The 72,089-nt window shown below is 34.9% G+C and overlaps 2 protein-coding genes across 3 annotated transcripts in view; both read left to right on the top strand.

The window, feature by feature from the left end:
* Positions 1 to 2,491, top strand: part of LOC143222428 (ras-related protein Rap-1b-like) — a 19,568-nt gene extending 17,077 nt beyond the window's left edge. The window contains exon 3 of the mRNA XM_076448932.1: positions 1,900 to 2,491. Within this exon, the coding sequence (XP_076305047.1) occupies positions 1,900 to 2,264 (365 nt within the window). The 3' untranslated portion in view covers positions 2,265 to 2,491. The remainder of the gene's footprint in view (positions 1 to 1,899) is intronic.
* Positions 2,492 to 13,650: 11,159 nt separating this feature from the next.
* LOC143222427 (arrestin domain-containing protein 4-like) lies at positions 13,651 to 41,118 on the top strand. 2 transcript variants are annotated; one of them, XM_076448930.1, is made up of 6 exons: positions 13,655 to 14,306; positions 22,332 to 22,460; positions 26,408 to 26,625; positions 33,144 to 33,326; positions 35,594 to 35,779; positions 39,289 to 40,914. In XM_076448930.1, exons 1-6 carry the CDS (start codon positions 14,186 to 14,188, stop codon positions 39,463 to 39,465), a joined length of 1,014 nt encoding a protein of 337 aa, XP_076305045.1. In that variant the 5' UTR covers positions 13,655 to 14,185; the 3' UTR covers positions 39,466 to 40,914. The 2 variants fall into 2 exon arrangements, with proteins under 2 accessions (XP_076305046.1, XP_076305045.1); XM_076448931.1 differs by lacking the exon at positions 35,594 to 35,779 and having other exon boundaries at positions 13,651 to 14,306; positions 39,289 to 41,118.
* Positions 41,119 to 72,089: the final 30,971 nt, after the last annotated feature.

Below are 72,089 nucleotides of genomic sequence, written 5' to 3'. Positions count from 1 at the left end.
ACTAAAATAAAGTGTATAACAACGTTTTGACCTTCTTAGGTCATTTTCAGGATAACAAAAAAAGATGACCTAAGAAGGTCGATACGTTGTTCTGTACTTTATTCTAATTAAAGTTTTAATACCCATACCAGAATACAATGGGCTACCTGTACTCTGCCTACAACGGGTATCGAAACGGGTATTTTGTTGCCATGTTATTCACTGTTTCCGTGATTATTCTTAACAGCGTATATGTGATTGAAATGAGCTATAATAGCTTTATATGTATTATCAAAACTTATGAGTTATAAGTTAACATATCTTAATGTGGACGTCATAATTAATTAATTATATAGAGGAAGACCACGTTATAGAAAACGATTTTATATCTTTTCATTGGCTCGTTGACCGGTAAGTCTTTTTTATGGAATAACATGAATAACCATTTCATCCTCCAGCTGCTAAAGTATTCGGGTAAACAGTTTTTGTAAACGCTACTTGCGTCCAGACAGAGATACTTGGATGTTGTTACTTATGGTACATGGACTGTTTTTACCACTGACTCTTGCGTTTACCATGGTTGGGAGACGACTTATTACTGGTCCTTTTCTGGGTGGTTCTAGTACCCCAAGCTGATCCATATTGATTTGTTCTACAACCCCATAAGTTAAATTAACTTTATGATCTAGTAAACCACAAGGGAATGTTACAATCATTATTAATATTTTTTCAATAACCAAGAAGATTCTTCAAGTCTTTTGATAATTCGTTTTATTTGTGGTACACTGGTACACTTGGAATTAGATCTGGCCGATAAAAACATAAAAGAGGTTACTGAGCAACTATATATATATAAACTATATACATTTTGTTATTTCCCTGTTATATTATACTACACGTCTTCTCTTTTTGAACCTTCGGAAGCTAATTTTACTTTTTTTGTTTCGTTTGTGGAAGTCACTTTCGTGACTTTAATATTTAATTACTTATTTACAAGCCTCCCGGTTCATTTTTAAGAAGAAGTTTGAAACACGAAGATATGGATTTGCTGCCTAATTACTTTGGTAAACATAACAAAATTATGTCCTGAAAGAATATTTGAAAATTGCAAAAATTATTGGAATTTATAGGATTTTTTTTTTCAAATTTTATTATTGGTTTTATTTGCCCTAAAAATGGAAAACTTCGAATACAAAAATATGAACATGTGTAGTTTTGGTTCATTTAAAAAATATAGTTTTTTTAATAATACGTTTGAGCGACTGATTTGAATTTATCACAAAGCTACACAATGCGCTTTGTGTGTTTGTGTTTTTCTTATAGCAAAGCCACATCGGTCTATCTGCTGGGCCAACCGAGGGAATCGAAACCCTCGATATGGCCGGTATGGCCAGGTGGTTAAGGCAATGGACTCGTAATCCACAGGTTGTGGGTTCAAATCTCCGTCACACCAAACATGATCTCTCTTTCTGTCGTGGGGGCGTTATAATGTTACGGTCAATCTCACTATTCGTTGGTAAAAAAGTAGCCCAAGAGTTGGCGGTTGGTGATGATGACTAGCTGACTTTTCTCTAGTCTTACTCTGCTAAATTAACACTCAAAAACGTTTTCGTATTATTGACCGCCATTTTGAAGATTGGTTTGGTTTGTTTCGAATTAAGCACAAAGCTACACAATGGGCTATCTGTGCTCTGCCCACCACGGGTATCGAAACCCGGATTTTAGCGTTGTAAGTCTGCAGACATACCGCTGAGCCACTGGAGGGCCGTTTGGAGTGTAAATGTTTGGGTTATTTTGAATGGTGTGTGAAAATGTTTTACCAATGTCTAAGAAATGCGGTTATATATATATATGCGCATTATAATTTACCACTAAGAACAATTAAACATATTTTCTTTGTTTTTATGCTCTCATATGCAGGTCCTGAAGTCCCCGTGATCCTCGTGGGAAACAAGTCTGACTTGACTACTGAGAGAAAGGTACAGAAAGAGAAAGCTCAGCAGACTGCCAAGGACGTGCTGAACAACTGTCGGTATATCGAAACTAGCGCGAAGTACAACTTGAATGTCTCGGACCTGTTTCAAGAGTTATTGCTACAGGCAAAGGCGAAGGAACAGCCTCCCAACCCGAACCCGCCAGACCGGCGATACTCAAGACGTCTAAGTCGACGTCTCAGTTCTCTAGGCTCTTTGCCTGGACTCAGTCTTAGGCGCAGGTCCAGCGCTTCGAGAATTTCTACCAATGGCGAGTCCAAGAGGCAAACGCAAAAATGTGTGTTGTTGTAAAACAAAAAAAAAATACGAGCTGAACACTTAAAAGAAATTAAAATATATCCGCAAATTTGACGAGTGTCGTCTGGTTCAAGCATGAAATACACACGAGGCTATGATTGTAAGTAGGTTAAAGGCTAAATAACGCGTTTCTTAACGTTTAATAGAATCAAACGCGTTTCTTAACGTTCAATAGAATCACATTACTCGACAACGTGAGATAAAGTATCGTGAATACATTTTGTAAGATTACAGTGGTTTTTGAATAAATGGAAATTATATACAGTTCTTCTGTTTTCTAATTAAATGATACGTTTTTTGTTAATGGATTTTCTTAAAATTTCGTATACGCAATGAACCTTTAAGTGTTTAGAAATCGAACAATTTTCTATAACCCCTACAGTAATAAACATCGCTACTGACTGCAGAGACATTCACTTCTGCTCAATATAACTTGTACTGATTTAAGAAACTCCATGAATTATATTAAATTAATCGTCTGATACCAATTAACACGTGAAAGGAATTACTTTAAATACGTTACAAACATTATTATTAAATTTCTATGCACAAAACACACACGCACTTTATAATTGAAACTGACATACAAGATGGGCCATTTAACTGACTTTAAGAGGTTTCAGTTTCCTTTTCTGAGACACGACCAATGTTGCTTAACAGAGTGATGCGATGAGATTTGTCAGTGATGTTAAACAGAAGGCAGCTTAAGCCCAGTTACGTATGTACATTCTGTCCTTTCAGAGACTGGCCGCCTGATTTACATTTTGAGTTAATGGTTGGTTCTAGTCACTTGCTGTTTAAATTTATATTAAAATAATTAGAACAGATTAGCCATATAAAGGTTTTTATAAAGCTTGACAGGGGCTTATTAGTTCTGTTTCAAGTAAAGTAATTCATATATCAACCATATTAAAGCTTTTATTGACGTTGAAAGAGGTTTATTGATTCTGTTTAATTTGTTTGTTTTGAATTTTGCCTAAAGCTACATCAAGGCTATCTACGCTCGCCGTCCCTAATTTAGCGGTGTAAGCCTAGAGGGAAGGCAGCTAGTCATCACCACCCACCGCCAACTCTTGGGCTACTCTTTTACCAACGAATAGTGGGATTGACCGTCACATTATAACGCCCTCACAGCTGAAAGAACGCGCATGTTTGGTGCAACCGGGATTCGAACCCGCGACCCTCAGGTTACGAGTCGAACGCCTTAACCCACCTGGCCATGCCGGGCCTGGTTCTGTTTAAGGCACATTACCTCTAGGTTGAATACGTACTTGTAAGAAAATATATTATCAACGAGAAGAAACATTCATTGAAAAAGCGATAACTGATAATTATGTTCATCACATCGTAATTGATAATTGAAGGTAACTCTTACTATGAAGTGAACTTTATTCACCGTAAACATGAGACATCATTTCCTGAACGGTTAGGTTAGTGACCGAACCTCGACTTCCAAGCGAGTGTACGCTTAGATACGTGCCGTTCTACTCGTGCACGGATCTAAAGTTATAAATGAAAACCTTAATTTTAATACGTATTTTTAAATGAGAGCCTCAAACACATGATGGTTTCAGCATTACTCTTACGATGCTAAATACGTAGTGAAGATTCTTGAAAATGAATGACGACAAAATATATATAGAAAAAATGTCCACGAAACTAGCAATGCCATCTTTGTTGTTGTTAAGCAGGCAGATATAAAAAACCAGTAAAAATGTCCATGAAACTAGGAATGTCTTCTTTGTTGTTGTTAAGCAGGCAGATATAAAAAAACAGTAAAAATGTCCATGAAACTAGCAATGTCTTCTTTGTTGTTGTTAAGCAGGCAGATATAAAAAACAGTAAAAAAAATGTCCATGAAACTAGCAATGTCTTCTTTGTTGTTGTTAAGCAGGCACATATAAAAAAAAACAGAAAAAAATGTCCATGAAACTAGCAATGCCATCTTTGTTGTTGTTAAGCAGGCAGATATAAAACACCAGTAAAAATGTCCATGAAACTAGCAATGTCTTCTTTATTGTTGTTAAGCAGGCACATATAAAAAAACCAGTAAAAATGTCCATGAAACTAGCAATGTCTTCTTTGTTGTTGTTAAGCAGGCACATATAAAAAAAACTAGTAAAAATGTCCATGAAACTAGCAATGCCTTCTTTGTTGTTGTTAAGCAGGCAGATATAAAAAAAAACAGTAAAAAATGTCCATGAAACTAGCAATGTCATCTTTGTTGTTGTTAGGCAGGCACATATAAAAAAACCAGTAAAAATGTCCATGAAACTAGCAATGTCTTCTTTATTGTTGTTAAGCAGGAAGATATAAAAAACCCAGTAAAATAGTCCATGAAACTAGCAATGTCTTCTTTATTGTTGTTAAGCAGGCAGATATAAAAAACCAGGAAAAAATGTCCATGAAACTAGCAATGTCATCTTTGTTGTATTAAGCAGGCACATATAAAAAACCAGTAAAAATGTCCATGAAACTAGTAATGTCTTCTTTGTTGTTGGTAAGCAGGCACATATAAAAAACCAGTACAAAAATGTCCATGAAACTAACAATGTCATCTTTGTTGTTGTAAAGCAGTCAGATATAAAAAATCAGCAAAAATGTCCATATCTTTGTTGTTGTTAAGCAGGCACATAAAAAACCAGTAAAAACGTCCATGACACTAGCGATGTCTTCTTTGTTGTTGTTAAGCAGGCAGATATAAAAACAGTAAAAAATGTCCGTGAAACTAGCAATGTCTTCTTTATTGTTGTTAAGCAGGCAGATATAAAAAACCCAGTAAAAATGTCAATGAAACTAGCAATGTCTTCTTTGTTGTTGTTAAGCAGGCAGATATAAAAACAGTAAAAAAATGTCCATGAAACTAGCAATGTCTTCTTTGTTGTTGTTAGGCAGGCACATATAAAAAAACCAGTCAAAATGTCCGTGAAACTAGCAATGTCTTCTTTATTGTTGTTAAGCAGGCAGATATAAAAACACCAGTAAAAATGTCCATGAAACTAGCAATGTCTTCTTTGTTGTTGTTAAGCAGGTACATATACAAAAACCAGTAAAAATGCCCATGAAACTAGCAATGTCTTCTCTATTGTTGTTAAGCAGGCAGATATAAAAAACAGTAAAAATGTCCATGAAACTAGCAATGCCTTTTTTGTTGTTGTTAAGCAGGCAGATATAAAAAAAACAGTAAAAAAATGTCCATGAAACTAGCAATGTCTTCTTTGTTGTTGGTAAGCAGACACATATAAAAAACCAGTAAAAATGTCCATGAAACTAGTAATGTCTTCTTTGTTGTTGGTAAGCAGGCACATATAAAAAAAAAAATGTCAGTAAAATGTCCATGAAACTAGCAATGTCTTCTTGTTATTGTTAAGCAGGCACATATAAAAAAACCAGTGAAGATGTCCATGAAACTAGCAATGTCTTCTTTGTTATTGTTAAGCAGGCAGATATAAAAAACAGTAAAAAATGTCCATGAAACTAACAATGTCATCTTTGTTGTTGTAAAGCAGTCAGATATAAAAAACAGCAAAAAATGTCCATGAAACTAACAATGTCATCTTGTTTTTGTAAAGCAGGCACATATAAAAAAACAGTAAAAAATGTCCATGAAACTAGCAATGTCTTCTTTGTTGTTGTTAGGCAGGCACATATAAAAAAACCAGTAAAATGTCCGTGAAACTAGCAATGTCTTCTTTATTGTTGTTAAGCAGGCAGATATAAAAACACCAGTAAAAATGTCCATGAAACTAGCAATGTCTTCTTTGTTGTTGTTAAGCAGGTACATATAAAAAAACCCAGTAAGCAGATATAAAAAACAGTAAAATGTCCATGAAACTAGCAATGCCTTTTTTTGTTGTTGTTAAAACCAGTAAAAAATGTCCATGAAACTAGCAATGTCTTCTTTGTTGTTGTTAAGCAGGCACATATAAAAAAACCAGTAAAAATGTCCATGAAACTAGGAATGTCATCTTTGTTGTTGTTAAGCAGGCACATAAAAAAACCAGTAAAAACGTCCATGAAACTAGCAATGTCTTCTTTGTTGTTGTTAAGCAGGCAGATATAAAAAACCAGTAAAATGTCCATGAAACTAGCAATGTCTTCTTTATTGTTGTTAAGCAGGCAGATATAAAAAACAGTAAAAAATGTCCATGAAACTAACAATGTCATCTTTGTTGTTGTAAAGCAGTCAGATATAAAAAACCAGCAAAAATGTCCATGAAACTAACAATGTCATCTTTTTAGTTGTAAAGCAGGCACATATAAAAAAACAGTAAAAAAATGTCCATGAAACTAGCAATGTCATCTTTGTTGTTGTTAAGCAGGCAGATATAAAAAAAACAGTAAAAATGTCCATGAAACTAGCAATGTCATCTTTGTTGTTGTTAGGCAGGCACATATAAAAAAACCAGTAAAAATGTCCATGAAACTAGCAATGTCTTCTTTATTGTTGTTAAGCAGGAAGATATAAAAAACCCAGTAAAATAGTCCATGAAACTAGCAATGTCTTCTTTATTGTTGTTAAGCAGGCAGATATAAAAAACCAGGAAAAAATGTCCATGAAACTAGCAATGTCATCTTTGTTGTATTAAGCAGGCACATATAAAAAACCAGTAAAAATGTCCATGAAACTAGTAATGTCTTCTTTGTTGTTGGTAAGCAGGCACATATAAAAAACCAGTACAAAAATGTCCATGAAACTAACAATGTCATCTTTGTTGTTGTAAAGCAGTCAGATATAAAAAATCAGCAAAAATGTCCATATCTTTGTTGTTGTTAAGCAGGCACATAAAAAACCAGTAAAAACGTCCATGACACTAGCGATGTCTTCTTTGTTGTTGTTAAGCAGGCAGATATAAAAAACAGTAAAAAAATGTCCGTGAAACTAGCAATGTCTTCTTTATTGTTGTTAAGCAGGCAGATATAAAAAACCCAGTAAAAATGTCAATGAAACTAGCAATGTCTTCTTTGTTGTTGTTAAGCAGGCAGATATAAAAACAGTAAAAAAATGTCCATGAAACTAGCAATGTCTTCTTTGTTGTTGTTAGGCAGGCACATATAAAAAAACCAGTAAAAATGTCCGTGAAACTAGCAATGTCTTCTTTATTGTTGTTAAGCAGGCAGATATAAAAACACCAGTAAAAATGTCCATGAAACTAGCAATGTCTTCTTTGTTGTTGTTAAGCAGGTACATATACAAAAACCAGTAAAAATGCCCATGAAACTAGCAATGTCTTCTCTATTGTTGTTAAGCAGGCAGATATAAAAAACAGTAAAAATGTCCATGAAACTAGCAATGCCTTTTTTGTTGTTGTTAAGCAGGCAGATATAAAAAAAACAGTAAAAAAATGTCCATGAAACTAGCAATGTCTTCTTTGTTGTTGGTAAGCAGACACATATAAAAAACCAGTAAAAATGTCCATGAAACTAGTAATGTCTTCTTTGTTGTTGGTAAGCAGGCACATATAAAAAAAACAGTAAAAATGTCCATGAAACTAGCAATGTCTTCCTTGTTATTGTTAAGCAGGCACATATAAAAAACCAGTGAAGATGTCCATGAAACTAGCAATGTCTTCTTTGTTATTGTTAAGCAGGCAGATATAAAAAACAGTAAAAATGAAACTAGCAATGTCTGTCCATGAAACTAACAATGTCATCTTTGTTGTTGTAAAAAACAGCAGTCAGATATAAAAAACCAGCAAAATGTCCATGAAACTAACAATGTCATCTTTTTAGTTGTAAAGCAGGCACATATAAAAAAACACTAAAAAAATGTCCATGAAACTAGCAATGTCATCTTTGTTGTTGTTAAGCAGGCAGATATAAAAAAAACAGTAAAAATGTCCATGAAACTAGCAATGTCATCTTTGTTGTTGTTAGGCAGGCACATATAAAAAAACCAGTAAAAATGTCCATGAAACTAGCAATGTCTTCTTTATTGTTGTTAAGCAGGCAGATATAAAAAACAGTAAAAAATGTCCATGAAACTAACAATGTCATCTTTGTTGTTGTAAAGCAGTCAGATATAAAAAACCAGCAAAAATGTCCATGAAACTAACAATGTCATCTTTTTAGTTGTAAAGCAGGCACATATAAAAAAACAGTAAAAAAATGTCCATGAAACTAGCAATGTCATCTTTGTTGTTGTTAAGCAGGCAGATATAAAAAAAACAAACCAGTAAGAATGATAATCAGCTAATCCTTGTATACGAACCCAACACTATTTGCAAAAGCCCAAGAAAACTGCAACTGGGAATGAACGTGTAAAATTAAAAATATGAACTTACATCAACAAAACAGTTTCCTTTTAATTCTTACGTAAGATATTACTGAACGTTTAGAATAACTTTTTCTAACTTCTCGTCTAACGATTCTTATGAACGATTGTTTATAAAGTTAACAAAAACAGATATATGAACCAGTAATTTCAACAACAACAAAAAAACAATACAGTAAACCTCGCATTTTAATAAACCCGTGATTCTTGATATGTTGTCGTTAGCTTGGTATAATTAAATACTTTTCAAATCATGTACATTCTTAGTTCTGATATATCTATTTTAGTTTCTCTCCCAAAGTTCAGGTAGTTCAGTGCATCTAATCAAGCAAAACTCCTTGATTTGACTCAGAATTCAGCCAGTTCAATGTCTCTCATCAAACAAACTTCTTGATTTGACCCAGAATTCAGCCAGTTCAATGTGTCTCATCAAGCAAACTTCTTGATTTGACCCAGAATTCAGCCAGTTCAATGTGTCTCATCAAGCAAACTCCTTGATTTGACTCAGGATTCAGCCAGTGAAATGTCTCTCATCAAGCAAACTTCTTGATTTGACCCAGAATTCAGCCAGTTCAATGTGTCTCATCAAGCAAACTCCTTGATTTGACGCAGAAATCAGCCAGTCAAATGTAGTTAAGCAAACTCCTTGATTTGATCCACAATTCAGCCAGTCCAATGTACTTGTCCTAACTATCTATTTTGAACCATGATGTTGTATAACTGTATATATTAACATTTCCGTTTTGATCTCATTTTAGGATTAATTTACAATTTTCTTTAATTAGTGTTGGGGGGAAAAAAACTCGTGCTTTCGCTCAAATATTATAAAATGTGAAGGCACTACTGCGTACTTTAAGTAATTAAAATAGAATTTGGTGGCCGTGTCGGACGTCTCAAAGAATGCGAGATTCAATCTATTTCACAGCACGTGATGCTCACGAAACACCTCTAGTGCAAAGGACACTTTAAGTCGGACGTTTTGATCAAAAACGATAAACAGATCAACTTATGTAGTAAGAGACATCAAATGTAGCAACGCTTATAGCACCTAGGTATCAAGAGCAAGCTATAAAACTCAACAGGGTAATGGTAGTGATACACTAAATGCCTATAAACTAATGAAGAAATTCATACACAAAACCATAACATGTTTATTTGTTTGGTATGAATTTCGTGCAAAGCTACTCGAGGGCTATCTGCGCTAGCCGTCCCTAGATTAGCAGTGTAAGACTATAGGGAAGGCAGCTAGTCATTACTACCCACCGCCAAGCTCGGGCTACTCTTTTACCAACGAATAGTGAGATTGACCGTCACATTATAACGCCCCACATCTGAAGGGCGAGCATGTTTAGTGCGACCGCGATTCGAACCCGCAACCCTCGGATTACGAGTCAAACGCCTTAACACACTTGGACATGCCGGGCCCTCCTCAGCACATAAAGACTGCTATCTGAGATGGGGCTCTGAGAGACGACAAATCCTTTCCACAAAAACTTTCCGTTTCCAGTGGACAGAACAATGCACATCTACCTTTCGCATACCCGTATGATGACGTTGTCTCTAAATCTCAATTTCTAATCCATTTTTTTCACTTAGTTTAAGGAAGTTGAAAACGCTTGTCACGTATCCACATCCGTTAATCTTTTAATTGTATTACTATCTACACACGTATCAAATAACAACGTGCGCTATTAACAAGTGATTTAAAGGACCGACATTGTAAGTAGATTGAGTTTAACAGGTTCCGGAAACTTAAATACTGTTTTCTTTTCATATCTGTTGCTGTTTATTCTGTGTTTTTTGTCAAAAGTAAGGACTTAGTTCATCGATTAGAATATCAAAAATAATTATTAAACAACGGAAGGAAAATCAAGAAATATTTACCAGGTTATCATGTCATAGTTACAGAACAACTTGAAAGGTGGCGTCTCTAATTACTTACTACTCATATACTTTTTTATAACACTTTCACCTTCGTCTGGCCAGGTAGTTAAAGCTCTCGATTCGTAATCTGAGGGTTGCGGGTTCGAATCTCCGTCACATCTAAACATGCTCGCCCTTTCAATCGTGGGAGCGTTATAATGTAACAATCAAATCCACTATTCGTTGGTAAAGAGTAGTCCAACAGTTGGCGGTGATGACTAGCTGCCTTCCCTTCAGTCTTACACTGCTAAGTTAGGGACGGCTAGCGCAGATAGCCCTCGTGTAGCTTTGCGCGAAATTCAAAAAACAAACAAACCAACTTCGTCCTTTAATTTTCTCAAGTTTTGTTTGTTTGTAGTAAAGCACAAAGCTACACATATGTTCCGTGTGACATGCCCACCACGAGTATCTAAACCCAGATTTTAGCGTTATAAGTCGCAGACATGCCGCTGAACCACCTGGGGACATCTAAAAGAGATATCGGGAGCTCGTTACGTTTTGTTTCTCGACTCGTGATGCATTTGTAGAGAGTATATTTTGATAAAACCATTTACAACCAGACCCTAAGGAGAATGCCTTATTATCTGTTTTCCAAAAACGTTTCCTTCTTAGCCTGCCATCCAGTAAATGAGGAATAAAAACTATGTAAACAGTTGTTAGAAATATCACACAATTATGAGTATTAAAACACCTTTCAATACAAAAAAAACAAAGTTACTTGTGTTCTTCATAACGATTTGTTTTCTAATTTCGCACAAAGCTACTCGAGGGCTATCTGCGCCAGCCATCCCTAATTTAGCAATGTAAGACTAGAGGGAAGGAAGCTAGTCATCACCATCCAGAGCCAACTCTTGGGCTACTCTTTTACCAACAAATAGTGGGATTGATTGTAACATCATAACGCACCCACGGCTGAAAGGGCGAGCATGTTTGGAGCGACGGGGATGCGAACCCGCGACCCTGAAATTATAATGAACTGTAGAAAGGAAAATCATTGTTAGTTTTGTTCTATTCTTGTTGTTGTTTTTTTTACTTACGGTGTAAACTAAAGTGATTTTATTCCATTGATCTTAAACTTCGGATTCCATTTTCCAACACTTCGGTGATGCCAAACTTTTGTCAAAACGTCGCCAGTTTTGAGATCTTATTATAAACAAACTGTCAAAATCTGGCATATTGTTTATTTAATTATGAGCCTGGTATGGTTACGTGGTTAGGGGCACTTGTCTCGCAATCTGAGGGTCGCTGGTTCGAGTCCCCGTTACACCAAACATTCTCGCCTTTTCAGCCGTGAGGGCGTTATAATGTGACGATTAATCTCATTGTTTGTTGGTAAAAGAGTAGCTCAAGAGTTGGCGGTGAGTGGTGGTGATGACTAGCTGCTATCCCTCTAATCTTGCACTGCTCAGTTACGGACGGCTAGCGCAGATAGCTCTCGTTTAGTTTTGCGCGAAATTCACAGCAAACGATGCGTACATTTTTTATAATCTTAGACTTCAGACACAATTCAGTTGGATATGAGTGAATTTTTTTTGGGGGTGTTCTTTGTACTCTTTTTTTTTGGGGGGGGTGTTCTTTGTGTTGAGAAATGAAGTTAATCTCGGTAAAGTTTGGGCTTTTTAAGGAAGTTATGGGGTCAAAAGCGAATTAACTCCAAAAATGTTTATTTTGGGTTCCTGATTGGTCAGCAATAAAGATAGAAAGTGGTACAATTATAAATTTTATGTGGCCAATATTAATGACGCACAAACATTAAATTTGCTGTTTTGAGTCTTTTAAGATGGTCAGAGCTCACAAAAATAGTATAATTTTTTTTGGGGGTTAGTCAATTACTCGGTCATATTTTGACCAGTTTACAATATATTTTGTAAAAGGATACTTTTATACAGGTTTCATACATTAAAAAACAAAAATGGTGGCCATGTCAGTTTTCAGGGATGAAGGAGTGTTTGGATACAACAAGAAAAACCCCATCAGTGATGAAGGAGTGTCTAGATACGACAAGAAAAGCCCCATCAGCGATGAAGGAGTGTCTAGATACAACAAGAAAAGCCCCATCAGTGATGAAGGAGTGTCTGGATACGACAAGAAAAGCCCCATCAGTGATGAAGGAGTGTCTAGATACGACAAGAAAAGCCCCATCAGTGATGAAGGTGTGTCTAGATACGACAAGAAAAGCCCCATCAGTGATGAAGGAGTGTCAAGATACGACAAGAAAAGCCCCATCAGTGATGAAGGAGTGTATAGATACGACAAGAAAAGCCCCATCAGTGATGAAGGAGTGTTTAGATACGACAAGAAAAGCCTCATCAGTGATGAAGGAGTGTCTAGATACGACAAGAAAAGCCCCATCAGTGATGAAAGAGTGTCTAGATACGACAAGAAAAGCCCCATCAGTGATGAAGGAGTGTCTGGATACGACAAGAAAAGCCACATCAGTGATGAAGGAGTGTCTAGATACGACAAGAAAAGCCCCATCAGTGATGAAGGAGTGTCTAGATACGACAAGAAAAGCCCCATTGTAAGAGGTTTTTGCTAATACATGCAATAATAAAAGGTGGGAAGTCAATAGGTTAAAGAAACTATAATTTTAAGGATTTGGGTCAATTACTTTGTCTTGTTTCATGAAATCATTGTGTAATTTTCGGCTTTTGCTTAATTTGCCAACAAGGACCGCACGGATTGGGGTTTTCGTGAATTATTCAAGTGGATGTCAACTTACGTGGGGTTTGGTAGAAAGAATACCCTTTGGCAAGTCCCAAGCAGTTTTGTTTTTAATTTCCTGGTGACAAAATTGGCCATTTTGTGACTGCGTGGTTGAAACATGTTCTATTCGCCTCCTGCTGGCTCTTTTTTTCAATTTTAATAAATATTATTTTTCCATGTTAATTAATTTTCAACACTTATTTCATAAGTGATACTAAAATAATTGAAATGAAGAAAATATGTAAAACACAATTCTTTGTATAAAATTCAGTTAGGTACCTTGGATAAAAAGAAATTGAAAACATCTCGGCTTAAAAAGCGAGCTAGTGTCGAAAAAATTCAACGCCAGAAACAACTCAAGGAAAACCGGTTTTATGTTGGTTGGTACTTTGCCGCTTGGAAACGGGGGTTGAACAAGTTTTCCCTTTCATGTCGAACCTGTTCACCTCGCTATTTCAAGCCTACCAATAGTCCCATTTAAGGAAGAAGCATTCTCGCTCTGATCTTGATGTCTTCGCTAGCTGGAACCGGTACGTGAGGGCGTAGGCTCATAGTTTACATTTACCTGCTGAAGAAAGGTATTCTTTGACCATCATCTGAATGGCAGGTCCACGTGGTTTCTCTGCCAGCTGTTCCACAAAACATTCACGTTTTGGACAGAAGAGCCAGAAATTACGGCGGGACCTGAACGCTGGTTCTATAAGCCGCAATTTTACTAGCACTTGTAAAGCTTCGCAGTACAAAGAATAATACAAGGGTTAGCTCTGGCGAGTGGAAGTTTTGCAGCTCAGTAAGTTACGTGTTAAGCTCACCGTTGCTTTGTCGGGTATTTACTTACAAGGTGTGTTAGCAGAGCGAGTTAGAAAATATTTTCTCAACTACCACACCAGTACATTCAAGTTCTAAGTAGGAGATAAATTCACAACAAAAAGTGTTGGAAGATCGTTACGTAAACTTTGCAAAAAATTTACGAAACTAAACTGGTTTATTTGCGAATAACAATACTCAAAGAATGACCAGAAAACTTAAGAGATTTCTCATTCTTCTGGATAATGACAGTTTATTGTATCTTCCTGGTTCATTTCTTTCTGGCAGAGTGCTGTTGGAGTTAGAAGAGGACACCCCTGTGTTAGGTAAGAATGTTCAGTGTTTTACCTCTATAATAATACTACCAACACATTCATTTCGGGGCCCGGTTTGGCCAGCTGGTTCAGGCACTTGACTCGTAATCCGAGGGTAGCGGGTTCGAATTCCCGTCGCACCAAACATGCTCATCTTTTTCAGCCGTGGGGGCATTATAATGTTACGGTCAATCCCACTATTCGTTGGTAAAAGAGTAACCTAAGGGTTGGCGGTGGATGGTGATGACTAGCTGCCTTCTCTCTAGTCCTACACTGCTAAATTAAGGACGGCTAACGCAGATAGCCCTCGTGTAACTTTGCGTGAAATTCAAAAACAAACTAACCTAACTTATCAGCATCTTTCTTGGCGTCACTGAGCCACAACTTAATGAATTTCTATCTCTATATTACTACTTCATTTCTCCGTTCTTCCAAGTGGTCACCCACTGGGTGGTGAAATACAGTTATGATACTCCGAATATTACTTTACTGGTAGTAATACCACACAAATCAAACAAAAACGTATGGACTTTTTCTTCGCTATTCTTACGGTTATATTTATCACCTACTGTAACTTGGTCACTGAGAAGCAGATGTTCATTTAAGTAACTTCCATACTCGGTTCTGGTCATGATTCATATTGAAGAGGTCATATTGTGGCTTGAGAAGTCTTTACTGTTTGTGTTTGTAATTGTTTTGGTCATTACAACATCCAGAAAAGCGATATAATTCGTTTGTGGGATTCTTCTCTCCACACATGTTGGTGTGAATATATTGGTATGGTTAGTGTGAATATATTGGTATTGTTAGTGTGAATGGTTAGTGTGAATATATTGGTATGGTTAGTGTGAATATATTGGTATTGTTAATGTGAATGGTTAGTGTGAATATATTGGTATTGTTAGTGTGAACATATTGGTATTGTTAGTGTGAATATATTGGTATTGTTAGTGGGAATATATTGGTATTGTTAGTGTGAATATATTGGTATTGTTAGTGTGAATGGTTAGTGTGAATATATTGGTATTGTTATTGTGAATATATTGGTATTGTTAGTGTGAATGGTTAGTGTGAATATATTGGTATTGTTAGTGGGAATATATTGGTATTGTTAGTGGGAATATATTGTTATTGTTATTGGGAATATATTGGTATTGTTAGTGGGAATATATTGGTATTGTTAGTGGGAATATATTGTTATTGTTATTGGGAATATATTGGTATTGTTAATGGGAATATATTGGTATTGTTAGTGGGAATATATTGGTATGGTTAGTGTGAATATATTGGTACTGTTATTGGGAATATATTGGTATTGTTAGTGGGAATATATTGTTATTGTTAGTGGGAATATATTGGTATTGTTAGTGTGAATATATTGGTATTGTCAGTGTGAATACATTGGTATTGTTAGTGTGAACATATTGGTATTGTTAGTGTGAATATATTGGTATGGTTAGTGTGAATGGTTAGTGTGGATACATTGGTATTGTTAGTGTGAATATATTGGTATGGTTAGTGGGAATATATTGGTATGGTTAGTGTGAATATATTGGTATTGTTAGTGTGAATATATTGGTATGGTTAATGTGAATATATTGGTATTGTTATTGTGAATATATTGGTATGGTCAGTGTGAATATATTGGTATTGTTAGTGTGAACACATTGGTATTGTTAGTGTGAATGGTTAGTGTGGATACATTGGTATTGTTAGTGTGAATATATTGGTATGGTTAGTGTGAATATATTGGTATTGTTAGTGTGAATATATTGGTATTGTTAGTGTAAATATATTGGTATCTATGGGAGATCTTGTGTCCATCACTTTATTTATTTTTGTTATCTGTTGTCTTATTTTTTAGTTTTAGTTTCTTACACAAACTTTAATGCTTCTGCTACAACGTTTAATTAGATTGTAAAAATTATGACGTCAACATATGTGTGTCACTTTCAGTTAATTTACTACAACAGCTTTATATATATATGTATTGAAGAGAATATAGATCATCTTTGTGATAAGCTATGGCTGATTTCAAAACCTTCCATTTGTGAAGTCTCAGTTGACAGTATGTGGTTGACAACATTGACAAAGATCATCAGATGAGAATAGTTGTAAATTCCGATATGCCAATATGTCAATATACATTCAATTTAAACACGTTCAAAACAAACAGTCCAATAAGGCAGTGTTGTGTTGTCTACATATACTGTCAGACATTGTATGTGGATCACTTTCTTTGCCTACCTCTCACGTTGGTAAGTAAATTATCTCTCGTCTCTAGATTTTATTCGAGTCTTTTTGTTATCAACTTACCATTAACTTTGTCCACACATTTAATATTGTCGTTAGTCCATATCATATCACTGTGCGATTATATTTGAAGGATTTGCGCGACTCTGCCACAGAGTAGTCTTTAAGATCCTTCTCTATATTACTCTCCATTACTGATTCATTGTTTTTTAGATTTATTTTCATTTCCTTTTTGTGTAGAGATTTTTGATTTTGGAGTATTTCACACCATCTTTATCTGGTGTAGGTTTATCTATAGTCAAAGAATTCTTTCCAATGCATCCAGTGTCACTGGCATTGCTGACAATGGGTCAGCTTCCTGTTAAATGGTAACCATTTTCTTGTAGCTGACTCGTATATGTCTGAAAGAAGGCGCTGCTGTTACATTTTTCTTCATCAGTTCTAACTTTTCATAATTAGGTTCTCTGATCTGTTATAATCCTACTATTTGATATATTATTCATATTTTTAGTAGCTTGTAAAATTGATTTGGCCGAATCACGATATTGGCAAAAATTGTCCCATATTACTTGCCTTCCACTCTTAGCATTTTATAGAATTCTAAAGTAGTTTTATTAAGTCTTGATTTTTCCTTTATTACACGAATTAGCCTCAATATATGTTTCATTTTGTTAGGCTTACCTTACTTCTGTTGTCTTCCATTTCCGTTTACTTTGACTCCACTTCATCTACTTTTCTTACGACTGTCCATTACTTATTCTTATTCTTATTTTCTTACAATACTTCTCGATCCTGTTCTGTAATGAAGGGCTGTTGAGAGTGGGTTTTTCAAACGATTCTTTGTGGTCTCTTCATATCAGAGCCAAAAGCTTCCATTTCAACTGCTAAAAGGCACCAGTTGTAACAAGGGTTAGGTCAATGGTTAAATCAGTTTTTCTCCCTCTCTGCTATTCTTATGAAGTATCGTTATGGCCTAGAATACACTTAATGTTTTGTAATACATTTCCTAATAATCTTAATTTCACATTTCGGTCTGTACCAATTAAACAGGGCTCTGATACTCACGAAAGGATTCAGTAACCTAATTAATTATAGTGCCACCTGAGATATATGTGTTGAAGAGGATTTGTTATTTGGGTGAGTTTTAAGAAACTAACAAACAACAAACGATGTAGTTTTACACGTTCATAGTTTGGCGACTTTTGCATCTATATTTGTTGTACTTCGTTATTACACTTTCATAGTTTGGTTCTGTTAACAGCTACTACAGTAAAAGCTTACTACCCTGAGGCTGCTAGGGTTGGAACAAGCGGCACCCTCTCGTTGGGGTCAATACCCTTACCATTGTTGCAACGCTAGACATTAGTTGGGAGTTATAACTGAACTTGCATGCACCTGCTGCCCCTCTCTGCCCTCACGGCTGTTAATTTTTGATTCATTGTTTTCAGGTTTAACTGTCTGTTTGTAAAATAGTTTTAACTCCTATCTTACTCGAACAAGGGGCAAGTTAATCTCATCACGTTAGGGATAAAAAGAAAATCTTAAATAATTTAAAATTGTGCCTAAATGATGACACCCTTGTTTTAAGAAGTTATTTATGTGACTAGGACACTTTAAATTATTAAATTCACTCTAATTTGCTTTTATTAATCATTTAGTTTTGTTATTTGTTATTTTGAATTTCGCGCAAAGCTACTCGAGGGCTATCTGCGCTAGCCGTCTCTAATTGTAAGACTGGAGGGAAGGCAGTTAGTCATCACCACCCACCGTCAACTCTTGGGCGACTCTTTTACCAACGAATAGTGGGATTGACCGTCACATTATAACGCCCCCACGGCTGAAAAGGCGAGCATGTTTGGTGCGACGGGGATTCGAACCCGCGACCCTCGGATTACGATCGAACGCTTTAACCCACCTGGTCATGCCGGGCCCTTTAGTTTTGTACCCACAGTAGGTAAAACTGAGCAAAGCTTTTAATATAGGAAATACAAACGTAAGGATTTTAGTAATGCCAAGCGCTGCTAGATAATACAATAATAGGGTAAAAACATAGCCTAACTTAATCTGTAATTGAACAAATTGATTAAAAACTTTAATATAATTAACTATAAGTTATATTTTTTAGAGGGGATACTTAAATAGACATTTATATCTTAGTAAACTAGCCTAATACTGTTCTTATCTTACTAAACTAGCCTAATACTGTTCTTATCTTACTATAATGAACGTAGCGAGGATGCCAGTATCTATGTGTCTAACGACTATTCCTGCGCCATCTATTGAACAGCCTCACAAACAAAAATACATAAAATATTTAGCCATGAAGATTCACACACTTGAAAAGATAACAGGGGTGTATGTACAACAACAGTTTCTTCATCACAGAACACAACTTTAAATAAAAGTACTGTACTCACAACAACAGCGCGACTAGAATTGTTCGTGAGGATTTAATTATACCTTTAGTGATGTAATTTTTAACGTATTACTGAGAAACTGGAGTTCTTGAAAAATATTTTTTTCCATAAACGGTACCACTTTTAAACTTTAATATTTGGATTGTGTTCTTTAGTCGTACAGAACTCATTGCATTAAAATGATTCAATAAGTTGTGTACGACTACAGAACACAATCCAAATATTTTTGTCGTGTGGTGTTTCTTCTCTGGCCTGGCATGGCCAAGCGCGTAAGGCGTGCGACTCGTAATGCGAGGGTCGCGGGTTCGCGCCCGCGTCGCGCTAAACATGCTCGCCCTCCTAGTCGTGGGGGCGTATAATGTGACGGTCAATCCCACTATTCGTTGGTAAAGAGTAGCCCAAGAGTTGGCGGTGGGTGGTGATGACTTGTTAGTTTGTTACGCAGTAAGTACAAATTTAACACGTACTTTGTTATGCAGTAAGTACAAATTTAACACGTACTTTGTTATGCAGTAAGTACAAATTTAACACATACTTTGAGGGCTTGGTGAGTGACACAGAACATACAAGAAGTTTTAAAGAGATGAATTTGTTTATTTCCTGAATTTCGTACAAAGCTACTCGAGGGCTATCTGTGCTAGCCGTCCCTAATTTAGTAGTGTAAGACTAGAGGGAAGGCAACTAGTCATTACCACCCACCGCCAACTCTTGGGCTACTCTTTTACCAACGAATAGTGGGATTGACCGTAACATTATAACGTTCCCACGTCTGAAAGGGTGAGCATGTTTTGTGTGACGGGAATTCGAATCCACGACTCTCGGATTAGGAGTCAAGTGCCTTAACCACCTGGATATGCCGGGCGTTTTTATTATGAAACACAAATATATATACAATGGATTGACCATTTGTGCTGTGTCTATCGCGAGTGTAGAAGCTTTGTCCTCGAAATATTAATAAACTTTGTACCGCTAATATAAATATCCTTACAAAATAATTACTTCATATTTGTCGTTATTTAAATGTATTGTCTTGGTCATAGTTATTTGGAAGACTACTGACGATACGGAACCAAATGTTAAGAAACAACGATCGAACGTTCAGTTGACGTTCATTATTTGTTCTGTTAGACGCATATCGACATTCGACATAAACAGCCTTACAATTGAATAAAACTTGAAGTTTCCATTGAAATATAGTTATTCTGTAAACTTTAAACAATAGTGTTAGCTCATGCATTGTGTGAACGATTGTTTACACGATTGTTCATTAAACGAGATAATACACATACAAGGGAAAACCAATAACACACAATGAATTGACACATAGAACAAACTAATTACGAAAACATTACAGGAGAAACGTAATTTAATGTGAAACATAAACCACCTCCTAACTGAACGGCTAATAATAAGAAATACATTATCAGATATATTCTATAACAACCTGTTGGACAACATGAAGCACAGGAATTTCTGATGTGTTACGAATAGACGGGCCCGGCATGACCAAGTTGTCAAGGCACTCGAATCGTAATATAAGGGTCGAGGGCTCGAATCCCCGTCACACTAAACATACTCACCCTCTCAGCCGTGGGGTCGTTATAATGTGAGGGTCAATCCCACTATTCGTTGGTAAAAGAGTAGCCCAAGAGTTGGCGGTGGGCGATGGTGACTAGCTACCTTCCCTTAGGTTTTACGCTGCTAAATTAGAGATGGCTAGCGCAGATAGCCCTCGTGTAGCTTTGCGCGAAATTCAAACACAAACGAACGAAAATAGTACTGAAAATAAAATAAATACAGAACACGTCCACAAATTATGCTTATGTTGTACAAGGCTCAGTTACTTGGTGTTTGAACTTTGACAAACCCTTGAGTAAAAAAAAAGTTTTCTTGAGTTTTACTTACGTCGTGTGTAAGTGTAAACGTGACGCAACATCTTAAAAATTACAGTCCAGTTTATTAAAAGTAAAAAAAATGGCTGTAAAATAAAACATGGCTACTTGTGTCGACTCACCGAAGTGTGATTCCATATCATCTAAGACACCGTTAGAAAAATATTAGTATTATTTGTTTTACAATGGTAAGTTTCACTGTTTTAGTGAAACAAAAAAAAACAACGGTTCCCGGATGTAGAGCACTAAAGCCTGTTTTCATGACGTGGATTTGTTATTACAAAACGCACACAAATAATAAACACGTCTTATCTGTTTATTGTGTTATAGATTAAATGTTGCTAGTAGCTAAACGAGAACATATACGCAAAAACGGCTCGTTTGGGTTAAGAAAATATTTTACATAGAAAAGCGAACAACGTTTCGACCTTCTTCGGGAACAAATAGAAATATATTTAGGAAAACTGTTGCTTGGAGATTTCATTGCGAGTAATATATATAAATATATATTTCATTCTCTGGAACTAGGTCATACGCAACTTAATGTCAAAACAATTCTTTTAGATTTTGTGGGCTTTTGAATTATTGAAGCTTCGAATATTAGGATTACAATACGAAACTGTGCAAGCCGAAGGTTTACACTTATGAATAAACCAAATACTTTAAACGCATTTATTTAACACTTTACCCCCTCGCTGGTACAACGGTAAGTCTACGGATTTACAACGCTAAACTCCAGCGTTCGATTCCCCTCGGTGGACTTTGCTGATCGCCCGATGTGGATTTGCTACAAGAAACACACACATTTAACTCCTAAAAATCAAATCACGCATTGAAATCCGCAAAGCTGGAAGATGTCACTTCGTCTGTGTAACAAATATTTACGTACCATTCGTGAAGGCCCGGCACAGCCAGGTGGGTTAGGGCGTTCGACTCATAATCAGAGGGTCACGGGTTCGAATCCCCATCGCACCAAACATGATCGCCCTTTCAGCCGTGGGGGTGTTATAATGTGACGGTCAATCCCATTATTCGTTAGTAAAATAGCAGCCCAAGAGTTGGCGGTGGGTGGTGAAGACTAGCTGCCTTCCCTCTAGTCTTACACTGCTAAAGTAGGAACGGCTAGCGCAGATAGCCATCGAGTAGCTTTGTGCAAAACTCAAAAACAAACAAACAAACAAAACAACCCTGTTTCTATTTTTCTCATGACCTAAGTTTATGAGAAATGTAAATATTCTAAAACAGTATACTATAAAAGATAAAGTAGTTTTTTGTACTCCTGTTTGGTTCAATTTACAAAATAATTACAATTTAATTAATTAATTTTTATATTAATATTATTTCATTAAAACTAGAAACCTTATTTATTTAAATTCTTATAGATCATGACGTTCTTACTTGAATTTTTTATAGTAAAATATATGGATTTCTTAATACAATATTTTTAAATAATCTATGTATATTTATATCTTTAGGGTTGTTCTTTTACATTGCTGGTGAAGGTGTAATAAGATTTGCTGATAGAGGACAAGGTAAAATCAGTGACAAAGAAAATTATATCGACTTCAGTATGAGATTATTAGGGGATGGACCTTCAGGACCTGGTAAGTTGAAAACCACTGACTTTACTTACGTCATATTCCTCGGTGGACTCAACAGACAGTCCGATGTGGCTTTGCTATAAGAAAACACGTGCGTCATATTACTTGAAGCACGTTGTACCATAACAACAGTTTTTATATTGTAGCCTAATAATCCAATATAATTATAATTATGCAGCAAATTAAATCGATTTTGATTTAAAATAAGCTGAAGATATTGATTAACCGAACTACTGTATATCGCATATTAAGGGGCTATTCTTTCATTATCTATCTGATAATTCTTTGGTGATTTAGAGGAAATTCTCTGGGGCTTATAGCGCTTGAATACTGAGCTCGATACTCTGAGAATTGACCGAACGGATAACCCATTGTGTAGCTTTGTGCAAAGATAAAAACAAAGTGAATCAAACAGAAATATAAATGTAATAGACGCTCCTTTAAAACAAAAGGAAACCTTCACTCAGCTACTTCGTTGTTTGCTGTCGTAATTTTTTTTAAAGTACGTCAGGCATACGTTTTGTTTACCTATGTGTAGCAGTCCTAAATTTGGGACTCGTTTGTTAGAAGGCTCAGCACACTGAATCACAGGTGCAATGACTTTCACAAAAGACCCAAAACTCTAAACCTTTTGATTAGTTGACTATTCGTTTTTCAATTGTTCGAAATCGCTCGAGTTTTAGTTGTTTTTTCTAATTCATTCATTGTATCTGTATTTTCTTACAGCAAAGCCTCATCGGGCTATCTGCTGAGTCCATCCAGGGGAAAGAACCCATGATTTTAGCTTTATAAATCGTAGAGTTACCGCTGTATTAGCAATGGACTAATTATTTGCACCTGATAGACTAGATGGAAGGCAACCAACAGTCTCAGCTCCGGATATATTCTCATCTGACCGAATTTTGAGACTTTAGTGTCACTCTTAAATCATAAAACACGACCTCAAAAGTGCGGTAGTGCGTTTTTGCATCAACGGTTGACGAACCACGAACCTCGGGATTCATAGACATACACTAGCTACTAGGTTACTCCCGATCCCATGGGGAATGAAACTGTTGTTTCGGCCGTGCTGGTTGATCCAATTGGACTAACTCCATGCATTTCCATTCAAAGTTAAAAATGAAACTGTCTTACAGAGATTCGTTTTGATATGATATTCATGAAAAAAAAAATATTAGTTGTTTGATCGAATGTTACAACGTAACTGCCAACTTACTTTGTAAGCATCTATTTAAGACAGATGCTTTGTGCAAGGGAACACCGTATTTCATACCTGTTTAGGAAGGACAAGCTCAATTGTATCCATAGCAACACACGCGCAGATATGTATTATATTAAAGCACGTAAAGCGTTCTTTCTAAAATCGATTTCGACTTATATCCTATCTGGAATGGTTTGTTTTTAATTGTACTGCCAGACATCGCTTGTCAGACAGTGAGAGGTATCGACCAGTTTATGTGAGTATTACAGGATGATTTGGAAAGGAAGGCAAATTAGAATGTGATATGTCTAACTTTCGAGGATGATATAGCAAAATTAAACTATCATAATATTTATTATTTACCTGTATAACATGAGATGTATGAATGAATTAGGTACATAAAAAAGTATTGTAGTTAATGTACGATATCAGTAACGTATGATAAACAAGGTCGAAAATATAAATTCAGTAAAAGAAAAGCGCCCTCTAGTTTTTGTTTAGTTACTCAAATAAGGTGTTTTTTTAATTATCGAAATAAGGTTTAAGACACAATACCCAGGAATTTACTAATAAGTTTCTTCTAAGCTGTGTCTTCAAAACCTTTTAAATTGTATTCTACGCATTTACTAACACACAAAATAGAACTTCTTTGATGGGGTTAAATAAGCGACACAAATAAATAATACCAGGTAAACAAACAAACTGAGTGCGAGAGTACGTTTTTCATGCATGTAGTTAATACAAAAATTTACTGAGTAATGGAATGATAATAATGAAACTTAACATTTGAAAATAATTGTTTGTTTGTTTTTGAATTTCGCGCAAAGCTACACGAGGGCTATCTGCGCTAGCTGTCCCTAATTTAGCAGTGTAAGGCTAGAGGGAAGGCAGCTAGTCGTCACCATCCACTGCCAACTCTTGGGTTACTCTTTTACCAACGAACAGTGGGATTGACCGGTACATTATAACGCCCCCATGGCTTAAAGAGCGAACATTTTTGGGGCGGGGATTCGAACCCGCGACCTTTAGATTGTGAGTCGAACGCCCTAACACACCTGGCCACGCCGGGTCCATCACTTGTCTGGATTCACTTTAGTGATATCTGACACGAAAGATACAAAACAATTGACAAAGTTATGTGAGAAGCGTTTGTTTATTTGTAGCTACGCACAAAGTTACATAATGGGCTATATGTGCTCTGCCTATCACGGGTATCGAAACACGGTTTCTCGCGTTGTAAGACCATAAGCATACCGCTGTGTCCCTTGAAATGACATGAATGTGTTATATATTATTTTTTTTAATTAGTCCTACGAATGATACATCAGACCTCAATGTTATGAGTTTGTCGTCTCTGTTGTTTTCTTTTAAAGCAAACCAAAGTTCAGCTGTTTGTTGAGTCCACCTCAGGAAATAGAACCCCGGATTTTATCGTTGTAAGTCCAATAGTTTACTGCTGTCTCACCGAGAAACTCCGAGAAGTACGTAACGTTACTTAGCTAGTCATGAAAACCATTGTAAAGCTTCGTCCATTAACGGTTATCTATCAAGATCAACTTTTTAAGTTGATTGGTTTGGTGTTTTGAATTTTCGCGCCAAGCTACACGCGGGATATCTGCGCTAGCCGTTCTTCATTTAGCAGTGAAAGACAAGAGGGAAGGGTACTATTCATCACCACCCACCGTCAACTCTTGGACTACTCTTTTACCAACGAATAGTGGGATTGACCGTAACTATATAACGTCTCCATGGCTGAAAGTGTGAGCATGTTTGGTGTGACGGGGATTCAAACCCGCAACTCTCAGATTACGAGTGATATGCTCTAACTACTTGGCCATGCCGGGCCTTTTTACGTGGATAAACTTAACTGTCTGACTGTTGGAAGTTCCTATCTGGTGGGGGAATCGTTCACCTATTTGTTAAGGTCGAACATTTAGTATATCGCCCCCCCCCCCCGCCAGTGGCTCAGCGGTATGTCTGCGGACTTACAAGGCGAAAAACCGGGTTTCGATACCCGTGGTGGGTAGAGCACAGAGAGCTTTTTGTGTAGCTTTTTGTGTAATTTAAAACAACAATTTAGTGTATCTGAACGTGAGACTAAATTTTGCGTCGTATTAGAATAAATAATTTCGCTATGTAGTTTGGATTCGTGGGTGTTTCGTAAGAGTAACATTGAAGTCCTTGTATTCAGCTTGGCATGAGGTGGCAGTGGGTGGTTTTAAATAGCTGCTCTCTCTCCAGCCTATTACTTTAAAATTAGCGACAACTCAGATAGACCTCTAGTAGCTTTGCGCGTAATCCAATAAACAAACAAATTAATGTCAAATTGAGGACGACTAGCGCAGATAGACCTTTAGTAGCTCTGCAGGATATCTAACAAACAAACAAATTAATGCCAAATTAAGGACGACTAGCACAGATAGACTACTAGTAGCTTTGCAGGATATCTAACAAACAAACAAATTAATGTCAAATTAAGGACGACTAGCGCAGATAAACCTTTAGTAGCTTTGCAGGATATTTAACAAACAAACAAATTAATGACAAATTAAGGACGACTAGCGCAGATAAACTTTTAGTAGCTCTGTAGGATATCTAACAAACAAACAAATTAATGACAAATTAAGGACGACTAGCGCAGATAGATTACTAGTAGGTTTACACGAAATCTAACAAACAAATAAACAAATTAATGTATTTGTTAATAAAATATTTAGTACATATATTTATATATTGCATGTTTTTGCAGGGGCCAGAATTGTAGTGTTGTCTCCAGGTGTACATTCTTTTCCATTTAAGTTAGGCCTACCTCTCGGACTTCCGTCTACATTTCTTGGGAAACACGGGTGGGTTCAGTATTTCTGCAAAGCTTCCTTGAAAGAGCCATCTGGTGTTGTGCACAAAAACCAACAAGTATTTATAATCATGAACCCAATAGATTTGAACCTAGAACCTGCGATTCTTATGGTAAGTTGACTGAGTTTGTTTAATATCTATGACAATAAATTTAGAGTAAGAACAGAAACTAAATTACGCCCTTTGTAAAAAAAAACGCCCTCGAAATATGATATAACCAGACACGTTTGTGTTTTTTTTTCCCCATGAAATCATTGTATATTTCACGGAAAATAATGGTTCAGAGGTTTCCTGTTGTCTTTGATAACGGAATACAGTTTATTTTTCAACATACCCAGGTGAACAATTGGAGCTAGTCTACAGTTACAGAAACAGGGTACGAACCACGAATCCTCGGGATGCTGACCAGTGGGCCACATATTTTTATACTTTTTCACACTCACGCGAAAAGCCTACTCCCTCGTTGCACATAGGCACGCCCGCGGACTTATAACGTTAGAAACAGAGTCTCGATACCCCTGGTGGGCACAGTACAGATAGCCCGTTGTGTGACTCTGTGCTTGACTACAGCCAATCAACCAACATATGTAATAATAAAAAAATAGCTAAGGAAGACTATAACAGTTAGAAGTAACAACCAGGTTTCCTCTGTTTATGATAACATAATCGTATTTACTATTATTGGTTAAATATACCATAACAATTAACACAATTAACAGGGAACAAATGTTTCAGGTTCAACCAACTTTTACCAGTCCAACAAGTTCCATGACAAGTAATACTATCCAAAATCGTTTAAATATGTCTAGGTGTGAAAAATCTTTAGCCAAAGGTAACATACGAATTTCTGTAGATCTTTGGACAGTTAACCTGGGTGAATGATAAATGTTTAGGATGATATAGCGCGAAACTGCACTACTCGAACAGCAATAGAATGTTACTTGCTATTAAATATATTTTATTACCACTTTAATCAATAGTAAACAGAGGGTATCTGAGAAAAACGTTAAGTTTTTCAAATCTTAAAAAAACAACAACAATTTCAGACCTTATATTTTTTATCTGGGCAGCAATGCCCGATAAGAGACAAATAAGGTTTTATATGGTTTGTTTGCTTCTAATTAAACACAAAGCTACGCAATAGGCTGTCTGTGCTCTGCCTACCATATGTATTGGGTGTGTTTGTGTGTGTTTTTTTTATAGCAAAGCCACATCGGGCTATCTGCTCAGCCCACCGAGGGGAATCGAACCCCTGATTTTAGCATTGTAAATCCGGAGACATACCGCTGTACTAGCGGGGGGCGACTATCTGTATTGAAACCCGGTCTCTGGTGTTGAAAGTCCATAAACTTTTGGGGGCGACTTGATATTATAGAAGGATAGAGCAGACGACTATCTATGACGTAAATTCACGTGAATTTTAGTGTGAATAATGGCGACAATCGAGTCGACTCTGGGATAACAAGTTATTCTATTTATGCAGTTTTTATTATTAAAATATAATTCATGAATACGAAATATTAAGAAAATTTAATTAACAACAGGTTATATTTTGAAATTATCATTTTTTTATATTAATGACAAATTGCCCGGCAAGGCCGGGTAGTTAAGGCGCTCGACTCGAAATCCGAGGGTCGCGGGTTCGAATCCCCGTCACAACAAACATGTTCACCCCTTCAGCCCCCGGGGGCGTTATAACGTGATGGTCAATCCCACTATTCGTTGGTAAAATAATAGCCCAAGAGTTGGCGGTGAGTGGTGATGACTAGCTGCCTTCCCTCTAGTTTTACACAACTAAATTAGGGACGACTAGCGCAGATAGCCATCGTGTGGTTTTGCGTAAAATTCAAAACAAACAAACAGACAAATCACTTAACTCTTGTTTTTCTTTAATTACATTACACATTAAAAAAATGAAAAATAGTTAATTACGTTCGCATTGATGAAACGAATTTAACGATTTTGATAAAATTTTGCATCCACGTACAAATTATTTAATTTTTAAAATATTTTAGACATGCAAAACTATTTAAAATTTCATAACTTTTAATTTTTTTGAAACCTATTAGAAAAGTTTGCTGTTATAAACAACAGCTCGCGGCATTATACTTAAAGCCTTTAAGTAAATTGCAAGACATGAAGTTAAGAAGTTAATTTCCCATCACCCTTGACGAAAAACAAGACAATTCGAGGCCGAAAGAGCTATTTTAAGAAGTTTGTTAAATTAAGAATGAAATACTGTAATGACTTCAAGATAAAAACTGAATTAAACAACCTGTGTTGAAGACATAAAACAGGCTCGTTAAGCCTAATTCGCCCGTCCGTAGGATGACGAAAAAACTTAAACATAGAAGTTGTTTATTTCAATTACTTAGGGCATATTAGTTTCACAAAGAAAGCTTTTGTTAAAAGTGGTTTTGAGGAAGATAAAACACACATGAATTTTGTCGAATTAAATTATTCTTAGTTTGGATTATTCTCTCCAACAAGGACGAAACCCCTGACCTGTGCTAATTTACGTATATCAGAACGGCTGGTATGGGTATTAACACTTTTATTGATAAGATGACCTAGGAAGGTCGAAATGTTATTCTCTACTTATCAATAAATACGCTAATTACTGTTTTCTACCTTCACTTCTCATTGTTTGAGTTTTGTGGGGTTAAATTACCGGGCTCGGCATGGCCAAGTGCGATAAGGCGTTCGACTCGTAAGCCGAGAGTCGCGGGTTCGAATCCCGCTCGCACCAAACATGCTCTCCCTTTCAGCTGTGGGGCCTTATAATGTGACGGCCAATCCCACTATTCGTTGGTTAAAGAGTAGCCCAAGAGTTGGCGGTAGTTGGTGATGACTAGCTGCATTCCCTCTAGTCTTACACTGCTAAATTAGGGACGGCTAGCGCAGATAGCCCTCGATTAGCTTTGCACGAAATTCAAAAAAACAAACAAACGCTAAATTACTTTTAATTTAGAATCTTCTATCCAGTTAGGGCTGTGTTGCTAATATCTACTAGTTTCTGTTTTCAACCTCGACTTCTTACTGTATTAATTTTGTAGGGTTAAAGGTAGTTGTTTTGGTTCACTTACAGTTATTGTAACGTTCGAACTGCTTGAAACAATAATTTGTTAAATTTGTCCTTAATAACATGTAAGTAAAATTCAAACTTCATAGCCAGAGTCAAAGACATTAATAGGTCATAGACATTACAAATGCCGTCTATTTCATAATATTTATGGATTCTGTGGAAATCGAAAATTATGTAAGATGTCAAGATTCAATATGTTTTTTAATGTCGTATTTTTATGTTAAAGACAGTTAAGAGACAACAACAACTGGAAGATTAGAATGCTTTGACTTTAAATTGATTTCGTGATTTTTAAATCAGAAAAAGATTAGAAGTGAAAAAATTGCGAGATAAAGCAAAAATTTGATAAAAAAAAAAGCAAATTACTGGTGGTAGTTAAGAGCTTCGTTCTAAAACGTGGCGAATAATTTGAAATTGTATTAAAATAATACGTGTGGAAGACTTAATTTAAAGACGGTTAAAACAAGGAATTGCCAACAACTGTAACATAGCTCTGAAGAAATAAGGTTTTTACGCAGTGTATGACGTTCATTCATTGAACCTTCACTCATTTTTGTGTCTCCTTTACCTCAGACAGGCTACTTGAGCATATTTTTATGCCTATCTTCATCTAGTCTCCTAGTGAACTAAGTTTCCCTTAGGTGCTTCAGAGAGGATCATAATCTTTTTTTTCTAATTACACCTATTCTTTTATCGTAGGTGTTGCCTTTCTACTCTGTTTAACCGCTGAGGTAGAAGCACGCGCTTCCCGCCAATTAGATAATACATGTCCTAATTATGTAAGCGAGAGGTAATAGGATTTTTGGTTGTAACGTTTTTTTGTTTTTGTTTTGCTCAGACAGTTCAAGCGTAAGATAGAAAAGACAAATATTGTTTTGAATTAAGCACAAAGCTACACAATGAAATATCTGTGTTCTACCCACCACGGGTATCGAAATTTGGTTTTTAGCTTTGTACGTCGGCAGACATACCGCTGTGCCAAGGGGAGGTCAAATTTCTATCGAGTCAGTTGTATGGAGTTACGACCTGATCTATGGAAGGAATAACTCCAAGATATTGATTAATATCATGACTTGGAAACCACGTAGAATAATATATCATTTTGCCCAAAAATTGCTGTCCTGACCCCAAACTCCAAATCGTGTTTTTTGTTCAAGTGCAGATGCTACACTGAATAAAACTTACCTTCTAGCCCGAAGGAGTCCTGCCATGACCCCGAAATCGAGGTCATTGTTCAAGTTGTTAAGAGTAGCAGCTTTAGGAGTTAAGTTTTTTAATCACTCCGATTATTGTAATGATTTGTGTTTTGAATTCAGTTATCAAATCCCCTCTTGTGCTTCTGTTTTTTAGGACTAACTAATTTTACACGACAAGCTGCAGACGGTGAATGGTTGGTCAAGATGTTAGACTTTCTAAACTTGAGTTCTCACTGTGTTTTATAATCAAGAAACTACTATTTGTGTTATTTCAAACTCACTTGGAAATAGGGACGTATCATCGGTTTATCCCCAAATCTGTGAGAGTGATATTTATAGAGATACCTCTTCTACTAGGGATGCATTTTACCTTCTCCACATCGTAGTCTGTACTCAGTAGAAACTTTGTTTATATGTAAAAGTTTCATGTGCAAAGTTTTTTATTGGTCTAACTGCTTGGAAGGCTCTATTGAAATGTCATTCAAGGAGATGAGATATTTTAACGCTTTTTATGTTTATAAATGTTTATATAGTATTGTTATCTGGTTTAATTCTTTGCTTTAAAAAATAATTCACCACAAATCCTCAAGACCACACACACACTGTAACTATTATGTTATAAGGTTACTCGCCTAGTTTTAAAAACCTGTTGTCAATCCATAAATATTCGCTTGTGTTGGAATTACGGCTGGATTGCTTAAGCGAATAATTTGAAAAAATTAAAGTCCCCTGCCAGGACAGCTGTAAGTCTACGGATTTACAACGCTAAAATAATGGGTTTGATTTCCTTCGGTGGACTCAGCAGATAGCCAGATATGGCTTGCTATAAGAAAACACACACACACATTGAAAAACCTACAATTTAAGATTGCCCATTAGTACATTATACGGATTTACAACGCTAAAATAAAGGGTTAGATTCCCCTCAATAGACTCAGCAGATAGCTCAATGCGGCTTTGCTACAAGAAAACACACAAACAAAAAATTAATTTTGGAAATAACCGACAGAGTAATCGCATGTGGCTCCCTCTGTCAACCAGTCAAGGTATTATCCTTAAGAAAACACAGAAATTGAATAACATTAATCATTTTGACCTACGAAACTTTAAAATAAGTTAAACAAAGAAACACAATGTAACTTTATTTTACTTTCAATTTTGTTTTTTCAATGTTTCTGTAACCTACAGATGGTTAATGTTACATTTTTCTATTTTTTAAAAAGAACAACACGTATTTCTAGGCCTTCAGACATAAAAAAAACACAAAATTGAAACTGAAATTAAACTTCACTAACAGATAGATTGATATTTTAAATTATATATTTATGTATCTCCAAATCATGATAGGTCCCGCAAGACACGCACCTACTAATATAATTTATTCGAGGTCTTGTTGATTTCTTTACTAATAATAACCACAACTATATTTTAAGAAAATATGGCGAAGGAAAAAAAAGTCTCACGTTCAACACGTGAGTGAGACATGTGGCGACATCTGAACAAGGTTCTCACTTTCAACACGTGAGTGAGATATGTGGCGACATCTGGGGACAAGATTCAGGTTTATACAACTTTTGACCTATTCCACAACGTTGATATTAATTGCCTGATACTCTAGAAATACAATGTTATCTACTATAAGCCTACTGGCATATAATTATTATCGAAAGTTATTGTTTGTTATAACCGTTGGATATCAAGACTTTGATTTGAAAATCTGATCAGTCTTCGTTCTAATGAGGAACGAAGACTGATCAGATTTTCAGTTACATAAGCCTAAAGACAACAATCACTAAATGGCAAAGTATAGGTAAATTGCGTTTGAAATGTACTTTGTTTAATACATACAACGTAATTAAATTTTATGTTTCATTAACTGATTCATATAAAAACTGGACTTTGCTGGCATTATTAAAACTTGACTACAAAAGTGGTTGTCACTGCCAGATGTTGACAGTAAAATATTCAGTATGCCAGGTTGTAATGATCAGAACATTTCATATTTTGCTGTTTTACACGTTAGTAGCTACAGAACAGGTCACCGATTAGTAAACTTAAATTCTAAAGAATTATGTTTTTAAACATTGTTAGGTTTCTAAAAACAATGATTATTCATTTGCATCAAGTTAATTAAAAAAACACTGTCTGTTTTTTTTTCCACTGAAGTAGCTATGCCAAAGATTTCTACTAATTTTCATGTCATAAATGTGGTAAACCGTATATAGGGAGGACATTTAAAATACACTTAAACTTCTAATGGTGTTTACTATTTCCCTAACGTACTTTCACTTGTTGGTTCCTTAACAACTTTTTCTAAAAAAATATGCTTTTATATTTATTACCCCTAGAAACCATTTCTCTGCGAGATTGAAGATACAATTGGTGTACCCTGTCTGTCAGCTGGTCCTGTCAGCTGTAGGATTCGACTAGACCGTGGGGGCTACGTACCCGGAGAGTGCATATGTATTTATGCCTCGATAGAAAACAACAGCAAGGTCACGATAAAAAAAACCAGAGCTGTATTAACTGAGGTAATGTTGTGTTTTAACCAGAGCTGTATTAACTGAGGTAATGTTGTGTTTTTGAGCTAAAAAAGAGCTACTTTATTTTTGTTCCAAAACGTTTCCCTTTGTTATATATCTGTAATATGTTTGCTTGTTTCTGAACTTTGTATTTATTGTTTTCAACCTGAATGGTACGTTTATTGATGTCCTTAATTTAAAAGTATCAACTACACCTAGGGAATATGTTACCTACGCAGCCGCAGTAACCACAAAGCGAGATTAGCTATCACGGTTAAAACACTCTCACAGTTGAAAGTTTGGAGTGGTGTGTTCAGCAGAATATTGCGACTCGAACCTTGGACCTTATCATCTGCCACGTAAAGAAAACACACTCATATTTGTTTACTTTTTGTGAAAAATATAAATTTTCTTTGTTTCTACATGTCTTGTTACAAATAGATTTGATTTTTACGTTTTGTGAAGTTTCATGCTAGAGTTATTGCAAAGTAACAAATTTATGTTGCTAGGTTTACTTTGTTGTATTTTATAGCAGAGACGCTTGTTACTGTTTTCTTAAATATATTTGTTTTATATTAAGCCAAGAAATGGTTGTATTTTTTTAAGTTATAGCTTGAGATTCTTTTATCATGTAAATTTAAAAGCTTTTTAAAAAGGTTTGAATTTCGCGCAAAGCTACACGAGAGCTATCTGCGCTAGCCGTCCCTAATTAGCCGGCAGCTAATCATCACCACCCACCTCTAACTCTTGGGCTACTCTTTTACCAACGAATAGTGGGATTGATCGTCACATTATAACGCCCCCATGGCTGAGAGGGCGAGCATGTTTGGTGTGACAGGGATTTGAACCTGCAACCCTCGGATTAAGAGTCGACTGCCTTAACCCCCTGGCCATGCCGGGGTCTTTTAAAAAATGTGTTGAAAATCAAAATCACAATTGGAACATTTAGCTTAAACATTTTTCAAAATCGTACGCTTATCGTTTTTACGATTACGGTGGAAAATATATATTTATATCAGCCAATGAATAATTCTAGTAGTATACATTACAATAATTATAAACAGAAAATCAAATCGGTACTATGTAACAATAAAGAAATCAATACAAATCAAAACATTTACAATGAGTGTGTGTTTGTGTGTTTTCTTATAGCAAAGCCACATCTGGCTATCTGCTGAGCCTAACGAGGGGAATCGAACCCCTGATTTTAGTGTTGTAAATCCGTAGACCTACCTTTGCACTAGCGGGGGGCATTTACAATGAGACTTTTAAAAAATTGTCCAGCACCAGTCTTGTTATTAGGTCATAATGGGAAAATGCCTTTTGGTCATAGCTCCCAAAAAGCAGTGGGGATATTTTATCTATTAGATATAATCCAAACATAGACATGGAACTAGTGATCGACCATGTAAAATCAATTAGGGGTTAGGGGTCGAGAGCTTAAATCAACAATGTCTAAACTCCTGCTGCCTTTCACTGTATACAGCCAGTTGTGAGTGGGAAAACAGTTATGACCAAAGCCTTATAGTAGAAATAAATCACCTTGTATTTCAAGAGTTTTAAAACCATTTTCAACAAGTATTACGTGTTACACAGGATGGTTTGGTTCTAAATACGTCTAAATGCTAGGGTGATTTCGTAATTGGACATAATTTTATGTATCTAAGGATTATGGTTAACTGGACAACTGGCTGGAGATAGTAGGAGTTGAGACATTGTGGTTGAAGCACTCAACACCTAAAACCTAATTAATCCTCACTGACTACTACTCGTTCGACATCTACGTTTGGATCGTGTCTCATAGATGGAATATTCTTAACTATTTCTGGAACTATGATCGCACGAATATTCTATTATGACGTAATGACGAGGACCAGTAAATGGACAGATTTTTGTTGTTGGTTTTGAAATATCATTGCAAAAGTTTTAGTTTTGATTTATATATATATATATATGTCTTTTATGCTTTTATGTCCTTTTTTTTTTTATAGATAAGTATATTGCTTTCGAGCGCACTCTACGCCTAATTTGTGAAGTGTGTGTATATATAAATATATATAGAAGTTGAATCTGCCTTGACAACAGACACGTACTAAGTTAATTAAAGCAAAGTTACCTAAAGTTTATTGAATATCCAAACATAGTTAATGCGAAATACCAGCTTTTCATGCAACTAAGGAAATTGTTTTGATTCTTTTGTTTACGTCATTCTGTTCTAAAAGCAAGACACTACTTACCGGTAACCATGGTAATCTTTTATTTCTTTTCCATGGTAGACGATTCAGTACACTTCTAAGAGTAAGATGATGGAGACAGAAACCAGGGAGCTGGCCTCCTTACAGAAGGGTCGGGTAGAGGCTGGGTCAACTGACCAGTGGAGAAACGAAATGATGCACATACCACCGTTACCACCCACAAACCTCAGGGGCTGTCATTTGATTCGTGTGCAATACGACGTTTATGTAAGTGAGATTCAAACACAATTACGTTTACCTGCGTACACGTTTGTCTGGTGAGTTTCAGTGTAGAGAATTGGTAGAAAGAAACACACTAAAGTATTCTTATAAATAATAATGACTCTTCACGAGGCCCGGCATGGCTAAGTGCGTTAAGGCGTTCGACTCGTAATCTGAGGGTCGAGGGTTCGAATCCCGGTCCCACCAAACGTGCTCACCCTTTCAGCCGTGGGGGCGTATAATATGACGGTCTATTCCAATATTCGTTGGTAAAAAGAGTAGTCCAAGAGTTGGCAGTGGGTGGTGATGACTAGCTGCCTTCCCTCTAGTCTTACACTGCTAAATTAAGGAGGGTTCGCGCAGACAGCCCTCGAGTAGCTTTACGCGAAATTAAAAAAACAAACAAGACTCTTCATGATGTCAAGGACTCCATTTGAGGTAAATACAGGGTACGAGAAAAGTCTGGAATCGCAGGTGATTTGCAGTTTTTTCAGCTTCAGACACGTGACTGATTATGGCGCCGTCGAAGCACGCGACACTCGAATTAATTCAAACTTTTTTTTAGAATTATGTGAACGTGGGTCGCATTCTGTTACATTCGTTGAAGTGTCTATGGTTCCATACTCTTCGGACATCCTGTATATAACAGAACCGGCTGATATGAGAATCAAAATCTTATATTAAAACAAGTACGCCCGTATCGACCTGCTTAAGTCACTACAGGTTAACATTTGCCGGGTTTAAAATATAAATAATGACTCTTACTAGGTTAAGTACAGCAATGAATTTTATCTTTTCTCCTTCACATACGAAACTTTGAAATATTTACGATAAGAAAGGTATGTTATTTAATTACCTACAGTATTACTCACTGTGATCGCTTCGCTGTACGTACATAACTTACTATGATCGTTTCGTTGAAGTTAAGTAGCTAACTCTGATGGTAAGTTAAAGTCAATGTTCTTATTATCACTCTTAAATACGGACTTAAATGTTCTTGTTTTTATTATTTATGGTTAAAATGTTAAATTTTTAACAAAACAATCAAATCATCGACGATATTTAAAAATTATGTAAGTTTGTTTTTGAATTTCGCGCAAGGCTCCTCGAGGGCTATCTGCACTAGCCGTCCTTAAATTAACAGTGTAAGACTAGAGGGAAGGCAGCTAGTCATCACCATCCACCGCCAACTCTTGGGCTACTCTTTTACCAACGAATAGTGGGATTGACCGTCACATTATAACGCTCCCACGGCTTAAAGGACGAGCATATTTGGCGCGACGGGGATGCAAACCCACGCACCCTCAGATTATGAATCGCACGCCTTAACACGCTTGGTCATGCCGGGCTAATTATGTAAGAAGATTGTCTTGAGTTTGTGAACAGTTCTATAGAAAATATGGTCCTACGAAATTTTTTAAAGAAGCTTATTTTGTCACGTAATTGAATTAAAAGATACTAAAAATAATTTCAACCCGTGTTTCTTTAAAAACTCAATACAATGTTTTGGTGTTGTTTTGAATTAAGCACAATGGGCTAGCTGTGCTCTGCCCACCACGGGTATCAAAACCCGATTTTTAGCGTTGTAAGTCCGCAGACATACCGCTGAGCCACTGGGGAACCGAAAGGTTTTGAAAGGGAACATTTCCTAGGTTATTCTGGAAGAGATTTGTAAACGTTTTTACGTGGACAACACTGTAATCACTATTAATTATATTGATATTTGACCAATGTTGTAAGAGTGACACTAATTATTAAAGTTTATTAGACACACTAAAGACGTACCAGGAAAAGGAAAAAAAAAACATGTTACCCGAAAACTTCTGAATTTTGTTTAGTTTTTGAAAATACAGTTGTTAATAAGGGTCTATTATTGCATCTCTCTTTAAATAAGTGGTACATTTTGAACACTGGCCAGGTGGGTTAAGGCGTTCGACTCGTAACCCAGGGGTCGCGGGTTCGAGTCCCCGTCGCACCAAATATGATTGTCTTTTCAGCCGTGGGGGCGTTATAATGTTACAGTCAATCCAACTATTCGTTAGTAAAAGAGTAGCCCAAGAGTTGGCGGTGTGTGGTGATGACTAGCTGCCTTCCTTCTAGTCTCACACTGCTAAATTAGGGACGGCTAGCGCAGATAGTTTTCGTGTAGATTAGCGCGAAATTCAAAAACAAACAAACAAACAAACATTTTGAACACGGAAATGAACACATTTCTGTCTGAGTTTGTTGTTTCCCTTGAGTAATGGAATGAGTTTGTAATGTCACCTTACTTTTTTAGAAAGTAGTGCATTGCAAGTAACAAAATACGAGAACATTATTACCTAAGTAAACAGCACTTTTGAGGCAAACACATTAGTCAAGTTGTATTATATAATGTCAACAATCAGCTATCAAATACAGCGTCAGATACACAGTTGTCACTGGAACAGTTATTCTTTCAAAACTACTGTAAGATCAGATAAAACAGATACTGTATAAAAATAACATTCGACTGTACATTACAACAGTCACTGTACAACAAGAACATTTGGCTGTTTCGTATTGTAGTAACTATATAAAAATAACATTTGATTGTACCTTAAAACAGTCACTGTGCAACAAGAACATCTGACTGTTTCGTATTCTAGTAACTGTATAAAAATAACATTTGACTGTATCTTACAACAGTCACTGTATAACAAGAACATCTGGATGTTTCGTATTGTAGTAACTATATAAAAATAACATTTGACTATATGTTACAACAGTCACTGTACAACAAGAACATCTGGCTGTTTCATATTGTAGTAACTATATAAAAATAACATTTGACTGTATCTTACATCAGTCACTGTACAACAAGAACATTTGGCTGTTTCGTATTGTAGTAACTGTATAAAAATAACATTTGACTGTATGTTACAACAGTCACTGTATAACAAGAACATCTGGATGTTTCGTATTGTAGTAACTATATAAAAATAACATTTGACTATATGTTACAACAGTCACTGTACAACAAGAACATCTGGCTGTTTCATATTGTAGTAACTGTATAAAAATAACATTTGACTATATCTTACATCAGTCACTGTACAAGAAGAACATTTGGCTGTTTCGTATTGTAGTAACTGTATAAAAATAACATTTGACTGTACCTTAAAACAGTCACTGTACCACAAGAACATTTGGCTGTTTCATATTGTAGTAATTATATAAAAATAACATTTGACTGTATGTTACAACAGTCACTGTACAACAAGAACACCTGGCTGTTTCGTATTCTAGTAACTGTATAAAAATAACATTTGACTGTATGTTACAATAGTCACTGTACAACAAGAACATTTGGCTGTTTCGTATTGTAGTAACTATATAAAAATAACATTTGACTGTACCTTACAACAGTCACTGTACTACAAGATCATCTGGTCGTCTAACGGTTAGAAGTCTGGTGTCAAAAGTATTTTTAGATAATAAATAGTAAGAATACTAAACATTTATTTTGTTCAATTTTCTTTTTCCTATTATTTTAGTTCATCATCAAGCCTAAAGGTTTGGAGAAGGAACTGAAGCTACAGTTACCTATCATGATAGCCACTTATCCAGTACGGAACAACGACGGAACTCTTTCTCGTAAAAAAGGAACTAATTACCCAACAGTGCTACCCATGTTCCGCCCGTGGATGAACACAAATTCTCTTAAAAAGTAAAATAAGGATATTTTTTTGTTACTTCTTTCCTAAACATCACAGGTACACTGAGGAGGAACAATGAAAAAAAAACCTAGCTTGTATTTTTATCGAATTCATTGTCAAATTTCAAGAAGTGACGTAAGATAACAAAGCGGAAGTGACGCAAGATAACAAAGCGGAAGTGGTGTAGAATAACAAAGCGGAAGTGACGCAAGATAACAAAGCGGAAGTGGTGTAGAATAACAAAGCGGAAGTGACGTAAGATAACAGAAACAATATTAAGCAGATATGATTAGCTATGCTTTGTTTAACACTAGTTTTTCAAACATATAGTAATTGTTTTTCAATTTTAATCTCATGATAAAGTTTTTTTTTGATGTGAACGATAAATGATCTCGTGGTGATACAATCAAATTGGAATTTTGTTCACACTGAAAGAAAAAAGAAACGTTAGCACGGTACATCCATAATACTTGATTACTACTCTTAATTAAGTAACATTACTAAAATAATTTTAAGCCAAGAGCTGGCAATTAGAATACTAATTTTTCGCTAATAATTTATAGAGTCATTCATCAGTAACAGTAACAGTGCTATAAAATAAAACTAAGTCCTTCTGAGCTATAAACTAGGAATTTCTGATTTATTAGGAGCCATAAAAATTAAATACTTACCAGTAACTAATTGGAACTATTTCTTTTCGAGAAGGATTAGGTACTTATATTTTCCAAAAAGATCCAAATTCTTTCTCCTCCAGTTAAAAAAAAAGAAAGAAAAGTTGGAGGGTTCTTTAACAGAAGTGTTTTCATAGGATTATGGTTAAGAGCATCTGCCCAAGTTTTGATGTTTTCTTTGAAATCAGCGAAACATTCGCGTATGGGTCTTGTAGCTAAGCCTAATTTTATTAGTCTTAAATCCACACTATTTGATATTTGAGTCTTCAGTGCAAGGATAAGCATGGCCAATACATAGATCCAATGAAATGTTTATGTAAGACTAACAAGTTTTTAGCATCACCTGAAGTATATTCGTATCGTTACGATAATATAAACTTAATTTATCACTTACGATAAACTAAGACATTTTATTGTTTTGAATAATATAATTTTTTGGTGATTCACACGCCCTGTGAAGATCACTATAACTATAACTCTAAATCCCATATTCACCTTTTGTATATATCAGTATTAAACATTCTTGGAAATATTGCTGTTTTTTCAATTAAAACAAAAATCAATGGATTTGTGATACCTTGAGGTAAAGGAAGAATATATTATTTTAAAACTGTGTGTAAACATAACACACATATGATTTGTCGGTTTTGAATTTCGCGCAAAGCTACTCGAGGGCTATCTGCGTTCCTAATTTAGCAGTGTAAGACTAGAGGGAAGGCGGCTAGTCATCACCACCAACCGCCAACTCTTGGATTACTCTTTTGCTAAAGAATAGCGGGATTGAACGTAACATTATAACGCCCTCACGGCTGAAAGGGCGAGCATGTTTGGTGAGACCGGGATTCGAACCCGCGACCCTCGGCTTACGAGTCCAACGCCTTAACCCAGCTGGCCATGCCGTGCAGGCTGAAAGAGCGAGCATGTTTGGTGCGAACGGGATTCGAACCCGCAACCCTCGGCTTACGAGTCGAACGCCTTAACACGCTTGGCCATGCCGGGCCGACACATATGAAACAAATCTTTATGTTTTATTTTTTTTTTGTATTTACTACTTTTTCAGTTTACTTCAAATTGTAGTGACTTCATTTCACAGAGAGGTTTTTCTGTCTAATTTATTTTTTTTTGCGCTCGCCGAATACAAAAGCCAACAGTGGTTATCACACTGAATTTTATTTTCTATAAGTTCTGGATTTTTTTCTTTATTATAACATATTCAGTAGTTTACTTGCATATATTGGAAACAAAGAATGAGATGAAACTTTCCTTGTAGACGTTTGAAAAGTCTTTCTCATAATAGATATGAAATATTAAACATCACACGCGCGCACGCGTATAAATATGGAGTGATCGGTAAACCTGCTTTTTCGAAAATAAATGTTATATATTTTAGGAATAAGAGGCTTCTAACGTGTGACGAGAGTTTGTGAAAAATTTTGTTTTAATAATTTATTATCTTAGCTATTCAGGATAAGTTAAACATTCACACATCAAACAAGCTGTGTAAAGGAACAGAACCCAACTGAACAACAATAAAATACATATATTATTTATCTTCTCCTAGACGTAGTTGCTGTTCAAACATTTCTTAAATGATAAAATCATAAAAAAACGAACTATCTTACCAACAAGCTAAAGTATCAAAAATTCGCTATTGTTGTAGCAGAGTTAATGATTTATTGTCTGATTTTTTTGCGTGATTCTAATACATAATGTACCTATGGTAATGCCGTTAAAACATCTTGCAGGGTTATTTAAATGAAGACTATTAGTGCTGCTTTAGTCACATCGGGCTATCTGCTGAGCCCACCGAGAGGAATCGAGCCCCTGATTTTAGCGTTTTAAATCCGTAGACATACCGCTGTACTAACAGGGGACAGCCTTTTATGACTTTGTAGTTAAGGTGTTCGACTTGCAATCTGTGGGTCGCGGGTTCGAATCCCGTCATCGAACATGTTCTGCCTTTGAGACTTAGAAGTGTGATAATATATTTGTTTGTTTTGTTTTCTGAATTTCGCGCAAAGCTGCACGAGGGCTATCTGCACTAGCCGTCGCTAATTTATCAGTGTAAGACTGGAGGGAAGGCAGCTAGTCATCACCACCCACCACCAACTCTTGGGCTACTCTTTTATCAACGAATAGTGGGACTGATTGTTACATTATAATGCCCCCATGGCTGAAAGGGTGAGCATGTTTGGTGTGACGGGATGATAATATGACGACCAATCCCACTATTCGGTGATTAAAATTAACCCATGTGGTTAGTGGTGATTAACTACCTTCTCTCCAGCCTATCATTGGTAAATCAGAGACAGCTCCTGAGTCTTGCGCGAAACTCAAAACAAAACGAATAAGTTCTGCTTTACTCTATTGGACTTATTCCGGTCTTGTATAGAAGTCATGAAAGAGCTGTCGCAGAAGTCACGTGAGAAACTGTGGATAAACGGTACACTAGAATGTATGTTTATTAAAAAAAATGGAAGTGTGGTACCTCTCTGTAAATTAGTTCCTTCATCAGCCGCTGCATTTCCAACTGTCGCTGTTTCCACTTAATAAATTAAAATTCTACGTTTTTAACTTCAGGCTACGTGTCTAGCGTTTACCTATGCAGTTAACTGCAAGTACTTCTCACTGATATTAAACTAGCAAGCACTTTACTAGTCGCGTAGATGGACTTTGTTATATCAACAACAACAAACGATCAGTATTTCGAACTGAAGTGTTGCTTCTTGTGCTGGTTATACATTGATTTTCATTTACAAAAAGTTATTACCTGAACTATATCAAAACTAAAGACCTTAAGATACAACGACTATAATTCGAACTTTCTTCCCTCAATAGGAATTCCGAATTTTACTTTCTGTTCGTCCTTAAGAGCACTGTTTTATGAGCAAATGTATAATTACCTTTACTGCAAAAAAAAAAAAAAAAGGTACACATCAGCCAAATGGATAAGTCAGAAACTATTGGCCCGACATGGCCAGGTGGTTAATGCGCTGGATTCGTAGTCTAAGGGTCGCGGGTTCGAATCCCCGTCACAACAAACATGTTCACCCTTTCAGCCGTGGGGGCGTTATAATGTGACGGTCAATCCCACTATTCGTTGGTAAAAGAGTAGCCCAAGAGTTGGCGATGGGTGGTGATGACTAGTTGCCTACCCTCTAGTCTTACATTGCTAAATTAGAGACGGCTAGCGCAGATTTGTCCTCGTTTAGCTTTGCGCAAAATTCAAAACCAAATCGAAGACCGATGCCTTAAAATGACAATATGTGCTAAAATGTTTGAGTCATGTATTGAGTAAAGGATAGAAAAGGGCTTATTTGCAGTAACGTTAGCTGAGATACGTTTTGTACAAAAGAGTTATTACTGGTAACCTAACATCATTTTTTTCACAAATATTTTGACAATGTTCTCTATTCTTCATGATAATAGCTCTGAAAATACACTTTAATCTCTCCGCGTGGCATGATTTCAATTAGGTAGATACATATTTTCACTGAGGACGTGAAGATATGTGAAACTTTAATAGGATTTTATTCAGTTAGAAGCAAAGTTTAGTGTTGCTATAGTCGTATCTGAATAAATAAGGCCTACATCTTTAACCCTAATATTACTGATGAAACCATAGAAACCAAACTGGATTGATCTGATAGAAGAGGACAAAAATGAACCGAAACGTTGTCCTAACTAAAAATTACCTGGACAACACAAGTGTAGAAATATTACAAACTAAACTGAATTTATTTGACAAAAATGAACCGAAACGTCGTCCTAACTAAAAAAAAAAAAACTACCTAGAAAACACAAGTGTAGAAATATTACAAACCAAACTGAACTGATTTGACAGAAGTGAACCGAAACGTTGTCCTAACTAAAAAAACTACATAAACAATACAAGTGTAGAAATATTACAGACCAAACTGAACTGATCTGACAGAAGTGAACCGAAACGTTGTCCCAACTAAAAAAACTACATAAACAATACAAGTGTAGAAATATTACAAACCAAAATGAACTGATCTGACAGAAGTGAACCGAAACGTTGTTCTAACTAAGAAAACTACCTAAACAATACAAGTGTAGAAATATTACAAACCAAAATGAACTGATCTGACAGAAGTGAACCGAAACGTTGTCCTAACTAAGAAAACTACCTAAACAATACAAGTGTAGAAATATTACAAACCAAAATGAACTGATCTGACAGAAGTGAACCGAAACGACGCCTTGACTATAATACATCCATACAAATCTTAATGAACTAATAATTTCTACTCGCCATATTTGTCTTGAAATTAACAACTGTGATTATTCAAGCCAAATACCAGAAATAGTTTTACTCTTGAAAACTAAGACAACCTCTGCTATTAATCTATAATACAAACTGGAGAAATCTTTACCTAGCAGATGTGGTATAATCAGTAGAGGTTGTTAATTAGACGCTACAATAATAATGTTCTGTTAACTAAGCAAGAGACATATACCAAACTCACCAAAATTTCGAACGCCTCATTATTATGAAAGGTAAGGTAGCTTTGGGAATGGGTGGATGGTAGGGTCATTCTGATGAGAAATGAGGGGGAATACGAATGGTCAAGGAGAGACACAAACATAGGCTTCAACTGAATATAGTCCTTTGATTACAAAAAATCTGTACATATGGTTAACTATTGATTGGGTTCATAAATTGTGTCACATCGAGCAAAAGTTTTGTGTGTTTGTTTCTTGTGACACGTTTAGTAAAATTACTTATTTTATATGTGGCATATACTGGAAATCTCAACACACATTACATTTCCAGTATTACATTTAAGTTTTACATTTTCCTTGTGCGACTCATTCGTCGTGAAGAGCACACAGATTGCTTTTAGGTGTAAAATAAAGTAGAGATTATCCTTAGAAATAATCTATGGGGTCCATAGATCCCGATTGGTAATTTTAGGGGTAAATATTTTCTTCTTAAAAGAGATTTCTCCTCAGGCGTGTACGTTTGCCCCTCACCATTAGCTAGTAAAATTCACTTATGACCCAGCTGATTTTGCTAGACGTAATTTGACTTTAATATTAAGTTGCATTATGAAGGGTTTAACTACAATATGAAGAATTACTTGAGGATTCAGATGGATCTACAAACAATAATAATTATTTTATGTGATTCAGATGGATCTACAAACAATAATAATGATTTTATGTGATTCAGATGGATCTACAAACAATAATAATGATTTTATATGATTCAGATGGATCTACAAACAATAATAATGATTTTATATGATTCAGATGGATCTACAAACAATAATAATGATTTTATATGATTCAGATGGATCTACAAACAATAATAATGATTTTATGTGATTCAGATGGATCTACAAACAATAATAATGATTTTATATGATTCAGATGGATCTATAAACAATAATAATGATTTTATATGATTCAGATGGATCTACAAACAATAATAATGATTTTATATGATTCAGATGGATCTACAAACAATAATAATGATTTTATATGATTCAGATGGATCTATAAACAATAATAATGATTTTATATGATTCAGATGGATCTACAAACAATAATAATGATTTTATATGATTCAGATGGATCTATAAACAATAATAATGATTTTATATGATTCAGATGGATCTACAAACAATAATAATGATTTTATATGATTCAGATGGATCTACAAACAATAATAATGATTTTATATGATTCAGATGGATCTATAAACAATAATAATGATTTTATATGATTCAGATGGATCTACAAACAATAATAATGATTTTATATGATTCAGATGGATCTACAAACAATAATAATGATTTTATATGATTCAGATGGATCTATAAACAATAATAATGATTTTATGTGATTCAGATGGATCTACAAACAATAATAATGATTTTATGTGATTCAGATGGATCTACAAACAATAATAATGATTTTATATGATTCAGATGGATCTATAAACAATAATAATGATTTTATATGATTCAGATGGATCTATAAACAATAATAATGATTTTATATGATTCAGATGGATCTACAAACAATAATAATGATTTTATATGATTCAGATGGATCTACAAACAATAATAATGATTTTATATGATTCAGATGGATCTACAAACAATAATAATGATTTTATATGATTCAGATGGATCTACAAACAATAATAATGATTTTATATGATTCAGATGGATCTACAAACAATAATAATGATTTTATATGATTCAAATGGATCTACAAACAATAATAATGATTTTATATGATTCAGATGGATCTACAAACAATAATAATGATTTTATATGATTCAGATGGATCTACAAACAATAATAATGATTTTATATGATTCAGATGGATCTATAAACAATAATAATGATTTTATGTGATCCAGATGGATCTACAAACAATAATAATTATTTTATGTGATTCTTTTCTTTACCATCACAAAACCACATAACGACTGAACAACTAAAGTCCTAAAAAGTATAGTTTTACTACTTGTTACAATTTTTGACATTTTCAACCTGAGCCGGGTCAGAAACCTTACGTCACTGGTTATGGGTTAAACAGCCAGGTCAGAAACCTTACGTCACTGGTTATGGGCTAAAGAGCCAGGTCAGAAACAATAAATCACTGGATATGGGTCAAACAGCCGGGTCATAAACCTCAAACCTCTGAGTATGAGTTAAACAGCCAGGTCAGAAACCTTACGTCACTGGTTATGGGCTAAAGAGCCAGGTCAGAAACAATAAATCACTGGGTATGCTTTAAACAGCCGGGTTATAAACATCAAGTCATTGGTTATAAGTTAAACAGCCGTGTTATAAACTTCAAGTCACTAGCTACGCGTTTAACAGCCGGATTAGAAGCCCAAGTCACTAGCTATGGGTTAAATACCCAGGTCAGAAACCTCAAGTCACTGGTTATGGGTTAAACAGCCAGATCAGAAACAATAAATCACTGGATATGGGTCAAACAGCCGGGTCATAAACCTCAAACCACTGAGTATGAGTTAAACAGCCAGGTCAGAAACCTTACGTCACTGGTTATGGGCTAAAGAGCCAGGTCAGAAACAATAAATCACTGGGTATGCTTTAAACAGCCGGGTTATAAACATCAAGTCATTGGTTATAGGTTAAACAGCCGTGTTATAAACTTCAAGTCACTAGCTACGCGTTTAACAGCCGGATTAGAAGCCCAAGTCACTAGCTATGGGTTAAATACCCAGGTCAGAAACCTCAAGTCACTGGTTATGGGTTAAACAGCCAGATCAGAAACAATAAATCACTGGATATGGGTCAAACAGCCGGGTCATAAACCTCAAACCTCTGAGTATGAGTTAAACAGCCAGGTCAGAAACCTTACGTCACTGGTTATGGGCTAAAGAGCCAGGTCAGAAACAATAAATCACTGGGTATGCTTTAAACAGCCGGGTTATAAACATCAAGTCATTGGTTATAGGTTAAACAGCCGTGTTATAAACTTCAAGTCACTAGCTACGCGTTTAACAGCCGGATTAGAAGCCCAAGTCACTAGCTATGGGTTAAATACCCAGGTCAGAAACATCAAGTGACTGGCCTGTTTATAATTTAAAACTGTTAACTGGAGGAAGAGCAACCTGTTAGAAAAGTTTGTCACCGATACGACTAATGTTGAATGTCAGTCGAACGTTGGACATTCCGATTCACAGCCCCACACATTAACCACTAGGCTTCTACAATAGTGCTAGCTACATACACGCTAATAATCAGTGTACCACAGATGTCGTATTATTCATTTGTTTTGTAATTCATGTAACTTGGAGACACATAAGAAATGCTGTTTGATATTTTAGCCTATTTTACATCGTTTCGTTAAATCATGTGCGATTTTCTTTTCTTTCTTTCTATAATTTCAGTCAATACATATTTTTTTAATTTTACTGTTTCTAGCGCCAATATTGATGAAAACTATGAATCTATTAGATTTTTGGTCACATAATTAATCTCAGATGTAACAGAAATAGTGAAATTGAAAATAGTATTTTATTAAGTTTGGAAAGGCAAAATGTACATATTTACATATTCTGCTTTGTTTCAATATATTCATTAAAAAGAAGTAAGTATCACAGGTGGTTTTGTGATGAATATTTCGAGCACGTATATATTAAAATGTTTACTGAAATGCATCTGTGTTTCAGTATTATATTTTTATTATTAGGGTAAATATCTAGCGAAAGATGGCGCTAAAGTATAGGTGTTTGAAATTTTGCTCATAGGGTTTATTTAGATTTGTTTGTTTTTTTGTTTGGGAATTTCGCACAAAGCTACTCGAGGGCTATCTGTGCTAGCCGTCCCTAATTTAGCAGTGTAAGACTAGAGGGAAGGCAGCTAGTCATCACCACCCACCGCCAACTCTTGGGCTACTCTTTACCAACGAATAGTGGGATTGACCGTAACATTATACAACAATATAAAAAAAAACATTTGATGTTACGAATGAAAGGTTTTGGTTAAAGCATTACTTTATCAAGTAAAACAAAATATATTTCAATAGAGATCGAATTATTTAAGAGAAAATCTGAAAATAATATTTTCTCTTAGTTCTTTTGTGGTAGTTCATAACCCAAGAAAGCTTGTCTTTTATTCAAGCGCAAAACCACTTAATAGAGCCCGGCATGGCCAGGTGGGAAAAGGCGTGCGACTCGTAATCTGAGGGTCGCGGGTTCGCATCCCCGTCGCACCAAACATGCTCGCCTTTTCAGCCCTGAAAGCGTTATAATGTGACAGTCAATGTGGCGGTGGGTGGTGATGACTAGCTGCCTTCCCTCTAGTCTTACACTGCTAAATTGGGGACGGCTAGCGCAGATAGCTCTCGAGTAGCTTTGCGCGAAATTCAAAAACAAACAAACAAACTACATAATAGGCTACCTTAACAGTGTTCGTCGCGGGGATCGAAACCCAAATTTTATTGTAATAAGACCCCAAGCTTATCGTATGAATCCGTAGAAGTTGCATAACTTCTACGTCTATCAACGCTATACCACGTTGATTTAAAATTTTTCTTTCGTTATTGGGGTTTAATTATAATCGATCTATTTATTCTGAGGTAAAAAGCGAGTCCGTGTCCCATATTGGAACACTTTTTTTTTCTGACTTCTTGTGAAATAATCAACGCAGAGCTACTACGTTGTTACCTTTAGAATAATTGGTTTCAAATATTTAATATTTTCTATATATGCAAAACTTACACAACAAAGATTACAGCTTTTTACATTACATTCATGCTCAGTTGTTTTGACTTGTTTATTCGAAACGTCGAATACAGAGATCCATGTACATTACTAAACAAAATTTAAATTTAAGTATTTCAAATATTTTACTTTATTTTTGGATAGAGAAATATGTTTATTTATTTTTATTTTCCTTTTTAGTGCTGCCATCTTTAAGTTTAAAATGAAAATATTGTAAAGTTTGATAACTTACACACCGATTTGACAACTAACACTAATCCTAACATCAGGGCGCGTGCATCAACCAGGGAGACTTGCTATAAGAGAAAGTTAAGCCTGCTTTTACGAAAGCTCAGATTTTTTGATAAGGTTGATGCTCTAACATACCTTATCTGTGAGAAGCCAGGTATTCCATTGTAATTCTTGTGTAAATAAGACAATTATGGCTTTGCCCTGGGCTCGTTTCTTAATATAAAGTCTATTTAAGAGGTCCGGGTCTTAAAGAAAGGGCTGTTTCTTAAGATAAGTCAGTTCGGAAGTCGATAAGAGCAAACTTTTGAATTACCTCTTTCCTCTGAAAGATTTGTTCTTTTAAACTATATATCATCTAAGACATTCCTACTTAACGTGTTCGTGGCTGCAACTATTATGTTGACTCAGTCTGGGAAAGAAGGAGTTTACTGGAAATCGATTTGTTAATACCATATGTCTGTTTACTTTCAATTACTGGGGGGTATTTGGAGCCACCACAAACTGGGAGCTATTTGACTTGCTTCCACACTTCGAAGTTGACTTATCTTAGACAAGAATTAATAGACAGAGAAAGAAATTATGAAAACGATTTTTTTTTGTCAGTTTCATCGTTCGGAAGGCGAGATATTTTGTTTGCTTGGTTCTTTTTTTCTTTTTTAAACCTCTCATAGCTATTTAAAGAAAATACGAATGACACTTTCAAAGTACTCAGCTCAGACGTTGCTTTTCTCAAAACGTTTCGAAGAGACGATAGATTAAAAGACGATTACAGTAATCAACAAACTTTATAAGAATTTAGATGTTTGTAGGTTAAAAATACCTGTTTTTTTTAAGAAATACCTGGACCAAGTATAACGAATATCTATTTCTTTGTTTTGAATTTCGCTCAAAGCTACTCGAGGACTATCTGCGCTAGCCGTCCCTAATTTAGCAGTGTAAGACAAGAGGGAAGGCAGCTAGTCATCACCACCCACCGCCACCTCTTGGGCTACTCTTTTCCCAACGAACAGTGGGGATTGACCGTCATATTATAACGCCCCCACGACATGTTAAGTGCAACCGAGATTCGAACCCGCGACCCTCGGATTACGAGTCGAACGCTTTAACATACTTGGCCATGCCGGGCCGAACGAATATCTCACGGACAATTATAGTAGTTATGAATTTTTCACAGGTCTTGAAATCCACTGGGCCCTTGGATAACTCCGAAAGAAAATTTGTAGTTTATTTTAAGGGTAATAATTACAACAAATTCATGATTAGAAAAAATTAAATTAATTACAAAACAAAATATAAACCACTTATTGGAGGAAATTACTGAATAAATAAAAGTGCATTTTCATGTTCCTTTTAAACATGACACAAAGAAACGTTTCATTTTAAAACAAAATTGTCCGATTTTTTTAAACTTTTGGAATAACTGCTCCTCTACCGGATTGTTTCAAAACATGCAAATATATTTTTACTAAATAATGTTGCATTTGTGACGACTAAACAACAACAAAAATAACTATTTTTAGAGCTTTGTTGTAAGTTTTAGCACGTATTAAGTAAGTATTATAATATCTATCCTACTGTAGTTAGGGAGAAAGAATTGTAGTTACGCCCTTTTATACGTGCGCGCGCGTATGTATCTACTTAAATAAGTATATACGTGTGCGTATTTACGTGAGAATTTATGAATGAGTATGCATGTATTTTATATTTCATATATATGTGCGTAAGTATTTATTTACGCGTGTATATATATGTGTGTGTATGCGTAATACGTCCAGAGCAAACGACTAGTTTCGAGAACTTAGGATCCCAGAATTAATGGTTCGTGTCACATTTGTGCATAAAACGCGCTCTAACCCTTTGAGGCAGGAGATACCCTACGAGATTGATTGTCCAATTCCATTATCTGGTTGGACAAGAGTAGACCAAGTTTACCAATTACTTTTCTTTTGGACTATAAACTCAAGCTTAGGGACGTCTTTAACTCTCACAGAGAAAGCCTTATGAAACTCTATGACGACATCTTTGTTGACTATATTTTGGCTTAAAGATAAAACAAAGTTGAAAGCAGTAAGATGTTGCAAGTGATTTGGTTTTATAGCACCTTCTCATGTCGTAAAGAAATATTGTCAACTCACTAAAACAAGGTAAAGTCTGAGCTCTCCGATTGTTACGTTTTATAAAGAAACAAATTAACGCTTTAATATATTGAAGTGCATTTTGGAACGCCACCTACGATTTTCTTTCGGAAACGGGCCGTTTTATTTTAGGTAATACCTGTCAATATACTGCTTGTTTGCTACACCAATATAAAGCCATAACTGAGGAATTTCCTCATTTCATCACGTTTGTTTGTTTGTTTTGAATACCGCGCAAAGCTACACGAGGGATATCTGCGCTTGCCGTCCCTAATTTAGCAGTGTAAGACTATAGGGAAGGCAGCTAGTCATCAGCACCCACCGCCAACTCATGGGCTACTCTTTTACCAACGAATAGTGGGAGTTACCGTCACATGATAACGTCTCCACGGCTGAAAAGGCGAGCATGTTTAGTGTGACGGGGATTCGAACCTGCAACCCTCGGATTACGAGTCGAGTGCCTTAACCACTGATAGAAAGAGGAGATTTGTGTTTGTTTGATTGGCCATGCAGGGCCTTTATATCCGTACGAAGACATTGATCGAGAACCCAATAAATGTTCCTTCCTTCGTCTCTGGTTTGAGAGTATAATGACCCTAACGACTATACATTGCGGACTTTTGGTCAGCATTATTCCTTACATACTTCGCATGTTGACAGAAGATACGAAAAGAAAGTTTGACCCAAATGGAACAACCATGTTAACTGTTGCTAATTCTAAATCAATACCATAGTTTTGTTTGTGTTCACGCTCTGGATATCATAGTTGACATTTGGTTTTATACGGGTCGGTTAAAGACATTTTTATGCTTCGAAATACGATGCATAAATAAATCAAGCACGTGCTTGCATTGTAAGAAACGATATTTTCGCACGTTTTCAGGCAGTATTCAATCATCATATATATATATGTACAGAAGACTGGTATATTCTCCTAACGTATCTAAATGTTCTTGTGGAATTTATTTTGCATCTAGTAAGAAAATGGTGCATAATATTATTCAAATCTGAGCAAAAGCCACCAAATTATTTATTAGCTAACGATACGTTTTTTTTTTTGGAAATCCTGGATACAGTACTGTCTTCAGATTCTTGTTTTGGTTTTGGTTTTGTATTTGTACGTAATATGCATGTTTTAGTCCACGAAACACAATGTTAATCTTATTTATTTAAAGCTGGTTTGTTTTTCGTAAAAGTATTTCATCTTCAGATTTACATAATGAATGTAAAATGCACCTCTAAACACGGTCGTACACGTGAAACTAAAAATGCCAATTTCAACAGCGATTAACGTAGCGGTCACGCCAGTTTGTTTGTTTTTTTTATTTCGCGCAAAGCTACACGAGGGATATCTGCGCTAGCCATCTTTAATTTAGCAGTGAAAGACTAGTGGCAGCTAGTCATCACCCCTCACAACCAACTCTTGGGCTACTCTTTCACCAACAGTTGACCGTCGCTTTATAACGTTCTCACGGCTGAAAAAACGGGCATGTTTGGTGGGACGTGATTCGAACCCGCGACCCTCACATTGCGGGTCGAGCACCCTAACCACCTGGCCATACCGGGTCCTTATTTCTGTTTCTATCACTACAAGAACTTTACTAATTTTAGTCAACTTTATAACATTTTCGTTGGCATATATGATCTGAAACCTAAAACTCTATTATTATGTTACGTTCAGTGGGTTGTTGTTGTGTGTTTGAATCAAGTACAAAGCTACACAACGGGCTATCTGTACTCCGCCCACTACGGGTATCGAAAGCTCAGATATTCCGCTTTGCCAGAAGGGAGCATATTTAGTAGGAATTGTATTAAACAGAGATAAATATAATTAGGTTGCTGAATATCATAAATGTTTTTTATGTAAAGTTATATGGACGTTCTTTATAAACGTATTGCACGTGAACCAACAGATGTGCCTTTCCTTGTAGACCATACCCCTCACTGTAAGGTCACCAATATATTGAAAATGTCCACTACATTATCCATGATACTTATTGTACTAATCAGAGGAAGGCCCAGCATGGCCAGGTTGGTGAAGGCGTGCGGCTCGTAATCTGAGGGTCGCGGGTTCGAATCCCCGTTACACCAAACATGCTTGCTCTTTCAGCGGTGAAGGCATTATAATGTAAAGGTCAATACCACTATTCCTTGGTAAAAGAGTAGCCCAAAAGTTGGCGGTGGTTGGTGACAAGATGCTGCCTTTCCTCTAGTCTTACACTGCTAAATTAGGGACGGTAAGCGCATAGCGTATAGCTTTGAGCGAAATTCAAAACAAATAAATACAAAGTAAATAGGATGTCTGATGTAACTGTTTCAGTATGATTTTAAGAACACTCGAAATTTGTGAAATAAATATTTTTTTTTTCCATAACTGGGTTTTAAGAAAGAGTGTTATTGTGTGAATCACTTTCGACCGCTATCGAAGACTCTTGTATCTATTGATATGTTTCGCAATATAAGTGGCTTTTAACTCTACGTTTCTGTTGTGCTCTGTTAATATTGTTTGTTTTGGAATTTCACACAAACCTACAAGAGGGCTATCTGCACTATCCGTCCCTAATTTAGCAGTGTAAGACTAGAGGGAAGGCAGCTAATCATCACTACTCACCGCCAACTCTTGGGCTACTCTTTTACTAACGAATAATGGAATTGACCGTCACATTATAACGCCTCCACAGCTGAAAGGGCGAGCATGTTTGATGCGACCGGGATTCGAACCTGCGACCCTCGGATTACGAGTCGAACACCTTAACACACTTGGCCATGCCGAGCCCATTGCGAAGTTTATAAGTTCTCTGTGTTACCTATAAGTCGAAAACGTGGTTTATGGGTCTATATATATATACATATTTTTCTGCAGCTTTACCACATATATTTATATATATGTGTGTGTGTGTGTGTATGTATGTCTATTTTTTTCCTTTAAAATGGTTTCTTGTGTTATTTTACTTTCTTCGATTTCAGTCTCTAAATCATAGCTTTTTCTTTCGAAACCGAAACCGATTCTGCATTTGTTTTTATAAGAAATAAATACAGGTTATCAGAAAAGTCTCAAATAACAGGTTATTTGCAGCTTTTCGTGACTTCAGACACGTGACTGATTATGTCAAAGCACGAGAAGGTCGAATTAATCCTGCTGTTAATTCAAATTTGTTTCAAAGTACAAGTACAACACGTAGAACACGTTCAATAAAATTGGATTGAAAGTAGGTGGCTCCACACTTTTTGGAAACCCTGTATGTCGTATTGAACAATGTAAAATTTGTTTGACCACCGTGACTGCGCGAAATTCAAAACAAAATCAAACGTAGGTGAAAATTATGAGGTAACTGTCAACGTGTGTAAAACGAAGTATTTTCTCAATAACTAATTTACTGTTTTTACACAAGCAAAAATATAAAAAATCATATTTATATGTATAGAGAAATAGCATTAGAACATATTTAATATATAAAGCCAAATTAGTGAAACATATATATAAAGTGAAACAGTAAGACTGTACGTTAAATTATTGCATAATGTTTAGAGACGTTATCGCGAAAAGTCCACCCGTTTCAGGACAGATATTTGTAAATAACATGCAATACACACAAGGTAAAATTCTATTGGGTAATAGATCATCCTACGAACTGTGATAACATCGACCTCAATAGCATCATCCGCTTATAGTAAAATTATTCTATGAAATATGTTATTAAGATTTACTTTGTTTTTACGGATAAAAAATAGAAATATAATTAATAGAATTATAGTTTTATTCATAAAACGCAGATTTTGATGGAATGTTAAAAGACCCTATGATAAGTTTATCATCCCATTGAACTATTCTTCTAGCAACACCATTCGCCTATAAAAACACTAGGCTTAGTAACAGTATCCACCTATAAACACAACATCTGCCTCGATAAATGGTACGCAATTAAATGTATAAGTGAAAACTATAAAGTTGTCAGTAAAAAACTAGATATTAAAATGGAACATTTAATGTTGTACTTATAAGTCGAAACTGTTATTATAATAAATACTTTTCGGTATTGATAACTGTAAACACAACGTTAAAATATCAACTTTAAGACTGATTGTTATTCTATAGTTGATACAATGATGATACACATAACCATCTGGCGGTTATCTCACGAACTATCGGAGCTGATGGCCTCGCCATTCTCTCCTCTACCCTCATGTTCCACGTTGTGGAACTATGATATCTAGAAACGTGTCCCTAGCAATGCTCCCTCTGGTTCCACCTCGTGGAACAATGAAGCTGTAGTCTCACCCTGAGGTAGCCAGTCAGGACGCGGTGTCTAAGATTTACTCTAATTAGTCAGGCCGCTAATCCACACATGATTTTACGTCATCGTTCTTGATAAAGCACAATTTGCACATAACACATAGTCTTGCAAGATCGGTTGAATGATAATTTAAGTCAGTTTGAATGTAGTTACAAGAGAAAGAGATACACGTAACACCTGATCCTCTCATGCTCCGAAAATAAATCAGACACTGGCGAAGATGGCCTATGCAGTTCGTAAATACAGCATTCATTGGAAGTTCCAGTTCTTATGAGTTAGATGGAAGCCATTTACCTCATCTGAGGATCCGTTTCAATCCAAATGTTTAAGCAAAATGGTCTAAGGCCACAATAAGTGCATTTTAAATATATAAGAAAAAAATCTGTCTTTTCCCAATCTTTGCTGCTCTTAAGATTTATAATATATCGTGCTTTATTTTAAAATATTAATCTGTTTATGACGGTCCTGTTATTTGATGGTAGCATTATTCAAAGTTATGATGGCTGTTTTATCCTATAATCTTCTAGACTTATTGAAACAATGAATAATTCCAATTTCCTGATTTTATAAAAATAAATCTATAATTTCATTATTGCTTTTTATCGAAATGTTGGTTTCACCTGCTTACTTAATGTATAAAAATTTATAAATAGGAAAGCTAAGCCCCCTAAGATTGTTGGAATTCACTTTTGAAGGTTATTTCTCCCAGGGTTTTTTTTATTATAATTATTATTACAACATTACTTTAGTTTTATAACTTAACAATTAGCATTCTTGTATTATATTATTGTGGCCAGATTGGCAACAGTGAAGCTTTGCGATTTATATATACAGCAAGAATGCAAATACTTTCATGTACCACATACGATACGATTATAAATATACAGCGCTAAATTAGATGCTTTTGATAATACAATTTTCCAACATGATTTTCTATCTATAATGTTTCTGTATTTGAATTCTTGGCCCTCGCTAGTACAGCGGTATGCCTACGGATTTACAACGCTAAAATCAGGGGTTCGATTCCTGTCGGTGGGCTCAGCAGATAGCCTGTGTGGCTTTGCTATAAGAAAAACACACTAGCTTAGAAACAACAATTTGAATTCTTTTATTTTTGGTGATGTGGTTCTATGAATGGACATCAATAAAAGAAACAGTAAAGGTGTTGTCACTTGAAGAGTTCTCAGTTTAGCACTAAAGATCGCTTTTATCAGTTTGGAAACATTTGATAAAAACAGAAATAGCTTTTGACGAACTGGAGCATTCACGGGCAAACGTGGGGGCTCATAACGTCAAAGTTTCAGGCGCAATCCTTGTGTTATGCACAGTGTGGGTAGCCAGCCCATCGTATGACCTTGCTCTTAAATAAACAGATGTCACTAGAATATACGCAGAACGTCATTAAACCTATGACGTTTGAAATAAATCACTTCAAAAGTATTGTTTCAAAGTTTCTCACAAAGAACAGTACCCCCTGCTGGTACAGTGGTAAGTCTGAGGATTTGCAACGCTAAAATTAGTGGTTCGATTCCCCTCGGTGGACTCAACAGATAGCAGTTTCTCATAAAACGTCCTTGTGATGGAAATATAGGAGACATTTCCCTTGTTTTAGTTAAGTTAAAAACATAATCTGTATGCGCTGACACGTAAGAGCTTTACTCATTACCGTAATTGGAAAGTAATATTTTTAAGACGTAAAATGGCGGGAGTAAGTTTCAGTAATGACCTCTGCAGGTTATAGTTGATTTTCCAATTTGGAAAGTAAACAAAGAAGTAAATTGTCACTTAAATACTTAAATAATCCCATACGTTCAGTTCAGTATTTAAACATGCTGAAAAAGGCCTAAGGACCATAATTCAATGGATAATACGACTGTTAACTGTTATTCTATCGTCTGTTCTACTTTATGTAAGCCTGAGTTTTACAACTGTTAAAAGTATCTATGTTATCTAATAAAAATACACACACACTCTAAAACTAAATGTGATTCAATGTGTAAGCATATTCTCTGAAACTCCACGTAATTTATTGTGTAAGTATATACTCTGAAACTCCATGTAATTCATTGTGTAAGTATATACTCTAAAACTACACGTAATTTATTGTGTAAGTATATACTCTGAAACTCCATGTAATTCTTTGTGTAAGTATGTACTCCGAAACTCTATGTAATTCATTGTGTAAGTATATACTCTGAAACTCCATGTAATTCATTGTGTAAGTATATACTTTGAAACTCCATGTAATTCGTATATACAGTGAAACTCCATGCAATTCATTCTGTAAGTATATACTGTCAAATTCCATGTAATTCATTGTGTAAGTATATACTCCGAAACTCCATATAATTCATCTGTAAATATATACTATGAAACTCCATGTAATTTATTGTGTAAGTATATACTCTGAAACTCCATGTAATTCATTGTGTAAGTATATACTCCGAAACTCCATATAATTCATCTGTAAATATATACTATGAAACTCCATGTAATTTATTGTGTAAGTATATACTCTGAAACTCCATGTAATTTATTGTGTAAGTATATACTCTGAAACTCCATGTAATTCATTCTGTAAGTATATACTCTGAAACTCCACGTAACTCATTGTGTAAGTATATACTCTGAAACTCCACGTAACTCATTGTGTAAGTATATATTCTGAAACTCCATGTAATTCATTCTGTAAGTATATACTCTGAAACTCCACGTAACTCATTGTGTAAGTATATATTCTGAAACTCCATGTAATTCATTCTGTAAGTATATACTCTGAAACTCCATGTAATTCATTCTGTAAGTATATATTCTGAAACTCCATGTAATTCATTCTGTAAGTATATACTCTGAAACTCCACGTAACTCATTGTGTAAGTATATATTCTGAAACTCCATGTAATTCATTGTGTAAGTATATATTCTGAAACTCCATGTAATTCATTCTGTAAGTATATACTCTGAAACTCCATGTAATTCATTCTGTAAGTATATATTCTGAAACTCCATGTAATTCATTCTGTAAGTATATATTCTGAAACTCCACGTAACTCATTGTGTAAGTATATATTCTGAAACTCCATGTAATTCATTCTGTAAGTATATATTCTGAAACTCCACGTAACTCATTGTGTAAGTATATATTCTGAAACTCCACGTAACTCATTGTGTAAGTATATATTCTGAAACTCCATGTAATTCATTGTGTAAGTATATATTCTGAAACTCCATGTAATTCATTCTGTAAGTATATACTCTGAAACTCCATGTAATTCATTCTGTAAGTATATATTCTGAAACTCCATGTAATTCATTCTGTAAGTATATATTCTGAAACTCCACGTAACTCATTGTGTAAGTATATATTCTGAAACTCCATGTAATTCATTCTGTAAGTATATATTCTGAAACTCCACGTAACTCATTGTGTAAGTATATATTCTGAAACTCCATGTAATTCATTCTGTAAGTATATACTCTGAAACTCCACGTAACTCATTGTGTAAGTATATATTCTGAAACTCCACGTAACTCATTGTGTAAGTATATATTCTGAAACTCCATGTAATTCATTGTGTAAGTATATACTCTGAAACTCCATGTAATTCATTGTGTAACGATTAAAACGTGGCTAATACACGTAATTAATGGCACATTTTTTCTTTATAACTTCCCGTATAAAACAAAAGAGATATAAGTACGCTTTTACTAGAATTCCTAAAGCGATTTTGGAAATTTAAAAAAAAAAAGACTTAATTTCAAAATAAAAAGAAAGCACACCATTTCTGCCTGTCACTGATGTAGATATCGTGGAAGTGAGAATCCTCTTAATGATGTCATAGAAAATGCCATTAAGTTATATAGGAAGAAGGGATTTAATCTCCACCTTTCGTTCAAACTTTTAAGTATTCTTGATGAAGGAAGGTGATAAAACTACAACGGCAACAAAATGAACCTTTCAATCATTATCAGTATATGTGAATACCAAAACAACTAAGAACCAACCATTATGTAGAATTTCATTACCATTAAGGTTATGGATTATTAATGCTTATAGTCCATATTTAGTTATAATAACAGTCTTTTACAATAAGTTATACAGTCTTCACGTCTTAAAGTGTTTCACCTGATATTTCTGGTAACTCACGGTATTCTATTGGTTTTTAGAAAATAGTTTGGAATGCCCTTCATATATACTTGCATGCGCTATAAATCGTATAAAGTTGGAGGCCCGGACATGGCCAGGTGGTTAAGGTACTCGACTCGTAATCTGAGGGTTGCAGGTTCGAATCCCCGTCTCGCCAAACATGCTCACCCCTATAATGTGACGGTCAATCCCACTTTTCGTTGGTAAAAGAGTAGCCCAAGAGTTGTCTGTGGGTGGTGATGACTAGCTGCCTTCCCTCTAGTCTTAGACTGCTAAATTAAGGACGGCTAGCGCAGATAGCCCTCGAGTAGCTTTGAGCGAAATTCAAAACAAACAATATAAATTTGGTAACTGTTCAGGCTGTGAGTTTCCTAGTAGAATAAAGCTAGACTTTTTTCATGTTAGTATTTTAAATATTTCAAATTTAGTGTAGGTCGCTGGTGCAGCGGTAAGTCTAGAGATTTACAACCCTAAAAATCAGGAGTTCTTTTCTCCTCTGTGTATTCATCAGATAGCCCGATGTGGCTTTGCTATAAGAAAACACCTGCACCTCCAAACGTATTGAAGGAAAATATTTGAATTATGTATTTAATTTTAGAATATCTCTATGTATTCAATACGGTGTAATCGCATTCCAGTTTCATGTGGCAAAGCAGTATGTCTGCGTACTTACAACGCAAGAAATCTGATTTCGATACCCGTGGTGAGCAGAACACAGATAGACCACTGTGTAGCTTTGTGCTTAACTTCAAATAAACAAAGAAATTTACGAGAGCAGAGACGGTTATTTACTTAAATAAATATTTTCTTTGAATGAAACTTATTTATGAGTTTCTTTACTCAAATTCTTTGAAAAGTGCAAAGCCATATTACTTTCCAAACCAAATGTAAACATGAAAAAACATACATAAAAATAAATTACTTTTCATTGCTAGTTATCAGAGATAACGTTCACCCAGTTACAAAAGTGAGCCGCGGATAATTGAGCTAATATAGTGGTGTGCCGAGAAATTACCACATGGTTGGAATGCAGTAGGTTGTCACCATCTCGATAATAGTTGGTTTGCGACCTCTGTTGGAACAGTTCCCTGGGGAATTTCTTCCTGTGTTTGCTCCAGACACAAACATCTTTGTGGTAAGGTTCTCCTTTTAGAGATCTCGAGCTGTTTTCATGTTAATTTGACATTCATCGACGCGATCTATCTTGATTATATTTCTTCGTGGGTACTGTCTAAGTGACATGCTATTACAGAGCTGCGCGTGTCTTTCCGTGTTCTTGTTTATTTGCATAGGAGTTGCTTTAGTGAAATTAGTAGTACAGAGTTATTCTATAACGTAGCTTGACGGAATTGATGGGTTATCGGTTTAATTAGTGGGTCTGTCTAACTCTTTGTGAACATGTTGGAAGAATGCTTAACGAATTGGGGTTAAACTTCTGGCAAGAAATTGTCTTGGTAATTCGACTGAAAACACACCAAAGCTCGAAGTGATACATTAAATCAATGTCATTTAGAATAATGATAGTACACGCTGTGTTTACACCGGTTTTACTGTTCAAAGGAATCCCATAGGAGAAGATGATTTTATTTTTCCTGTTTTTCTAAAAAATATTTTCTTACAAGCGGCCACTCTTACTTAGTGTTTAGTACTTTTTGAAACTCGTGTGGTATCAAATATATTCAGTAACTCTTGGTCTGTTACGAATGTTTTGTTTTAATTTCGCGCAAAGCTACTCAAGGGCTATATGGGCTAGCTGTCCCTAATTTAGCAGTGTGAGACTAGGGAGAAGGCAGCTAGTCAGCACCATCCATCACTAATTCTTGGGGTACTTTTGTACCAATATATGGTGAAAGGGCGAGCATGTTTGGCGCGACGGGGATTCGAACCTGCGACCCTCAGATTACGAGTCGAACTCCGTAACCACCTGGCCATGCTTGACCTGATTACGCAAACTCATGTTACCTAGTCCGTTGTGTTAAGCCCCCCAGTGGTTCAGCGGTATGTTTGCGGATTTACAACTCTAAAAACCGGGTTTTGATACCCGTGGTGGGCAGAGCACAAATAGCCCATTGTGTAGCTTTGTGCTTAATTCAAAACAACAACAACAACAACCGTTCTGTTAATAAATTCTAACTTTTGTTGTTTTTATCTTAGTCGTTTTGTTTTTCTCGTGCGTCGTGAACCGCTTTCACATAAAACGTTTTCTGGTCCTCAGTTTTATTTCTAACGTTTTATAAAGTAACTGAGATTTTTCATTTCAATTATGAAATCTAAATTTGAATTCCAGCTTTGTCACATAAAACTTATAATCATGAAAAACGGCATCAAATTTTTTACTAAAATAAAGGAGGTAAGTCATTTTTGAGCTAAATAACCTCGCGAAAACAAACAGTAGATGTTAGGATAAATATATGTTTAATCTATTGACTTTACAAAACATCTATTATTATGACTTAATTACTGGAGATTATGAAAAAATCTATGCTGGACATGAATGATGACAAATGTATTAATATTCACTTTTTCTCATGAAATCAGAAATACCATCCAGTGGCGTCAATTTGGAAGAATCGACAGGGGAGGTCACCCTTTAAGTTCAGGGTTAGCTTATGTGAGACATTTCTAATCAAGCATTCTCTGTCCACCATCCCTCCAAGTCTTTTATGAAGTTAACGCTCTTGATATGAACTGGTTGCGAGATGATTCGTGACACGAGCATGATTAAACGAAAACTCAATAAGTTTATTCAAAGCAAACATTCAATCAAGTAACAATGAAGTAAACATTTCAAACGTAATGTTAATGGAAAAATATCAATTAATTAAACATTTAATATGTAATAGTAGTTAAAAAGTAACAATTAATTAAACATTTAACATGTAACAGTAGGTAAAAAGTAACAATTAATTAAACATTTAACACGTAATAGTAGTTAAAAAGTAACAATTAATTAAACATTTAACGTGTAATAGTAGTTAAAAATATCAATTAATTAAACATTTAACGTGTAATAGTAGTTAAAAATATCAATTAATTAAACATTTAATATGTAATAGTAGTTAAAAAGTAACAATTAATTAAACATTTAACATGTAATAGTAGTTATAAAGTAACAATTAATTAAGCATTTAACATGTAATAGTAGTTAAAAAGTAACAATTAATTAAACATTTAACGTGTAATAGTAGTTAAAAATATCAATTAATTAAACATTTAACGTGTAATAGTAGTTAAAAATATCAATTAATTAAACATTTAACATGTAATAGTAGTTATAAAGTAACAATTAATTAAGCATTTAACATGTAATAGTAGTTAAAAAGTAACAATTAATTAAACATTTAACATGTAATAGTAGTTAAAAAGTAACAATTAATTAAACATTTAATATGTAATAGTAGTTAAAAAGTAACAATTAATTAAACATTTAATATGTAATAGTAGTTAAAAAGTAACAATTAATTAAACATTTAACAACGTAATGTTAATGGAAAAGTAACAATTAATAAACATTTAACAACCTAATGTTAATGGAAAGATAAAAATCAGTTAAACATTTAACAACGTAATGGTAGTTTGAAAGTAACAATACATTAGACATTTAACAACGTAATGGTAGTTTGAAAGTAACAATACATTAGACATTTAACAACGTAATGGTAGTTTGAAAGTAACAATACATTAGATATTTAACAACGTAATGGTAGTTTGAAAGTAACAATACATTAGACATTTAACAACGTAATGGTAGTTTGAAAGTAACAATACATTAAACATTTAACAACGTAATGGTAGTTTGAAAGTAACAATACATTAAACATTTAACAACGTAATGGTAGTTTGAAAGTAACAATACATTAAACATTTAACAACGTAATGGTAGTTTGAAAGTAACAATACATTAGACATTTAACAACGTAATGGTAGTTTGAAAGTAACAATACATTAAACATTTAACAACGTAATGGTAGTTTGAAAGTAACAATACATTAAACATTTAACAACGTAATGGTAGTTTGAAAGTAACAATACATTAGACATTTAACAACGTAATGGTAATTTGAAAGTAACAATACATTAGACATTTAACAACGTAATGGTAATTTGAAAGTAACAATACATTAGACATTTAACAACGTAATGGTAGTTTGAAAGTAACAATACATTAAACATTTAACAACGTAATGGTAGTTTGAAAGTAACAATACATTAGACATTTAACAACGTAATGGTAGTTTGAAAGTAACAATACATTAGACAATTAACAACGTAATGGTAGTTTGAAAGTAACAATACATTAAACATTTAACAACGTAATGGTAGTTTGAAAGTAACAATACATTAAACATTTAACAACGTAATGGTAGTTTGAAAGTAACAATACATTAAACATTTAACAACGTAATGGTAGTTTGAAAGTAACAATACATTAGACATTTAACAACGTAATGGTAGTTTGAAAGTAACAATACATTAGACATTTAACAACGTAATGGTAGTTTGAAAGTAACAATACATTAAACATTTAACAACGTAATGGTAGTTTGAAAGTAACAATACATTAGACATTTAACAACGTAATGGTAGTTTGAAAGTAACAATACATTAGACATTTAACAACGTAATGGTAGTTTGAAAGTAACAATACATTAAACATTTAACAACGTAATGGTAGTTTAAAAGTAACAATACATTAGACATTTAACAACGTAATGGTAGTTTGAAAGTAACAATACATTAGACATTTAACAACGTAATGGTAGTTTGAAAGTAACAATACATTAGACATTTAACAACGTAATGGTAGTTTGAAAGTAACAATACATTAGACATTTAACAACGTAATGGTAGTTTGAAAGTAACAATACATTAAACATTTAACAACGTAATGGTAGTTTGAAAGTAACAATACATTAAACATTTAACAACGTAATGGTAGTTTGAAAGTAACAATACATTAAACATTTAACAACGTAATGGTAGTTTGAAAGTAACAATACATTAAACATTTAACAACGTAATGGTAGTTTGAAAGTAACAATACATTAAACATTTAACAACGTAATGGTAGTTTGAAAATAACAATACATTAGACATTTAACAACGTAATGTTAATGGAAAAGTAACAATTAATTAAACATTTAATAACTTCATATTACTTAAAAACTAATAATAAATTGAACATTTAATACCGTAACAGTAGTTAAAAAGTAACAAATCCTTAAACATTTTATAACGTCAAATTAGTTAAAAGTAATAAATAATTAAACATTTAACACCGTAATATTATTGTAAAAAAGGTAAAGATTACATGATGATTGGTAATTTACTGAAGTTTTAAAGGAATAAAAATTACAAGAGTAAAAGGAAAGAACTTTGATGTACCGACGTGTCGGCCTTAGGCCTACATCTAAGGCTTAATTCACAGACACTGAACACACGGAGTACATAATTATGGCGCAAGTCTTGTAATCCGAGGGTCGCGAGTTCGAATCCCCGTCGAACCAAACATGCTCTCTCTTTCAGACGTGGGGACATTATAATGTGACGTTCAATCCCACTATTCGTTGGTAAAAGAATAGCCCACGAGTTGGCGGTAGGAGGTGATGACTAGCTACCTTCCCTCTAGTTCTACACTGCTAAATTAGGAGGACTAGCGCAGATAGCCCTCGCGTAGCTTTGAACGAAATTCAAAACAAACTAAACCATAAACTACCAAATATTTTAACACTCCTTGTTTTCAAATGTTTACGTGTACAGATCTGGTGTATTATAAAAAAAAACATTGGAGGTTAAACATGTATTTGTGGTTACACTTTCAGTGCTGAGCTACGTAATCAGTGTCGGTTCTTGTTGAAATATTTCGTTACATCAGTGTTATAAACAGGGTTTGTAAAAGTATCACAGAAACCTAAACCACGTAGCATGAAATACTTGAAATTTACGTCCTAGAGAGGGTGACGATTTTTTAGAATCATTTTATGTAACTTTCTATTATATTTTATCGTTTATAAAAATAATATATTTTCTAAGCGCCCGAAATAATTTTTGTATTAGCCCTAATATACTCCTATAACGTTCTAGTGTTGTGTTTGTATACACGTTATTACAGTTTTACTAAAGTTTTAGTGTTGTATTTGTATACACGTTATTACAGTTTTACTAACGTTCTAGTGTTGTGTTTGTATACACGTTATTACAGTTTTACTAACGTTCTAGTGTTGTGTTTGTATACACGTTATTACAGTTTTACTAACGTTCTAGTGTTGTGTTTGTATACACGTTATTACAGTTTTACTAACGGGCTAATATTGTGTTTGTATACACGTTATTACAGTTTTACTAACGTTCTAGTGTTGTGTTTATATACACGTTATTACAGTTTTACTAACGTTCTAGTGTTGTGTTTGTATACACGTTATTACAGTTTTACTAACGGGCTAATATTGTGTTTGTATATACGTTATTACAGTTTTACTAACGTTCTAGTGTTGTGTTTGTATACACGTTATTACAGTTTTACTAAAGTTTTAGTGTTGTATTTGTATACACGTTATTACAGTTTTACTAAAGTTCTAGTGTTGTGTTTGTATATACGTTATTACAGTTTTACTAACGTTCTAGTGTTGTGTTTGTATACACGTTATTACAGTTTTACTAACGTTCTAGTGTTGTGTTTGTATACACGTTATTACAGCCTTAATTAACGGGCTAATATTGTGTTTGTATATACGTTATTACAGTTTTACTAAAGTTTTAGTGTTGTATTTGTATACACGTTATTACAGTTTTACTAAAGTTCTAGTGTTGTGTTTGTATATACGTTATTACAGTTTTACTAACGGGCTAATATTGTATTTGTATACACGTTATTACAGTTTTACTAACGTTCTAGTGTTGTGTTTGTATACACGTTATTACAGTTTTACTAACGGGCTAATATTGTGTTTGTATACACGTTATTACAGTTTTACTAACGTTCTAGTGTTGTGTTTGTATACACGTTATTACAGTTTTACTAACGTTCTAGTGTTGTGTTTGTATACACGTTATTACAGTTTTACTAACGGGCTAATATTGTGTTTGTATATACGTTATTACAGTTTTACTAACGGACTAATATTGTGTTTGTATACACGTTATTACAGTTTTACTAACGTTCTAATGTTGTGTTTGTATACACGTTATTACAGTTTTACTAACGTTCTAGTGTTGTGTTTGTATACACGTTATTACAGTTTTACTAACGTTCTAGTGTTGTATTTGTATACACGTTATTACAGTTTTACTAACGTTCTAGTGTTGTGTTTGTATACACGTTATTACAGTTTTACTAACGGGCTAATATTGTGTTTGTATACACGTTATTACAGTTTTACTAACGTTCTAGTGTTGTGTTTGTATACACGTTATTACAGTTTTACTAACGTTCTAGTGTTGTGTTTGTATACACGTTATTACAGTTTTACTAACGTTTTAGTGTTGTGTTTGTATACACGTTATTACAGTTTTACTAACGTTCTAGTGTTGTGTTTGTATACACGTTATTACAGCTTTACTAACGTTCTAGTGTTGTGTTTGTATACACGTTATTACAGTTTTACTAACGTTCTAGTGTTGTGTTTGTATACACGTTATTACAGTTTTACTAACGTTCTAGTGTTGTGTTTGTATACACGTTATTACAGTTTTACTAACGTTCTAGTGTTGTGTTTGTATACACGTTATTACAGTTTTACTAAAGTTCTAGTGTTGTGTTTGTATACACGTTATTACAGTTTTACTAACGTTCTAGTGTTGTGTTTGTATACACGTTATTACAGTTTTACTAACGGGCTAATATTGTGTTTGTATACACGTTATTACAGTTTTACTAACGTTCTAGTGTTGTGTTTGTATACACGTTATTACAGTTTTACTAACGTTCTAGTGTTGTGTTTGTATACACGTTATTACAGTTTTACTAACGTTCTAGTGTTGTGTTTATATACACGTTATTACAGTTTTACTAACGTTCTAGTGTTGTGTTTGTATATGCGTTATTATAATTTCTATAACGTGCTAATGTTGTTCTTGTATACGCGTTATTACAATTTCTATAACGTGCTAATGTTGTTCTTATACACGCGTTATTACAGTTTCTATAACGTGCTAATGTTGTGTTTGTATACGCTTTATTACAATTTCTATAACGTGCTAATGATGTGTTTGTATACGCTTTATTATAATTTCTATAACGTGCTAATGTTGTTCTTGTACACGCTTTATTACAATTTCTATAACGTGCTAATGTTGTTCTTGTACACGCTTTATTACAATTTCTATAACGTGCTAATATTGTGTTTGTATACGCTTTATTACAATTTCTATAACGTGCTAATGTTGTGTTTGTACACGCTTTATTACAATTTCTATAACGTGCTAATGTTGTTCTTGTACACGCGTTATTACAATTTCTATAACGTGCTAATGTTGTTCTTGTATACGCGTGATTACAATTTCTATAACGTGCTAATGTTGTTCTTATACACGCGTTATTACAGTTTCTATAACGTGCTAATGTTGTGTTTGTATACGCTTTATTACAATTTCTATAACGTGCTAATGTTGTTCTTGTATACGCGTGATTACAATTTCTATAACGTGCTAATGTTGTTTTTGTACACGCGTTATTACAATTTCTATAACGTGCTAATGTTGTTCTTATACACGCGTTATTACAGTTTCTATAACGTGCTAATGTTGTGTTTGTATACGCTTTATTACAATTTCTATAACGTGCTAATGTTGTTCTTGTACACGCTTTATTACAATTTCTATAACGTGCTAATGTTGTTCTTGTACACGCTTTATTACAATTTCTATAACGTGCTAATGTTGTTCTTGTATACGCGTGATTACAATTTCTATAACGTGCTAATGTTGTTCTTGTACACGCTTTATTACAATTTCTATAACGTGCTAATGTTGTTCTTGTACACGCTTTATTACAATTTCTATAACGTGCTAATGTTGTGTTTGTATACGCTTTATTACAATTTCTATAACGTGCTAATGTTGTGTTTGTATACGCTTTATTACAACTCTATAACGTGCTAATGTTGTGTTTGTATACGCTTTATTACAATTTCTATAACGTGCTAATGTTGTGTTTGTATACGCTTTATTACAATTTCTCTAACGTGCTAATGTTGTGTTTGTATACGCTTTATTACAACTTCTATAACGTGCTAATGTTGTGTTTGTATACGCTTTATTACAATTTTTATAACGTGCTAATGTTGTGTTTGTATACGCTTTATTACAACTTCTATAACGTGCTAATGTTGTGTTTGTATACGCTTTATTACAATTTTTATAACGTGCTAATGTTGTGTTTGTATACGCTTTATTACAATTTTTATAACGTGCTAATGTTGTGTTTGTATACGCTTTATTACAATTTCTCTAACGTGCTAATGTTGTGTTTGTATACGCTTTATTACAACTTCTATAACGTGCTAATGTTGTGTTTGTATACGCTTTATTACAATTTTTATAACGTGCTAATGTTGTGTTTGTATACGCTTTATTACAATTTCTATAACGTGCTAATGTTCTGCTAGTATACATTTTATTACAATTTCTGTAACGTGATAAAGTTCCGTTTTTATGACATATCTAATGTAGTAGCGAGTTGCACAACTTTTATATCAAAGATATAAGAATCACTTGGTTTTTAATTCTGCACAGATTAGAAATCATACTTTTAAATTTCCAGTAACAGTAATTTGCTATCGTATCAAGTTTGTAGAAAGGAGTTCACCTTAAACGTCACAATTAACTGCAGCTTTTATAGATTATAATTTATCTTCAGAAATTATGTCCAAGAAACATCACCTCCTACAAGGTTACTGAATCCTTCGGATTTGGAAACAGTTTTCTATTTAAAGCCAATATAGCTATTATAACAAACACAATAATTTAGCATCTATTAAGGTTGCGAGAATAATACAAAAGTTACCTCTGAGGAACTTTAATTATCTAAATAAAATCAAAGAAATACAAGGCGATACGAAACTAAATTGATTTTATTCTTAATACGTAGATGAGTTTTAATTAAACGAATATCTTTTAATTACAGTTGTTCTTGTTGTTTTCTTGTGCAGCTGAGCGCAAAGAGACACAATGGCGATGCGTGTTGTGCTCATCACTGGTATCGAAACCAGGTTTTTAGAGCTATGAACTTTCTGCTGTAGCACTCTGATACTTTTGAATTATATAAGAAATATTTATATATTATATCATGTTAAATTGTTATACCAGATGGCGATAGAATACTCCCATGCACTGATATTCTAAAGATTATTAGCATTTTGGCGCATGTGAGTATTTTATGACAACGCCATATTTGGTTATCTGCCGTGTACTTCGCGAGGAGTCGCATCACGTGCTTTTGCATCACGTTCGTAAACGTAAAACATACTAACCAAAGACTCGTAAATAAATTATAAACAGTTAATTAAAAAGGTTTCCTTTGCTTGAAGCAGTACGCCGTGATCTCCACGGGGATCAAACCCCAAACTTTAAACTTTATAGCCCTTAAAAGGAGAGTGTAAATTACGTATTTGAAAAACTGATAAATATTTTAAATCTCAATCTATAAGCCCAGATATTGTTAATAAATTAATTTTGCCCTGCCCTCTTACACTATCAGACACAACTTCTATTGTACAAAGCGATCGCCTTCTTTCTACAGCATATTAGCCCGTAGATCGCGTTTCGGTTAATTTTAACAAACATACGAAAATTAATTTGAAGATATACGAGAATGCCACCGTAAGACGTGATTAAACACATTCTTGGAACGTAACGTGACAAGCTTATTAGCTGGTTAACAAAAGAAAAAACCTAACAAAAACTGATTTCAAAACGTCTTTGCTGATCGACCAGACTTTTCGCCCACAGTTTTAAAGCAAATGATTAGCTCTTAAGAAAGAAAGAAAAAAGTTCAAATTAGACAGAGAAACAGCGGCAGTTGACTTTTAGCTTAAATTAAAAGAAAGAAATTAGAATCTATTAATTAGACGAACACAGTTTTTGAGAAACAGTAAATTTATATGAGACATAATTAGCTGAATGAAAAATGTTCTCACAACGTGGTTTGCGACATCAACTTTGAAGGTAAGAGTGAGGAAGACTCATAAATAAATTATTTTTTATGTGTGTTTAAGTGGATTATTGTGAAAAATTAACACGACAGTTAAACAGCATATTCACTGTACGAAACAAGTGAACAGCTCACATCGCACATGGTTACGTTACTCATTTTGTCCACTTATGATAAATAGACGTACACTCGCATATATATTTATACATTACGAAGCATGCTTGGTCTCCTGTGTGTGTTCGTTGGTGACTAAAACTCTCGAAGTTTCCTACCTTTTAGTAGTTCTTTGGGAACGAATTGGTTTCAATTTCGCGCAAAGCTACACGAGAGTCATCTGAGCTAGCCGTAAAGAATTTACCAATGATAGACTAGGTGAAACTTGAGTTAAATAGCGCTTAATGAATGTAAATCTTATAATATTTTTTAAGGGTAAACCAAGGAAACACTTGACTAAGTAAAGCACACATTTTTAAAATTGAGTCATTTATAAACCTATTAATAGAAATAGTCAGCCATCATCAACGCTTGGGATATTCGTTTACTCATGGCCCGGCATGGCCAAGTGTGTTAAGGCGTGCGACTCGTAATCCGAGGGTCGTGGGTTCGCATCCCCGTCGCGCCAAACATGCTCGCCCTTTCAGCCGTGGGGGCGTTATAATGTTACAGTCAATCCCACTATTCGTTGGTAAAAGAGTAGCCCAAGAGTTGGCGGTGGGTGGTGATGACTAGCTGCCTTCCCTCTAGTCTTACACTGCTAAATTAGGGACGGCTAG

The sequence above is a fragment of the Tachypleus tridentatus genome, chromosome 8 (genome assembly GCF_004210375.1).
Source record: "Tachypleus tridentatus isolate NWPU-2018 chromosome 8, ASM421037v1, whole genome shotgun sequence".
Taxonomy (NCBI): Eukaryota; Metazoa; Arthropoda; class Merostomata; order Xiphosura; family Limulidae; genus Tachypleus; species Tachypleus tridentatus.
Note: the sequence above shows the minus strand (reverse complement) of the source record. Positions and strands in the feature narration are given on the sequence as shown.

Coding starts and splice junctions, on each gene's coding strand:
- LOC143222427 (XM_076448930.1), top strand. CDS start 14,186: ATGACCAGAAAACTTAAGAGATTTCTCATTCTTCTGGATAATGACAGT. Junction 33,327..35,593: donor CCAGAGCTGTATTAACTGAG/GTAATGTTGTGT, acceptor TTTCCATGGTAG/ACGATTCAGTACACTTCTAA. Junction 35,780..39,288: donor GTGTGCAATACGACGTTTAT/GTAAGTGAGATT, acceptor CTATTATTTTAG/TTCATCATCAAGCCTAAAGG.